Source organism: Piliocolobus tephrosceles, chromosome 9 (assembly GCF_002776525.5).
Source record: "Piliocolobus tephrosceles isolate RC106 chromosome 9, ASM277652v3, whole genome shotgun sequence".
NCBI classification, from domain to species: Eukaryota; Metazoa; Chordata; class Mammalia; order Primates; family Cercopithecidae; genus Piliocolobus; species Piliocolobus tephrosceles.
The window spans coordinates 44,899,213-44,951,649 of NC_045442.1; the positions used below are offsets into that span (position 1 = coordinate 44,899,213).

The 52,437-nt window shown below is 37.0% G+C and overlaps 1 protein-coding gene across 1 annotated transcript; it reads right to left on the bottom strand.

Annotated features, from left to right (window-relative positions):
• Positions 1-6,334: 6,334 nt before the first annotated feature.
• Positions 6,335-35,476, bottom strand: LIPK (lipase family member K). The gene is made up of 9 exons (XM_023225154.1): positions 35,372-35,476; positions 33,104-33,221; positions 29,180-29,378; positions 28,079-28,188; positions 26,708-26,844; positions 21,247-21,393; positions 18,993-19,064; positions 15,732-15,803; positions 6,335-6,574 (listed from the first exon to the last, which is right to left on the bottom strand). The coding sequence occupies exons 1-9, from the start codon at positions 35,474-35,476 to the stop codon at positions 6,335-6,337; spliced, it is 1,200 nt and encodes a 399-aa protein (XP_023080922.1).
• Between the last annotated feature and the right edge of the window lie 16,961 nt (positions 35,477-52,437).

The following is a 52,437-nucleotide window of genomic DNA, read 5'->3' on the forward strand; positions in this document are numbered from 1 at the left end:
GAACAGGGAAAAGTTATGTACCACTCCTTAATCATTTAGTCTTGATGAAAGACTCAAGCATGTTTTGCCCTGATTGATAGTATGATGGCATAGGTATGTGGATTTTCCTGGAATTTCTCATGGTTTTTAACTTCAAAAACAATCCTTTCTAATAAAACTTTAATGGACTCTTTAGAAAGTTCTAGGAAGCACTATGTTATTATTATTAATATTGATTTGTTACCTTGACTTAATATGGAAATAGCACAAATATAGTTCAATTTCACAGATCTTTACAGATTGTAGATTAGCTCAAATCTTAAAAGAGTTTCTACATCATTGACTCATATTCCTTCCTCAACTTTGAGTTATTTGAATAATTGGGAAAATTCTTGTAATTCTTTTGTTTGTAAAGAAACAAAGTAATGTCAAAGAAATAAAGCTGAACTTTCTCCCAATGCTCCATCATTCTTCCTATATAAGCTTGCTATTTTAATATGTATTTATTACTGAATATTACATATTTTCTATATTATGTATCATTCTACAATATTAATAATATATTCTATATTACACATTTTCTATATGATAAAAGTATATAAGAAATATATAATGTTATAATGTTTCTATTATATTTTTCAATACTCATACTGAAATTAATTTAAATGAATAAATTAAAACTTGTTCCTTGGCCCTGTGAGATACAAAATGGTAGCCCCTACTCTCTAGAAGCTCAAATTTTTCCGTTTTTTGTTTTTTTTTAAAATAAAATTAGATGATAGTGTAGCTAGAAAAGGGTAACCTCTCAGAAGGCATGTGGTATTTTTGAAATCTTGGTCCAAGTATCATATTACAGCCTAAGCTAACTGCTTAATGACGGCTACTCATTCAATTATGAAGATGGTGGAACACACATGGTTGAACATAGATCCTTGACTTTGGGATCTATCTGTAAAAGTGATTACTATTTTTCTTCCAATGTCCTATTCAAAACACATTTGCTATTACAGTGTGGTTATCTTTTTGCTTGTTGGATTGCTTCTTTCTCCTCAAAGGCTGCTTTTTCAAATTTTCTCTTGAAAATAACTCAAAATTAAAAAGGTTAGGCCATAACCAGCAAAATAGAAACTAGTGAGAATTTTGAAAAAATAAATAATTTGAACCTCACACTTTTGAGACAAATTTCACCCTACAGTAAAAATTGTGCATGAACAAGAACCTGGATTTTGTCTGTTGCTCACTAGGTAATTTATCTAATTTATTTTGCATCCTAAAATTCAAACATTGCTCAATAGAACCATAAGTGTCCATAAGTATATGTTTGTGTGTAAAATTATTAATTAGCACACTTTTGCTTAAGAGAAAATACATTATATTTTAAAATTTCATCTCTTTACTCATAAAGCAAAGTTGGCAATGTTCATAATTTCTACAAGAAACAGTGTAGTTTTTGAGATTACGTATTAGAGTAGAACGTGCTTTCTTTTAGTGTCAGTGAAAATGAATCTCTGTTTCAGTGCTGTCTATAGTACATCCATCTTTAAAAACACTAATGGCTATGATAGAGAGAAGAGAGAAGTGACAAAAAGGCCTATCAATCATAGTTAACTAAAATATTAAAGATTTTTGAAGAAGCCATAATAAGTGTATTGAGCACACATCCATCCCAACTCAAAGTGTTCAAAGGAAAGATGACTTACATTTAAAGAGAAATTATTGCCAAGAGTGCCGGCAGCTGTCCTTGATAACATCCATGTTCTGGAGTGGTAGGATCAGGACCATCCACCTTTGTGACAAAGGTCAAATCCTTGTGAGAATGAAGAGGATGGGCCATACCATTGAATATGAGGAAAATTATATCATTTTCCTGCCCCAGGCAGATTTACCCTCCTCACTTCCTGCTTAATATACAGCATGTATGTATGGTATTCTCTAGAGCTCATTTTGTATTTGAATTTCTGTAGGAGGTATATTCAAATGTAGATTCTTAAAAAAAAAAAAAAAAAAAAGACAGGACACTTAGCTAGACATTCAAGTTGGATCTAGTTTTAATTTGTCTTATCCAACTTGCAAGAGTAAATAAATGATGATTGGAATGTGCAAAGAGGTAACACTGTTGTTTTGATATATGCTCCTGTTTTCTTCCTGAGTTAATATTCTATTTTGAGTTACTATTAAATCACCTTCAAATCTCGCCAGCACCCCTGAAAGTAGATAAATGGTTTTTAATGTTGGAGTTTCTTGATTTCACTCCTCCTCTAATCACCATCACCATCAAAAATTTTTGCTGAGTGAGTGAATGAGTGATTGAATAGATGATTCTGGAAGTCCAGAGAATGCAGCTTAGTTACTGAGGAATACTAATAATGTTATTATAAATAATAATAGTGAATTATTTATTATTTATTAAGTACTTAGTATGTGTCAGGTATTTTACTTTGATATGCTACCAACTTGGCTATAAATTCCACTGGCTTTCTTTGCTGTTACAAAGGAAATTTTTCTTAACATTACCTGCTAAATTTAATAGAAAATAGGAAATTCACAGGAAAAATGAAATCTTGTCCTGTTTTTTAACTAAATTGGAAGAGATACATTGCTATTTACAGATTGCAAAGCACACGAATGCAATTTAAAAATGCTACCTGATAGTTTTTCTCTTCTTCAGCCTCCAAATTATTCTTAAACCTAGTAACCACTGTAGCACAATCTGATATCTTTTACACATGTATTCTTGCATTTTTCCATCCATTTAAAAAAATCTTATAAATGCAGAGTTATTGCATTTTCCTAGAAATAACCAGAATTTTTAGGGGATAGTTAACTTACTCTTTTCACTATCTTAGCATGGTCCAATAGAAATATAATGCGAATTAGGTATTTAATTTAAATTTTCTAATGCCCACATTTTTAAAAAGTATAAAAGGTGAAATAAAATTTAAAAATACATTTTATTTAAACCAATATGTTCAAAATATTATTTCCACATATAGTCAATATCATTATTAGTGAAATATTTTCTGATACGATTTGGCTGTGTCTCCACCCAAATCTCATCTCAAGGGAGAGACCTGGTATGAGGTTATTGGATCATGGGGGTGGTGTCCGTCATACTGATCTCGTGATATTGAGTGAATTCTTATGAGATCTGATGGTTTCATAAGTGTCTGGCGTTTCCCCTGCTTGCACTTCTCTCTTGTCTGTCACCATGTAAGACGTGTTTGTTTCCCCTTCCACCATGAGTGTAAGTTTCCTTAGGCCTCCCCAGCCTTGTAGAACTGTGAGTCAACTAACACCTTTCCTTTATAAATTACCCAGTCTCAGGAAGTTCTTTTTTCTTCACATCATAGCTATTATCATCATTTAAAATCACATATGTGATCTTATCTTTTAAGTATTCTTGAGAATAAGACTTCAATGATTTTGTTTTCAAAATCCTCTGAGTGGCTAGGAGGGCCTAAAACCAGACTCTGCTTATCCCTTTGAGCTCATCTCACCCCATTCTGTCTTTGACTCCTTGGGCTTCTTTAATTTTCTTAATTTAGCCTAGCTCCTCGCCACCTGAGGTAGTCCCCTACCTGTATTATCTGGCAGATGTCATGGATATCAGCCAAAATTTCATGTCTTCAGAGACTTCCCTGTCCACCCTGGTGAGGTGTAATTTTTGATGGATTCATCACACTTATTAAATTAAAATTAAAGGTTTAAGTATGTAAATTAGTATAGGTTGAACATTCCTAATCCAAAAATCTCAAATCTGAAATGCTCCAAAATCTAAGACTTTTTGAGCACTGTAATGCCACAAGTGAAAAATTCTACATCTGACCTCATATGATAGGTAACACTCAAAACACAGTCAAAACTTTTGTTTCATCCATAAAATTATTTAAAATGCCATACAAACTTACTTTCAGCCTATTTGTATAAAGCTTATATGGAACATAAGTGAATTTTATGTTTAGACTTGGATTCCATCCCTAACATATCTTATTATGATATGCAAATACTCCAAAATCCAAAATATGTCTGGTCCCAAGCAAATTGGATATAGGATACTCAAACTATAGCTGTATAGTATCTGATATTTTTATTACTCTGAGCACCACTTGGGCAGGAACAGTGTTTTCCTTATCATTCTTCTTGTTCTGAATGACTAGTTTATAATATATACTTACAACATTAAAGCATAAAGGTTAAAAGTTTGGTTACCTAAAGTCAAGGTTTCAGAGTTCAGAGAACTAATATTTTAGAGCAAGTTGCCCAGTATCTCTAAATTTCAGTTTCCTAATCTGTAAAGAAGAGATAAGAATGATACCATATTATAAGGCTATCATGAAGATTAAATGATACAATTCATGTAAAATGCTTACACTATTATTTCCCTATGAAAAAGGCTCAGCGAACTTGAATGATTGTGGAGGGGATGATTTTTGTCAAGCCATATACTTCTTTTTTTCCATGTACACCAAGCAACAGTTTCATACTAGAATTTCCCATGTGTTTTATTACAGGAAAAGAAAACACTAGTCTGGCCAAATTACAGTTTTTGATAAAAATTATAAACATGTGTTTTGTTTTATGTTCTGCATCTCCTTGTACATTTCAGTTGCATGAATCAGCATGTGTAAGTGCAGTCATTTCTGGGGCAGTGACAAGATCAGTGTCAGGATATGCCAGTCTAATATGCCATAGTCACCAAAGAGGTGTCTCCCTGTGAAGCCTTTGGTGCCCTGCCAGCCTGCCTTCCCCTGCCAAGACTCAGATATCCTTTAATACCCTCCCCATCATGTCTACAGCCCCCTTATTTATGCCAGGAAATTCCTCATAAATGAGTCTTAGCCAAGTTTATATTAATTACATGTTGTAAAATACCCCAATTTCTGCAGGGCCCAATCAAGTGCTTCATAACACTTGACACTCCCAGTCACCAAACATATATTCATTGATCATTGACTCTGTGCCTGAGTGATTGTTTTCCAACCCTATATAAAGAAATAAAAACCAATTCAGCAATCAGCAATGCAAAATTCAATGTCTGGCATTCAATATAAAATTATTAAGCATGCAATAAAGCAGGACCCATAAACAGGAGAAAAATCAATCTATAGAACAAATTCTCCAATGACAGAGGTGACTGAATTAGCAGAAAATATGTGAAAATATTTTTAAAAATATATTTACTCAAGAATTTAGATCTATCAAACTTTTAACCACAGAGACAGAATAATAATTACCATCTTATATTAATATTATATATAATTTTATTATAACATATCATATGCAGTATATTACATATTTATTATACATTGTTATCTAATCTTTAATACATCATAATTATATTTTAATATATTATATATAATATAATTATAAATTATATATCATGTTATATAATATAATCAAATATATAATTAATGTAATTATTATACAATAATAACAAATAGTAGTAGTAGTTTACTATTGCTGATAACAAATTACCACAAACTTAGCAGTTTAAAACAATATACATTTATTATCTCACATTTCTGTGGGTCAGTAGTCCAGACATGGTATAACTGGGTCCTCTGCTCAGGATCTCCCCAGGTTACCACCAAGGTGTTGACCAGGATGCTTGCGCAATGGAGGGTTACTAGGGAAGAATGGGCTTCCAAGTTTATTCAGGTTTGGGCAGAGTTGATTTTCTTGTGGTTATGTGACTGAAGGCCTTGGTGTTTTGCTGTTTTATCAGCTGGAGGCCACCCTCAGGTTCTAAAAGCTATGCTCAGTTCCTTGTAAGGCAGTTTTCTCAACATATCTGTTTATTCCAGCAAGCTAACAAGGAGAATCATTTGCTCCAATCTACTAAGATGATGTGCAGTGGCATGATCTTTGCTCACTGCAACCTCTGCCTCCCGGGTTTAAGTGATTTCCCTGCCTCAGCTTTACAAGAAGCTGGGATTACAGGTGTGTGCCACCATATCCAGCTAATTTTTGTATTATTAGTAGAGACAGGGTTTCACCATGTTGGCCAGGCTGGCCTGGAATTCCTGACCTCAAGTGCTCCTCTAGCCTCAGCCTCCCAAAGTCCTGGGATTACAGGCGTGAGCCACCAAGCCTGGCCGACTTCTTGTATAATGTAATCAGGATTGACATCTTATCACCTTTGCCATATGACATAACCTAATCAAGGGTGTGACATCTTACACCTTTGCCAGCTCTGTTGACTTGAACAAAGTCTCATATCCCACCCATGTTGAAGGGGAGGAGATTATACAAAGGCATAGATACTAGAAGATGGAAATCACTGGGGATCATTCTAGTGTCTGTTCATCTCATTATTATTATGAAAATCCACTCGCTTAGAGAAAGGAAAGTACATTTAATTTTGTAAATATGCCTCCATCAATCTAATTAGGTCTTGATAAATTTCCTGAGGTGCATCCTCTCCAAGGTAAAAATCCACATGATTGTAGTGTGGAATCAGCTTGTAATAAATAAGGTTGGCAATTTGAGGAAGTAAATTTTTGACATCCTTGGGATCAGCCACAATGTCCTGTCCACCATTCCATATTGCTGTTGGAACTTCCACCTTAGTAATGTTGTATAAAGGAGGTGTAAGCTAAATGCAATAAAAGAGAGAGAAAAAAGTTTTTACAGAAAATTACATTGTAGAAGTAACATTAACTATCAGCTGTTGAGCAAGTTCTTTAAATGCTACAAGTGTACAATTAGTTTACACTTAATGGTATATAAACATTAAAATGTTAAAAATACTTGAAACCACTTTTGTGCACCAATATGAATTGTGAATTGAAAAAACAATGATTGTATTTCTGACTTGCACGTTTGGGAAAGTAAGAAAAGATTCTGGAGGAAGAGGGTTCTTTTTTCCATGGGGGTCATCTTTCTAGTCAGCATTTGATCTCAGAATGTGACCTTTTCAAGCAAAATGTCGGATAGGATAAATATCCTTGCTCCTAGGCACAAATCTGGGCTCAGCGGCATTATTAATATTTGGGAATCAGCAGACTCTTCAGGGAGCTTTGAGACCAATGCATGAAAGACATTTGAAGTGTGATGTTAAAAAGGAGTCAGTCTATTACAAATAACTAGTGACGATAGTACTCTATAAACTCTCAACAAATTTTCCCTTACTGCTTCTTTCTTGTATTGATTCAACACAATATCCGGTCTCGGTAACCAGGTCTGGCCAGTTCGTCCTCCATTCTTCAGGCCACAGTGATTGTATGAGAGATAGGCATGTGACTAAAACTGGGCCAGAGGCGTCTCTAGAATGCTTTGCCATAGCCATTGAGAATATAGTATCTTTTGGTGGAGGTTGGGGTGAAGGGGCCGTTGGAAAAACTATATGAACTAAGTACATCTAGTCACCACTGTTTCCTCACAAGAGACAACCATATTCTGAAATAGTGTGTGTGTGGCATATCCCTACCCCACTCCTGCCGCGTACATCTAACTATAGCAGCTGTGGAGAAAAGTCAGATGTTTCACAAGAGTTAGAATTGAGTTATACATTTTCATTATTATAGTTGTTATAGTAGTTGTTATGGTTACATTAAAAATTCCTACATTAAAAAATTTTTGGCTGGGCATGGTGGCTCAAGCGTGTAATCCCAGCACTTTGAGAGGCTGAAGCAAGAGAATCACTTGAGCCCAGGAGTTCAAGATCAGCCTTCACAACATAGTGAGACCCTGACTTTATTTTTAAAGGTAAAAGAAAAAAGAAAGAAAAACAAAAGATTTTTTTCCCCAAATTTCTACATTCTAGATTTGAAAAACCCAAGTATCATTGAAGACTACTTTTTCAGTTTAAGCTCAGTCTATCGGCAAGAAGCCAAAATCATTATTGGATTTCCTCACACATTTGGCAATAAAATAACAATAACAACAATACACATTTCCCTTTAATATAAAACTTTCTCTAAAAGTTTTCATAGATTTGGTGACACACCAGATCGAAAGTAGTACTATTTGCTAGGGAATGGTGTGCCCTGGCAGATACTACTACTTCCTAAAAATGATACTTCTTACTTATATATTTAATGATCCAAATAATGGTATTTTTAAAGTGGCTAGTAAATGACATCCTAAAGAACTATTAGACAGTCTTAGTTATTAAACATAGATAAGAAGTCAGAGAATATACTTTAAAAACAAACATGTTTTTTGTTTGTTTGTTTGTTTCTTGTTTTTTTTTTTTTTTTTTTTTTTTTTTTTTGAGAAGGAATAAGTGTAGTGGAGAAGACTAGACTTTAAAATCCAGGAATCCTGGGTCATATTTTGGTTGATTTTTTTCCCCTTCCAACTTCTATTTTAGATTCAGGGGGTATATGTGCAGGCTTGTTACATAAGTAAATTGTGTATCATGGAGATTTGCTTACAAATGATTTTGTCATCCAGGTAATGAGCACAGTACCCAATAGGTAGTTTTTCAGTCCTCACTCTCCTCCCAGCCTCCATCCTAAAGCACGCCCCAGTATCTATTGTTCCCCTCTTTGTGTCCCTGTAAACTCAATGTTTAGCCCCTACTTATAAATGAGAGCATGTGATATTTGGTTTTCTGTTCCTGTGTTAATTTACTTAGGATAATGGCCTTCACCTGCATTCACATTGCTGCAAAGCACATTATTTCATTCTTTTCCATGGCTACGTAGTATTCCATGTTGTATATGTACCACATTTTCTTTATTCAGTTCACCTCTTATGGGCATCTAGATTCCATGTCTTTGCTATTGTGAATGGTGCCACGATGAAATACGGGTACATGTGTCTTTTTGATAGAACAATTTATATTCCTTTGAGTATATACCTAGTAATGGGATTCCTAAGTCAAATCACAGTTCTGTTTTAAGTTCTTTGAGAAATTGTCACATTGCTTTCCACAATGGCTGAATTAATTTACATTCCCACCAGTGGTGTATGTGCATTCTCTTTCTCTACAACCTCACTAACATCTGTTATTTTTTGACTTTTAAATAATAGCCATTCTGACTGGTGTAAGATGGTATCTCATCATGGTTTTGATTTTCATTTCTCTAATGATTATTGATATTGACCATTTTTCATATGCTTATTGGATGCATGTATGCCTTCTTTTGGGAAGTGTTTGTTCATGTACTTTGCTCACTTTTTAATGGCGTTGTTTGGTTTTTCCTTGTTTGCTTAAGTTTCTTATAGATTTTGGAGATTAGATCTTTGTCAAATGCATAATTTGAAAATATTTTCTCTTATTCTTAGGTTGTCTGCTTACTCTAATAGTTTCTTTTGCTATTCAAAAGCTCTTTAATTTAATTAGATTCCACTTGTCAACTTTTTGTTGTTGTTGTTACAATTACTTTTGGCATCTTTATCATGAAATTTTTGCCAGGTCCTATGTCTAGAATGGTATTTCCTAGGTTTTCTTTTAGGGTTTTTATAGTTGTAGGTTATACATTTAAGTCTTTAATCCATCTTGAGTTATTTTTTGTATACGGTAAAAAGAAGGAGTCCAGTTTCAATCTTCTGCATATGGCTAGCCAGGTATCTCAGCACCAATTATTGAATAGACAGTCCTTTCCCCATTGCTTGTTATTGTCAACTTTGTTGAAAATCAAATGATTGTAGGTATTCAACTTTATTTCTGGGTTCTCTAACCTGTTCCATTGGTCTACATATCTGTTTTTGTACCAATATCATGCTGTTTTGGTTACTGTAAACTTGTAGTATAGTTTGAAGTCAAGTAATGCCTCCAGCTTTGCTCTTTTTGTTTAGGATTGCCTTGGCTATTCAGGCTTCTTTTGGGTTTCATATGAATTTTAAAATAGTTTTTCTAATTCTGTGTCAGTTGTCATTTGTAGTTTGATAGGAATAGCATTGAATCTGTAAATTGATTTGGACAGTATGGCCATTTTAATGATATTGATTCTTCCCATCCATGAACATAGAATGTTTTCCCATTTGTATCATCTGTGATTTCTTTGAGCAGTGTTTTAAAGTTCTCATTGTAGAGGTCTTTCATTTCCCTGATTAGCTGTATTCACATTTTACTCTTTTTGTGGCTATTGTGATTGGGATTATGTTCTTGACTTGGCTCCCAGCTTGGACATTGTTACTGATTTTGTTATGTTGATTTTGTATCCTAAAACATTACTGAAGTTATTTATCAGTGTAAGGAGCTTCTAGAATGAGACTATGGGGTTTTTTAGATATAGAATCACATCATCCATGAAAAGAAATAGTTTGACTTCCTCCCTTCCTTTTTGGATGCCATTTATTTCTTTCTCTTGTGTAATTGCTCTGGCTAGGACTTCCAGTACTATGTTCAATAGAAGTGGTGACAGTGGACATTCTTGTCTTGTTTCAGTTCTCAAGGGGAATGCTTCAAGCTTTTGCCTGTTCAGTATTATGTTGGCTGTGGGTTTGTTATAAATGGCACTTATTATTATTTTCTTTTCTTTTTTTTTTTTTTTGAGACAGAGTCTTGCTCTGTTGCTTAGGCTGGAGTGCAATGGCGCTATTTCGGCTCACTGCAACCTCTGCCTCCTGGGTTTAAGCTATTCTGGTGCCTCAGCCTCCCAAGTAGCTGGAATTACAGGTGCCTGCCACTACACCCAGCTAATTTTTGTATTTTTAATAGAGATGGGGTTTCATCATGTTGGCCAGGCTAGTCTCAAACTTCTGACCTCAAGTGGTCCGCCTGCCTCAGATGGGATACAGGTACAGAATGTGCAGGTTTGTTACATAGGTGTACATGTGCCATGGTGGTTTGATGCTCCTATTGACTCATTCTCTAAGTTCCCTTCCCTCACCATCCAACCCTCAATAGGCCCTGGTGTGTGTTGTTCCCCTCTCTGTGTCCATGTGTTCTCATTGTTCAATTCCCACTTATGAGTAAGAACATGTGGTATTTGATATTCTGTTCCTGTGTTAGTTTGCTGAGGATGATGGCTTCCAGCTGCATCCGTGTCCTGGCAAAGGACATTATCTCATTGGCTGCATAGTACTATGACTGCAGAGTATTCCATGGTGTATAGGTACCACATTTTCTTTATCCAGTCTATTATTGATTGGCGTTTGGGTTGGTTCCATGTCTTTGTTATTGTAAACAGCACTGCAGTAAACATACATGTGCATGTATCTTTATAGTAGAATGATTTAGATTCCTTTGGGTATATACCCAGTAATGAGATTGTGGGGTCAAATGGTATTTTTGATTCTAGATCCTTGAGGAATAGCCACACTATCTTTCACAATGGTTGAATTAATTCACATTCCCACCAACAGTGTAAAAGTGTTTCTATTTCTTCACAGCCTTGCCAGCATCTATTGTTTCCTGACTTTTTAATAATCGCCATTCTGACTGGCATGAGATGGTATCTCATTGTGGTTTTGATTTGCATTTCTCTGATGATCAGTGATGTTGAGCTTTTTTTCATATGTTTGTTGGGATGGCTCTTATTATTTTGAGGTAAGTTTCTTTGGTGCTTAGTTTGTTGAGGGTTTTTAACGTGAAGGGATGTTGAATTTTCTTAAGAGTCTTTGCTGTGTCTATTGAGATAATCTTGTGGTTTTTGTTTTTATTTCTGTTTATGTGATGCCTCAAACGTATTGATTTGCATATTTTGGACCAACTTTGCAACCCAGGAATAAAGCCTACTTGATTGTTGTGGACTATCTTTTTGATGTGTTGCTGTATTAGGTTCACTAGTATTTCATTGAGAATTTTTGCATATATGTTTATCAGGGATATTGGCCTGAAGTTTTCTTTATTTGTTGTGTTTCTGCCAGATTTTGGCATCAGAATGATGGATGCTGGCTTCAGAAAATGAGTTATAGAAGAGCCCCTCCTCCTCGATTTTTTGGAATTATTTCAGTAAGATTGGCACCAGCTAGCTCTTCTTACATGTATAGTAAAATTCGACTGTAATTCATTCTGGTCCAGGACTTTTTCTGGTTGGTAGTGTTTTAGTACCGATTCAATTTTGGAACTTGCTATTGATCTGTTTATGGTTTCAATTGCTTCCTGATTTAATCTTTGGAGGTGTTATGCTTCCCAAAATTTATGCATTTCTTCTAGATTTTCCAGTTTGTGTGTGTAGAGGTGATAATGATAGTCTGTGAGGAATTATTGTATATCTGTGGGGTGGTGGTAATGTCCCCATTGTCATTTCTGACTATGTTTATTTGAATCTTCTCTCTTTATTAGTCTAGCTAGCAGTCTATCAATTTTATTTATTCTGTCAAGGAACCAACTTGTGATTTTGTTGATCTTTTGTATGTTTCTTTGCATCTCAATTTCATTCAGTTAAGCCGTGATTTTGGTTATTTTTTCTTCTGCTAGCTCTGGAGTTGGTTTGCTCTTGTTTTTCTAGTTTCTCTAGGTGTGATGTTAGGTTGCTAATTTGAGATATTTCTAACTTTTTGACGTGGGTGTTTAGCACTATAAGCTTTCCTCTTAACACTCCTTTAGCTGTGTCCCAGAGATTCTGGTATATTGTATCTTTGTTTTCATTAGTTTCAAAGAATTTCTTGATTTCTGCCTGTATTTCATTATTTACCCAAAAGTCATTCAGGAGAAGGTTGTCTATTTTCCTTATAATTGCATGGTTTTGATGGATCGTCTTGGTATTGGTTTCTACTTTTATTGTACTGTGATTCATGAGTGTACATGCTATAATTTCAGTTTTTGTTTAATTTATTGAGAATTGCTTTATGGTTGAGTGTGTGGTCGATTTTAGAGTATGTGCCATGTGCACATGAGAAGAGTATGTCTTCTGTTGTTGTTGGGTAAAGTGTTCGTTCTCTAGATGTCTGCTCAGTCTATTTGGTTAGGTATCAAGTTTAGGTCCCAAATATCTTTGTTAGTTTTCTGCATCAAAGATCTGTCTAGTACTGTTAGTGGGGTGTTGAAGGCTCTCACTATTGTCGTGTGGTTATCTAAGTCTCTTTGTAGGTCTCTAAGGGCTTGTTTTATGAATCTAGGTGCTCCTGTGTTGGGTGCGTATATATTTAGGATAGTTGTCTTCTTGTTAAATTCAACCCTTTATCATTATTCAATGCCCTTCTCTGTTCTTTTTGATAATTGTTTATTTAAATTCTGTTTTGTCTAAAGCAATATTAGCAACCCCTGGTCTTTTTTCTTTTCCATTTGTTTGATAGATATTTCTCCCTCCCTTTTCTTTGAGCCTACAAGTGTCATTGCATGCAAGATGGGTCTCATGTAGGTAGCATACAGTTAGGTCTTGCTTCTTTATGCAATTTGCAATTCTTTGCATTTTAAGTGAGGCATTTAGCCTGTTTGCATTCAAGGTTAATACCGATATATGTAGATTTGATCCTGTCATTGTGTTGTTAGCTGGTTGTTATGTAGGCTTGATTGTGTAGCTGCTTTCTAGTGTCAATGGTCTATGTATTTAAGTGTGCTTTTGTAGTATCTGGTAACAGTCTCATTTCCATGTTTAGCATTTCATTAAGGGCCTCTTGGAAGGCAGGTCTGGTGGTAATAAATTCTCTTAGCAATTTTGTCTGAAAAATATTTTATATCTTCTTCACTTATAAAGCTTAGTTTTTCTGTATGTGAAATTCTTGGTTGGAATTGCTTTTCTTTAAGGATATTGAATACAAGCCCCTAATCTCTTCTGGCTTGTAGGGTTTCTGCTGAAAGGTCCACAGTTAGCCTGATGAGGTTCCCTTTGTAACTGCTCTTTTTCTCTAGCTGCCTTTAATATTTTTTCTTTCACATAGACCTTGGAGAATCTGATGACTGTGTGTCTTGGGGGATGTTTGTCTTATATACTATCTTGCAGGGATTCTCTGAATTTCCCAAATTTAAATGTTGACCTCTCTAGTGAGGTTAGGGAGATTTTCATGGACAATATCATCAAATATGTTTTCCAAGTTACTTGCTCTCTCTCCCTCTCTTTCAGGAATGCCAGAGAGCTGTAGGTGTAGTGTCTTTACATAATCCCATATTTTCTGCAGATTTTTTTCATTTTTTAAATTCTTTTTCTTTATTTTTGTCTGACTGGGTTCACTGGAATAACCAGTCTTCAATCTCTGAGATTTTTTCCTGAAATTCTGCCATACTATTCTGCCATTAATACTTCTGATTATATTATGAAATTCCGATAGTGAGTTTCCCAGCTCTATCATATCAATTTGGTTATTTCTTAAAATGGCTATTTCATCTTTCAGCTGCTAAATTATTTTACGGGATTCCTTAGATTCCTTGGACTGAGTTTCAACTTTCTCCTGAATTTCAATGATCTCTGTTGCTATCCAGATTCTGAACTGTGTATCTGTCATTTCAGTCATTTCCATTTGGTTAAGAACCATTGCTGGAAAAGTAGTGTGGTCATTTAGAGGTCATTCGCCTTTTCAAATTTCCAGAGTTCTTGCACTGATTCCTTCTCAACTGTCTTGGCTGATATTCCTTTAATCTTTGAAGTTGCTGTCCTTTGGATGAGGCTTTTTGCTCTTATATTCTTTGAAGCCCTTGATATAAGTTGTGTTTAGTTGACTGGCTTCATTTCTGAATGACTTCAGGGTGTCAGGGCTCAGCTCAGCACTCCTGGGCTGTGTGCTATAACCTTGGTAGGTGGGACCATGTGCAAAGCTTTGTTCTCTGGCCACTACTGTACTGGAGAGGCTGAGATGTTCCTCATATGCTGGCAACAACACTCTGATGGGAGGTGGGGCAAAAGTACTTCATCGTAGCAGTGGTGGTGGTAAGGTTTGCACACATGCATGCTTGCAAAGCAGTCATGGGAGACTGCAAGTATGTTCACACTGGTAGGGGCCCATCTGCAAAAGCTTTCTGCAAAAGCTCTCCTATGGCTAGGCAGAATCTGCCAGTGAAGGAGGTATGGCAGTGACCACTGGGGAAGCACCCTCGTTGGGCATGTGAGGCTGTGCTGCAAGCAGGTGCAGCCAGGCAGGAAACCTGAGAGAGGCCAGCAGACAGGGATGTGCTGAGATCACACTGGCCCCATCCTATGGGTAAGATAGCCCTGTTCTGTTTAGGTTCAACAGTCAACAAAGGCCAATGCCACCTAGAGGAGCTTGGCGAGCCTTGGGAAATGGATATCCCTGGCCGTATTTCACTGCAACTCTTCCTGCACCAAACCCTCTTGGCTTTGCACAGGCGAGAGTCCTGTCCCTGCCAACTCTCCAAGCAGCTCTGCCTACTAGCTCAAATGTCTGTGGGGGCTGTGGGGTGTCCTGCAGCTATGTCCATAGTAAGAGTGGGCCATTGCACTCCTATTTAACTCACCTCTTCCCCAGGAGCTACTCAGGGCCTGGAATGAGTCCTGGTGCTCAGCAACCCCGGGCAGCCTTCCCAGAATCCTCCCTCTAGCCCAGGCTCAGCATCCTACCTCCATTTACTCTCAATGCCTTTCTTCTGAAGATCTGCTCAGAGTGTTCCAATCTTCTTGATGGTCTTGTCTCTTAATGGGAGAAGCTCTTCCTGGCTGTATCTAGTTGCCCATCTTGAGCCCCTCTCTCTGGTTGTTTACTAGCTGAATAACTCTGGTAATTTACCTACCCTCTCTGAACCTCTGAAAAAAATAGGGATAATAATATTTACTTTGCAATGGCCTTGTAAGAATTAGAAATAATGATGTGGCACATGGCAAGAACCCAATAAGCAGCTTGTGAGAACAGCAATAAACAATATCCAGTGTGGTAAATGGAAGTGGCAGGTGCTTAATGAGTGGATACTATTTTTTTTTAGTTCATTTGCAGCATGGAACTGATTATGAGGATTATTTTTGTACCTGGTGAAAGTGCATCATGTTCTGATCAGAGTTTCCCCAATCAAAAGCTTGGAGGCGACCAGAATTAGCAGCCTAAAATAAAATAAACACATTAAAATAATATAAGAAAATAGTGTACATTTAAAGACAGTACAGAAGAAATTTACAAAGAAGATTAACATTATGCCCCACTCTTTAGAAACGTAAGCTAAATTTCAATAAAGATTAAGAAAATAAGTAATAAAAAATGATAACTCTTACCATAATTCACAGAATTGGTACAATCTTTTACTCATTCCTGTATCTTTCCAATGAAAATCATCAGATTTTTTTCATTTTAATCCAATGCCTTTAAATGTTATCATGCTACACACAGAAATATTTTTTAAAGATGCAAAATTGAATGATTCTTGAATATCTTGCTTCAGGAATTTTAATAATTTTTTAAAGGCATTAACTTGAATTTCTTACATTTAAAAATTACTGCTATTGTGATTATACAACTTTGTACCTTATCCTCATGATGTGGTCTAAGCTGTTATGATTATATTCCCTATCCTTAAACATTGTTTTCACTATTAAAAGAAATATTCACCCACTGAGCTTTCCCAGTTCTGTGTGAGGTACATGGCTGCTGTCTGCCTCCCATATGCCAGGGCAAGCCACCTGCTGTGATGTGCATAACATAGCCATGGGCTGACTGAGACACTGTGCATGACTACTTTTGCATTTTGGTATTGAAACTTCAAATATTAGAATATAAGGACATTCATATATACAGCATTTCATTTTTCTGTTATTTGCCACCCACAAAGGATTGATAAGGCAGATAACTTTGACATTTATGTCAAGCACTTCATTAAATTATTCTCAGACTCTTCGGTGTTTTTCTTTCTTAGCTTGAATCTCAGATATTTTTCTCACTTACTAATTTAGTCCTGATTTTTAGTTTAAAATTATTCCCATCATGATTTATATTCAGAGAGGCAGCAGTCTGCTGCTATTGAAATTCTGCAAGCTTTTAGAAATGGGAGGCAATAGGATGTAGTACTTAGGAACTTGGGCTCTAGGATCAAATCTGGTGATTTGGTTTGCCTCTGTGTCCCCACCCAAATCTCATCTCTAATTGTAACCCCCACGTGTCAGGGGAGGGGCCTAGTGGGGGTGTCCCCACCCAAATCTCCTCTCTAATCGTAACCTCCACATGTCAGGGGAGGGGCCTAGTGGGATGTGACTGAATCATGGGGGCGGGATTCCCCTATGTTGTTCTCGTGATAGTGAGTGAGTTCTCACAAGATCTGGTTGTTTGAAAGTGTGTGGCACCCCCCGCACCGCCATGGTAAGATGTGCTTGCTTCCCCTTCGCTTTCCGCGGTGATAGTAAGTTTCCTGAGGCCTCCTAGTCATGCTTCCTGTACAACCTGTGGAGCTGTGAGTCTATCAAACCTCTTGTCTTCATAAATTACCCAGTCTCAGGTAATTCTTTATAGTAGTGTGAAAGACACTAATATACCTTGTTTGTATCCAGGCTTAATAGACTACTGAATCTGTGATTCAAAGCAAGATATTTGTGAGATGAGAATGATAGTAACACTATTTCTTAGGATTGTGAAGATTGTGGTAACATCTGTAAAGCATGTAGCACCTGGTAATACCCAACAAACAGCTTTTTTTCACAGGATTACTACCATCATCATGATCATAACTTTTGCCTTAGCTGCTTATGTAACTTATAACCAAATGTTTACCATGCCCCCACCATCCCCACTTATTTCTATCCTGAAGAGGACTTTCTGTCAAGGGGAAAAGTTTTTCTTAATTGAAGTTAATTGTAAAATGTATAAGGAATAGGCAGCCATACGCAGTGCTCATGCCTATAATCCCAGCACTCTGGGAGGCTGAGGTGGGAGGACTGCTTGAGTCCAGCAGTCCAAGACCAGCCTAAGTTACAAAACAAGACCTCATCTTTGTACAAAGAATCAAAAATTATCCGGGCATGGTGGTGCATGCCTATGGTGCCAGCTACTCAGGAAGCTGAGCTGGGAGGATTGCTTAAACCCACTTGTCAACTCAGTGAGCCATGATTGTACCACTGTACTCCAGCCTGGGTAAAATGATAGTACCACTGCATGCTTTTTTTGAGACCCTGTCTCAAAAAATAAATAAATAACATGCTATGGCATTTGTAGAGTGGGGGGATATCAATGCCTTTACTAAAAAATTGTCATAATAATTCAGTGAGACTGAATAAAATCACATGTATGAGCAGCAAGAAGAGCATATATTAAGTGCTCAATAACTGTGAAATTAAACGTGTACTACCTGGAAGGCCATGCTCATAAGAGGACTTATCTGTCTCCTCATCAGTAGGAAGCCCTATATCCTGAACATCTTTCTTCTTAGAGGAACTTGAAGCCTTATATCCTGGGGGTCAAACTCTTCCAAGTATTTCAGAAATCTTCACCTAGTATTTCAGACTATCTATAGTAGTGATTGTCTAAAACAGGGAGCAAATTTGTTAGGGTATATATTAAAATGCAAATTCCTGGGGGGGGGGCGCTCTCAGATATATTAAACCTTTAAGAAGACACCAGCCCTCTCCCCGTCATAGAATTATTTATATTTTGTTCAGTTTTCAAAAGGCGTTGTGACTGAGCCATCAGCCAAGAATATAGGCAAATATTACATAATAAAGGAATGTGCGTGCACATGTGTGTCCATGCACACACAAAGACACACACACACAAGGCTCAGAAAGTCAAACCAATTGAATTAGACTTATCTCTGAGCTTTCTGTATATTGAGTAATAAAATAAAACAAATAAAACTTTGACTGAGGGTAAAAACATAAGCCATAAATTAAAATGGCTTTCAATTTGCTCTGAATAAAGCATCGTTTCCACATTCTGAAATGCCCCATATATTGATTGGAGGATGAACAGCTCTTTCTGGAAAAAGATGCATCATTTTATATAAAGTTCTATTAGAGCTGATGACTTTCTGAAAGAGGAAATAAAAGCCTTCCCTTGAAATGCAGTTTGGAATAATCTAAGGATCAGAACTCAGTCAGAATATCTGAGAACCATGCTCAAAACCCAGACACTGAGGACAAGGAGAAGAAATGGGAATGAAGTAAATAAAAATGAAGAGTTGATGCTGATTCCAAAAACATCAATGTGACAGTGGCGGGTGCATGCAGAACCCTGCAGTGAGTTCTCTGAGAGCACTCCTTGAGGGTCTTGCAGAGGTATGTGTGCATCAAGCAGGAATAAGAAGCACGTACCTGGGCCCAGTGCAGCATATTCTGAACAGATGTTCCGGCAGGATTGTGTGACAAGTAAACATCCAAGCGACTCTGCAAAGAGATTACTTCTCATTTAGAGGCTAATCATATCATCATACCAAAGTAAACATTTGAGAGAAATTTAAAAAGTTTCTTCTTTTCCTCTTTTCCTTTTCTTTATTTCTTTTTTAATTTTAATTTTTATTTTTGAGATGGAGTCTCGCTCTGTTGCCCAGGCTGGAGTGCAGTGGTGTGATCTTGGCTTGCTGCAGGCTCCACCTCCTGGGTTCCATTCTCCTGCCTCAACCTCCTGAGTAGCTGGGACTACAGGCGTGCACCACCACGCCCAGCTAATTTTGTTTTTGTATTTTTAGTAGAGACGGGGTTTCACCATGTCAGCCAGGATAGTCTTGATCTCCTGACCTTGTGATCCACCTGCCTTGGCCTTCCCAAAGTGCTGGGATTACAGGCGTGAGCCACCATGCCCAGCCTCTTTTCCCTTTCTTTAAGGAAAAAACATGTACCATATAATCTGAAGACATATTAACCAAAGAAGCCCATCTTAGAATAACTTTTTCCTCCACCGACTCTGTTCTGTCCTCAAACCTACAGGGGGCATCCCACTGGGCAAAGACCAAAGGACATCTTTTTCCAGACTCAACTCCCATAGGTTCAAGGGTATAAGAAATTAAAGGATAAAAACCCCAGTGATCTTCTCCTTCACCCCATGTTAAGTCCCAAAGGACATTCAAAGAGAGCTGTTGACCCTAAGGCGCTAATAATAGATCTGAATGTTACCTTTCATTTTCTGAATTTTAAAATGTGGTGAATACTCTACAGGACTCTGAAAGTTTCTATGGCAGAATTAATTCAGTCGGTTTATTTAGATATCTTATGGATATCTACACATACACAAGAACAAAAACAAAACATGCACACAAACTCTTGATTCTCTCATATTTTCAGCTGCACTGTTTTTAAAATAAAAAGAGTTATTTTCAACCAAAGTAAGCATCAGAAACATCTTAGGGCTTTAAAAATATTTTAACCTACTTATTAAGCTATCCAAATGTACTGAATACAAATCAAAATCTCAAAGGTTGAGTTCTGGACATGTGTATTTTTCCAAAGTTCCACCAATATTACTTATGCATCCCTGCTTATGGTTCTTTGAAACAAATGTCCGTGAAGGTGCTGTAATATTCTGTAAGCCTTGCTTTTTGGCAGAAAGACAAAAGGTGATCTGAAAAAAAGTGTCCATATGGACAGCAAGAGCCAATGAGTAGTCAAGGGTGTTATTTTGTGATGTCTTTCTTTAGCAAACTCTTAGGATATGCTAAGAGGGTGCTTTTAAAATACACTCTTTTGTGTTTGTTTCAAGGTCTTTTTACTCAGCTCTATCTACATGATATGCTTTCACCTATATATATCCTTGCATCTAAGTGATAGGCAAGCATAGTTTCCACTGTACATTGAGAAAGTGAGAGAGGAATGTAGAAAGGCAGTGGCTAAGACATGTTTTGCATAAAAAGTCTTTTATAAATCTTTCTTGAAAGTAAGAAAAATTTTAAGCAGTGCTTTCCACTGACTGGAAGAGTAGGCTCTGGGCAGAAGTCTGTGAGAGAGGTGGAGACCAACTTCAGCCTGATCCTAAGTCTGGTTTCAAACACATCTCCTCTCTTTCCCTCCTCCCTCCCCCAACTTCTTGGGTCATCATGGAAAATATCTCAGTTGAGTTAGACATTACCTGACAAGAACCCTGACACTGATCCCTCTCAGTACCCCTTGAACAATAAATCTGTAGCTGTTGTTGAAGAACCATCCCTCCTTTTATCCCTTTGGGTTAAGGAAGTAACTGGTTCATAAAATGACTTTCCAAATCAACTGTGAAAGTGGAAAATTGGTAAAAACAAAAATATAAATGTCTGGACTCATCCCCTGATATTCTACTTCAGTGAGTATGACATAAGGCTCAAGCACAGTAAGATAAATATCAAAACCATAGCCTTTATCTAAGTGAAGGACGTTTCAGGTAAGAAGAGATGAGAATTGTTGGCAGAAAAACTTTCTTCTCAAATCCTCCTGTGAAAGCAAGTGGACTCTCAACCCTCACTGGAAGCCATGCATGTACTGATTACATTCCAAAAGCAAAAAGGAAACCTCGAATTGCAGTTGCCATATACTCCAGAATGAACTTTCATCACCTCTGTGCAACAAAACAAATGTTTTCCCAGACCCAATTACTTACACTTACCATATTTAAGTTTTGTGGATCAAATCCACTCAGAGTAAATAGGAAGTTGCTGCAAATACGACAGAATAGCTTCCGACTGCACACTTTGGTGGCAATGAATTTGTCAAACAATGTATGAGGGTGGAACATTTTGTCACCAAACAACACCTACAAGATAATTTAAAACCATCAAATCTTATAGACGTGGATATCAAAAGTGGAGAAAGAGGTAGTTCAAAGAAGGACTGCACAGTATTAGGTGACATCTGCTCAGTGTTGGTCCTTAGTGAAATCGTGAGGCTTGTTATTAGGTTTGTAATCCTTCCAATGCACCTCTTAATGGCTTTTCCCAAAAACCTTTAATTGGGGTGTTTTTTAGAATGCCCCTTGAGAAACTAGTTCCCACAGGAAATTTGTAAGGCTTTGGAGTGAGGCATACATGTGTTTCATTCTGGATTCAAACACATTCTATACCTTGGGAGAGTTTTAAATTTCTATTATTATAAATTTTCTCATCTATAAAATGGAAAAATGTTCTAATAGGCAGGGCTGTTGTAAAGTTAGTAGGTCATGTTTAAAAGACAATTAGTGCAGTTCCTAGCATCTAGTACACATGAAAATATTATTTGATTAAAGTAGAAATTAATGTAATTTAATTACTATCATAATTAGTGACTCATACAGACTTGAGTCATTCCTTCCGGAATCCTTTAATGAATTCTTTCTATAGACCAAAGCTTAACCCACATAAATGAATCTTTACTAGTGGAATTTCAGGCAGTGTTGCCAGCGAGTTCCTTTGCTTCACAGCTACTAGTTTTATAATCTTAGCATAATAAACTAGATATAAAGTTAAAAAGATATTTTTTAGTTCTTAAAACTTTGGAAACACCCATTTACAGTAAAAATAAACACACATTTCTTCTGGAATTCTTTATTAACCAGATATTACAACTAAAGAACAGTAATAACTAGCATTTATTCACTTAAAATCTAATTAACTTTAAGATCTTATACTATATCTAGAAAACTAGATCAAGTAAATTCCTACTGATCATAGCTTATTAAATTCTGAGTTTAAAAATGATTATCTTATATAGGCAGATACATTCTTTATTTAATGGAATATTTGATGTTCCATGGAATATTAATGGAATATATGAAGTACCAAGATTTCATACTCTGCTTCATGCCCAAGAGAGGAAGAGAGGGATAGAGGCAGGGAAAGAGGAAGGGAAGGAAGGAGAGGGAGAGAAGATGGAGGAGGAAGAAGAGGAGGAAGAAGAAAAAGGGAAGGGAAAGGAAGGACAACAATATGTTAAACTAGTTCAAACCACACTTCTCAACTCTTTAGGTCTGGAAAGTAATTATAAGCCTTATACATATTATCTAATTGATTCCAGACTCTTCTTCATTTTATCACAATCACTAGGACACTTAGATAATACCCTAGATAATTAATTCAACTTGCCAAATTGTAATTCTTCCTGTGTAAATGTCCCCATAATAATTTAATGATAGTAGCAGCATACACTCATAAAATGAGCATATCTTTTAAAATAATGTTGACATTTACTTCATGTTTTCAAGTGTGACAATTTAAATAGATTGTCAAATGAATAAATAAAGTAAAAGGCAGGATCTGACTTTAACCAGTAAACAAATTTATTTTTATTTATCAATAACTTAGTCATCCATGCTTGGCAAAACAAATCCATGTGAAAGAAAATAGCCAGTTCATAAAAGTAATCAACAATGAAAATGCAGTGTTAAGAAACAGGTGACATCCACCGTAATGGAGTCTTGGTTCTCTGTTCTGAAACCTGGAGTTGGCTTTCCCAAATACGGAGTAAATTAGCAGGACATTCTCTGACTCCACTCTACCTCAATATCCCGTGACTCAGCAAAATTACCATGCATTTACCCAAAGGTGAATAATTTCTCCTTTACCCTAACCTAAAAGAGAGGATACTCCAACCAGTAGGAGAGCACCCATGTACAGAGTAGCAAACATGCCAACTTGTAGATGTAATTCCAAGTTGGCTCTGGAGGAGGCATGTTTGTCACATAATAGCAGGGAGCCAATCTCCTTCTAGTAGCTCTTTTGGTATGTGTGAGAATTAGAAAAGGCACCTCTCTTTATGGCAACATGGCCCCATGCCAGGGCACATGGCTCGCTAAGCAGAACATGGGCTGGATTCAGCCCTCAACAGCCCACTGAGCTGGTCACCCTTGTTCACTAGCTTCTTCAGGTTGGCATTGAAAAAGTGGAAAAACCACCACATATAAAAAAGACCATTGGTTGGGTTGCCTGGTGACATCTGGGTTCAAATTCTGGCTCTGCCACCCATTAGCTAGGTGACTTGGGACAGGCTGCTTAGCCTCTCTGAGCCTCAAGTTCTTCTTTTAAGAAATGGAGACAGTACTAACAATCTTTAATGCTGTAGAGACATGTCAAAAGCAAAGGATCAAAGCAATCTATAAGTCAGAAAGAAAGTAGAATGACAAGAACACAAAGGCATAAATGTCCAGGGGCAAAACGGGATGTGAGGAAGGGGAAATGGATTAATGAATTTCTCAACTTGACAAACTCTACTCATTCTATCAATGTGAAAATTGAGGCTTAGCATGGTTAAATAACTTGTCCAAGGTTACAATTGGCAGAAGGCGGAGGCAGAATGTGAACCCAGTTTTGTCTGACTTAAATCTTTATCCTCTATACTCAATTCAATTCAACTCTCATGAATTGAGTTGAGTGTAATAGAAACAGAGCAATTGAGGCAGCATCAATGAAAAAGGAAGTGCTAATTAGAGAGAGAAAAAATGTTGTCTCAGTCTAGAAGCTCCCATTAAAAAGGAACCCTTTCACCAAGCATGCCTGCGAGCATCTGGCTGATGGGAGAGGAGAGGAGAAAGAAAGTCTCTTCCTCAAAAAGTTAAAAACATACCTAAACGTTGTCTATCATTTCATTGTCATATCTTATAGATTATTTTTTGTTGCACAACTCTTGTTCCAATCCCCAGTATCTATCAACTGATATGTTAACAATAACTCCATCATTACTCTCCTAATCTTTCACCCTTCTTGATGTCCTTTACCCCCATCTGCTTACATTTGGTTCCCAGGGGAAGCTTTCTAAAAAAGGGCATTATGCATGTCATTCCTCTGTGCAAATATTTCCATGCTCCCCAATTACCTATAGAATATATTCCAAACTCATTAATTTGGCACTCAAATCCCTTTATAATCTGCCTCTACATTTCCAACATGATTTCGCATACTCTCCTTTACTAATACTAATATAAAACTCCAGTAAAGTGAGTTATGTGTGGTTTTCCATGGCCTAAGCTTCACCATTTCAATGTTGCTCATGTTTCCCTCTTGTTTTGGAAAGCCTTTCGATACCACACTCTATATTGAAATGTTATCTTTAAGTGCAAACTAAAATGCCATCTTATCCAAAAAGTCTGTTGTGATTCCAACAGCTAGAAGTATTCTTGCTTTTCTCTGAGTTTACCTAGCAAAGGTTTTGCTCTATCTTTATAATACTGGAATTTCTACTAGGAATTAGTAGGTCATATGTGGCAGTTCTTCTGTTGGTACTATAGTTACTCTATTGGAGTTATAATTTAGAAATGGCTGAGAATGACGTTTTCCAGCTGCATCCATGTCCCTACAGAAAACCAAACACCGCATGTTCTCACTCATAGGTGGGAATTGAACAATGAGAACACTTGGACAGAGGAAGGGGAACATCACACACCGGGGCCTGTTGTGGGGTTTGGGGAGCGGGGAGGGATAGCATTAGGAGACATACCTAATGTAAATGATGAGTTATTGGGTGCAGCACACCAACATGGCACATGTATACATATGTAACAAACCTGCATGTTGTGCACATGTACCCTAGAACTTAAAGTATAATAAAAAATAAATAAATAAAATAATAATTTAGAAAGGGCAATCTTTCTACAATTACAAATTTGATCAAGCCACTTTTCTATTTAATGTTCTTCAATGGCCTCCCATCATTAACAGAACAAAGTCTAAACTCCTAGACATGACACTGCTTCCTTCCATTGTCTCCTAATACCTCCTTAGTTGAATCCCATTCTACTCTCACATACACCCTAGTTTTTACTCATACCAATGAGCTGAAAAGTTTCCTTGTAGACATAGCCGTTTCCTAATGCCAGGGCCTTGAAATAGGAGCTCCTAGATATCTTTTGGCTGAATTAACTTGTATACCACATCCTACACATGTCAGGGAATGCAGAAGTTTGAAGACAGCTGTGCAAATGAAGAGGAATGGAAAGATCCCACTGTCCTAAAATATCTCTTAATTGTGTGGGAATACTGAAATAATTTAGCAAACAGTCTGACATTGTTTACTTAATAGCAGGAGCAGGCCAGAGTGAAGTCTCAATGGTATAAGAGGCCCAGGTACCAATAGGCAATGTAAGCATGTTTTGTTATTTTCAGGTAGTTTTTCTGTTACCCGTCTTTCTGGGATGTATAGATAAGCACTTCAATCACCATAGACTAATTTGCTTAGCTCTCAACAGGAATCTTCTGTAAATCTTTGGGCTTCTATCAGAATTGTTTCACTTTCATCTGCTTTCACTGAAATCACTGAACTGTACAATCACCACCATGGGAGTTATTACCATGGGAGAAGCCCATGTTAAAATACAAGAAGAAAACACACCAACCCATGCAATGCAATTCACCTGGACTAGATAAATGATCAGATTAGTTAGCTGTCAACTAGAGGAGATCAGGGGGCCCAGAGTTTTGCCTGGGTTTTCGGAATTGTCAAAATGACAGCCTGTAAAGTGTCAGGAAATGCAACAAGGTTGGGCATTTAGTGATGGAGGAGGGTACGTTCTATAAAACTAATGATAGCCAAAACAATTGTTAACATTTATTAAAGGTTTACAGTATGCAAGACATTGTTTTAAAGGATATGCTGTATTAATTCACATTGTCCTCATGGTAGCTCTATGAGTGAGAAGTTTTATTATCCCCACATTACAGATGAAGAGCACTTAAGGTCTTGACCAGATTTACTCAGCTCGCAAATCATACAAATGAGATTCAAACCCACACCATCTGATTCCATGCTGTGAACTCAACCACTACTGTCCCTAAAAAATTAGGGATCACCAGAAAAATTTAATCTGCTAAATTCAACAAACCAATCAATCAAATAAGCTCTCTCTATCTGTGGTTGAGGAATGATACAGAAGACAGGTTTCTAGACATAGTTGAAGAAAGTAGGGTAGATTAGCAACAGGAGGAGTTCCCTGAACTCTGCTAATAAGATTGCGTACATCATCAGTGAACTTACATGGATTATCTTGAATACCTATTATTTTCTCAGAAGTTTGTAAAATGTCATTGTCATTGGTGTTCTGTTGAAATCAGTGGAAATAAAGCTACTTTTAGTTATTTCAGATTAAAACTTGGGAAGTCACATACCTTGACTACTTGCCTGGAAAGAAATGTTAGTTTTTTCATAGGACTTCGGGTGTATTTCAGTGTGACAACTGGAGCCAATGCAAAAAATATCTTAATCCTTTTAGCCAGTTCTGGGTTTGTAGAAAATGCTATAAAAGCTGAAATGGAAGAAGACACTAGTTCATAGTTTTCACATAATTATTTGTTCATTGTAAGTTGTAGTAAATGTAGCCATATTAAAAACAAAACAACAAACAACATAGAATTATTACCATTTGCAGAGAAGAATTTCTCAATTTCTCAAGGGTGGAATTGGCTAATTCAGAATAAAGTGTTTCCTGTCCCTGGGGAGTGCAAGGAGAGCGGGTTCAAATATCTACTGTGGGGCATGTCTAGGTAAACTCCAAAGCCCGTTCCAGCTTGAAGATAGTGCTGGTATCAGACAAAACTGGGCTATAAATTTGGCTTCCTATTTACTTCCTATTTCCTACTTCCTATTTACTCCCCTGTGTGAGTCTCGGTTTTCTCAGTCTGTAAGTGTGAATGGTTAAATTCTTATAGGATGATTTTTATAAAAGTCAAATGTATGTAAGTTATATGCATTTGACCCTTTATAACCTTTGTGTCTGTAATCTTTATTAAATATATGAAATGTAAGATGTTACTTGGGAATATCACCATTAGAACAGATTCCTCAATTCAACCATTTATGGAGCATGGATGATAGTGGGTTTCAGATATTTGCAGTTTCCGATGAGAGAATGTATGTAAGATGTGTGATACAGTACAAGTATGTACAGACCTGCTTTACACCAGAATCCTGATTATAATTAAGATATAGAAAACAGACTGATGGAAATCCTGTTGTTAGTGTTAAGGCCTCTAGCCAAAGTGAGAACAGTAAGGGGACAAATGGGCCTCATAACACTGCCAACATAGCCCTACCCACATCTGGCCTACTCCAATGCCTCCCTGGCAACTACAAGTCATACTGATTGTAGCATATAATCGCTGAGTTTTGTAATCTCCGCTTTCTTTCTAGTGTCCCTCACTAGACTGTGAGATCTTCAAGGAAAGAATGAATACCATATTTATCTCTGCTTCCTCAGCATATAACAGTGTCTGACAAATGTTTGTCGGTGGCGCAAACGAATATATGAATAATTCTCCCTCTTTCAGGCTTATCTCTCAACCTCCAAATTTAGTATTGAGAGAAAATTCCCTATTGTCATTCTTATTTTATTTACTCTTCAGAAATTAGCCAGAGGAATTGGTTTCCCAAGTCAAGTCCCCAAGCTAGAGATTGCACAGACAGAAGAAATACTGACCCCCTTCCATGAATATGCAAGAAGAGCCCCTGACATTCTCTGATCACATCTGCCCCAAACACACCTATGGTGGTGCCTTGTGAGTGACCCACGTAGTAGAGTCGCTTCTGTCCTGTTTTCTCTATGATAAAACTGATTGTGGCTGGAAGGTCATATTTAGCCATCTCATCCAAACTATCAAAAACAAAAAATAATGAATTAGAAAAGTCATCTCATTGTTAGACCTAGAACATTTAAACACATTCAGTGAAAACATAAATACTTTGATTTTGTTAAATATAAGACTAGTGTCAATATATGATATTAGGCATCTATGCAACTTTAAAGTGTGCAACACCTTGATTGCAAGTCAACATTTTTAAGAAACTGAAATCAGAAAAATTTGATTTGTCAGGGCCTACTCATGCTTTTCTTGCAAGGCTAGTCATATTCACTTAATTCTAAAACAGATTTACCAAGCTCCTCTGAAAAGACCAATTACCTGGAATGCTTATCTAAAAGAATAATAAAGCAAACAGATTTGCAGACCTCAGCCAACTGACTGAATCAGAATTTCCTGGGAAGAGACCCAGTAATCTGCATATTTAACAATGACCTCAGTTACTTCTGATCCTGTATATAGTTTAATAAATACTTACCTAGGAAATTTTCTAGTCATTTGCAAGGGTGCAATGGATTATGGTATAGAATTAGGAAACGCCAGTGCTTTCCAGAAAGAAGGCTGGCAATGAAGCCAAGGAACACAGGGTTTTCATGACCTCCAAGGCATGGTTCTTAGCTCCTATGCCAGTGCATGGGTTTGCTCCTGTAACCAGGTAGGCATAGCTTCTGAAGCAGACAGCAACCCCTGGCACTGCTGCTGGCAACACTGTTGCTTAGCCATTCTGTAATCAGGCTTTCTTCTTACTTCCCCCAGAACAAACATATACACACTCACCCACACACAGATACCAGGAAGGAGGCAGGAATTCTAAAACAGTCATGCAATAATAATGACAGTTCTTTAGAGCCTGTGAAGAAAGTCTGGGTAGAGAAAGAAAGGTTTGTTTCCTTCTTGTGGATTCCACTGGGTGCATTTGGACACAAAAAGGGCAAAAATCACTAGGTGTTCATACATATACATGAGCAAAGTACACACTGTATTCGTTAATAGGTTTTTCCTTACCTGAAGGCCCAGTATTCTGGTGATTCGGGCGACAATTTAAGGTGTTTTCTGGACCAAGTGTTTCCTCGGCTGTTCCCCAACCACACATCATAGCCACTATCTGCCAGAAGGAAAGCCAGGCTGTTGTTGGGCAGGTTGCAAATCCAGTTACTGGCAGATGCAATTAAGCCATGCTGCAAATACACAGCAGGCTTTGGAGCTGCAAAACACAGGCAACAAGAATTTCATGTCTGAACTTCCTCAGTGTCTACAAGAAAAATCTCATTCCTGAATTTCTGTAGTATAGAAGAAAGGGTAAGAGGTAAAATTTGATGCCAGGCAAATCTGGGATCTAGTCCCTTCTGAGCTACTTACTTGGGTAAGTTATTTAAGTGCTCTCTGTCTTATTTTCTTATTTGTAAAGGGTTATATATAATGTATTGTATTATTTACGTGTGGAAGTTAGATTGCCCTAGTTCAAAATCCCTTCTGATATGCATGAACTCCTTTGTGCCTCAGTTAACCTATCTGTATAATGGGAAATAATAACAAATGCTATCTCCTAGTGTATTTAAAAGAATTCAGTGAGAACTTAAACATACGAAAGGCCATCTGGCACAGTAAATATTAGCTCTATTACTGTTATTTATATTAATAGCATTATACTTTTCAAGACTCATCTGATTAAAAATTTAATTTTTTTTCAAAATAATAAAAAGTAATTAAAATGCCATTTGTTGACTGAATGTCAAGCACTATGGTAAGTTTTATAGGCACTGCTTCATTTCATCTGAATTGTTAGAAAGCAAAAAACAAGGATATAAGTAGAACTTTATAGTTTAAAATTGTTAATATGATACAAAAATCCTATTCCCAATGTCAAATAGGGACATTTTAACTAAGAAAGAGAAAGGAAAAAGAAGGAAGTGAGAAAGTGTTGAAAAAGAGAGAAGAAAGGAAAGAAGTGACTAGGTTTTTCCCCTGCTTTATAAATGGTTTGTGATGCTGTGTTGGTATCTCAGGACCCTACCTCAGGTCACTTTTGGAGCTAGAGTGGCTTCCTGAGAGTAAGTTGTACTCTCAGAGAGCCTTCAGCCACCGGGACCAAGGAACTAAGAGTCTATGTCCATTTTTCCACCCTTTGGAATAGAGGGAAAGAAGAGGTGTTACTGACTTTGCCAAAGTTAAGTACCATTAAATAGTTAAGTATCATCAGGCCTCTGTGATCTGGGTCTGAGACAGATCCAGGGATCTCAGATTAGAGAGACAGTTTCTCATTGTACAGCTTTTTGTCTCATGCATTTTGGCAACTATGTGATAGAAATGACAAGAGAAAAGCTTGGAGAGACTTAAAAGTTCTCTCGAGTATTTACGAAGTTATTTGTAATTATGGAGTTATTTTGGGAAATGATTGGCTCTGTAAAGCCAGCAACACCATTATATCTTCCACTCTTTTTAAAAATCTAGTTTTTCTTTAAATAAGTAGTCTTTCTGATATTGAGAAGTTTTGTTATTCGACCTGCCAAAGTATAAAATGAACTAAGAAGAGAGAGAAGAAAACAAAAGCAAATAGTTTCTGGAGAATGAAATGCTCACTTTTTTCACCTGTGGATAGCCACCTGCATTGTAGGGAGCTAGAATTGACCCTTTAATGAAGTTTAAGCACAGAACTGATAGGAATGAATAGGGTCTTTTTGCAGAGATTCCTGAGGATACCTGAGGCTCTATTTTAGAAAAATCAACAAAAAAATAGGATTGATTTTTTAATTGGAGGCAAGGGCAAGTGGTGTACTCTAGGCAGTAAACTATCCCTCTAGGCTGAGAGCTAGAGCTGAGCGTCAGGTGGGTCACCAGTTGCCCATGCTCCCCTGCACAGCTGCCTCCCCAGCAGGATGTGGGGCAGCCACAGGAAGGGTAAGCTGAGAAGTGCTGCCGTGGACATTCACTTGGGCAGGACGTCAGAGGAATCAGATACCAGCTTCCCATTACAGGTCTCAGTCTTCTTCACAACTATGGCCCTGCAGGAGCTGGTGCGGCTGAAAGAACCGGAGCCCCTGCCAGAGCCAAAGCTGGACTGAAAGGAGTTCAGGCCATAGCTGAGGCCAGAGCTTGTGAGGCCGAGCCCAGTCCACCTGGGTAGCCGCTGCTGGTACTCCTATGGATACACCTGCTCTGCGTCCCAGACGCCAGCGGGCTCTCCTTGCCCTCCAGCAGCTTCCTGTAGGTGGCGCTCTAGATGACCAAGGCCAGCTTGATATTCATTAACTCCAGCTTCCGGTGAAGCTACGGCGCCCGGTCCTGTTTGATCCGCTGCAGAGCAGCCTCCAGCTCTGCAGGCTCAGCGTTGAGTCCTTAAGGGCAAACTCCCCACGCTGCTCCGCATTCTCTGGCCTTTGAGGACTTCAGTCTCATCCTGGAATTGGCTGATGTTTAGGTTCATCTGAAAGATCCTCTTCCTGCGATACAGCTCATTCTCAGCCTTCCCAGCCAGGGCCTGTAGTTCCTCATACTCGATCTGGTGGTGCATGCTGTCAGACTTGGCCCAGCTGCGGCTGGCGATCTCCTGGTACTGGGCGGAGACCTCGAGATGATGCCGTCTATGTCGAGGACTCGGCTATTGTCCATGGACAGGCCCACAGATGTGACCGAGATCTGGGACTGCAGCTCACGGATCTTCTGTTCTCCTGGGGCAGCCCTTCTAGGCGAGACTACTTGTTCTGCGTTGTTCATGTAAGCTTTATCTACATCCTTCTTGATAAGGAAAATTCATTCTCCATCTCTGTAGGCTTGTTGATCTCATCCTGGTACTTTTGAAGCCCTCCACCAGTCCCTGCATGTTGCCAAGCTCCACGTCCAGCTTCAGCTTCTGGTCCCATGTGTCCAGCTGCCACAGAAAGTGGTTGATGCAGCTCTCCATGTTGTCCACGTTGCTCCCAGCTGTCTTCTGCTGCTGCAGGCTCCACATGGTCTCCAGCATCTTGATCTGCTGCTCCAGGAACCACACTTTGTCAATGAAGGAGGCAAAGTTGTTCAGGGTCTTGATCTGCTTCTTCTCCTGGGTGTTCACAGCATGGATGTTGGGATCCACCACCAGCTTTAGGGAACTCAGCAGACTCCGGGTCACAGTGATAACTGTGATGCCTACCATACCACCAGCCCCAGCATAGACCTCACCCAGACCCATACTGGTGCCCAGGCCACCCAGAAAGCTGCTGCCCACCTGAAAGAAGCTTGAGGAACTGATGCAAGCACTGGGTATGCTCCTGTACCAACAGCTGCTGAAGGCGGACTTCTAGGTCACCCTGATGGACATGGTGGAGGCTGGAATGAAGGCAGGTAGGCTCAACTAGATGGTGATTTGACAAGCTGAGAAGCTGTTGCTAGGTGGGAGCTAATAGGGTAATATTTACTTTAAACCATGAAATCACACAGACTTGGGTCCAGAACTGACTACAAATAGTTTAATACCAGTGAGAAGGCATTGTAGTAGTTGAAGACATTATATCCAAACCTGGGTTTGAATGATTATTGAAGCTGAAAGTTTTCAGACTAGTGAGAAATTTAGAAGGCAAAATTGATAGATGGTAATGTTAGGTTGCAAGTAGAAGGTGAGGGAGAAGGTGGTATCAAGAATAACCCCTAGGTTTCTGATTTTCAGAACGGGACAGTGGTATCACTAGGGTAAGAACATGATGTATTTTGGTGTTTGCTTGGTAGGAAGACAAAGTCATGAAGAAAAGGAGTGACCAAATAAACAGTGTATATAAAAGTGACTTAAAACTTCAAAGTTACACTAATTAAACAGAGAGGTGGAGGGTGATGATTTTTCTCCTCTAATGGAAAGGACAGCTAAGGATTTCAGAACAGAAACTGCTGGGCTTCTCCCAGGACATTTAAGTACCTCTACTTTAAGTATTTTTCCTTTCATAACAAAATAAATAATACCTGTCCTCCCTGGGCATCCTCTTCCATCTGGAATCCTATAAATTCCAAGGATATAACCATCTTTTGTTGTAACATCATACTCTTCATAAGGATAACCCCAGTAAGAAATAATCTGGCTCTAAAAAGAGGAAAGGAAATATATACCTTCATTTTATAATTTCTTAATTTTTACACATGCATTACAATATAGTACTTTGTTTGTTTGTTTGTTTGTTTGTTTGAGACGGGTCTCACTCTGTTCCCCAGGCTGGAGTGCAGTGGTGTGATCTTGGCTTACTGCAGCCTTCGCCTCCTGGGCTCAAGTGATACTCCCACCTCAGTCTTCCAAGTACCTGGAAGTACAGGCACCTGCCCCAATGCCCAGCTAAATTTTTTGTATGTTTTTGTAGAGATGGGGTTTCACCATGTTGCCCAGGCTGGTCTTGAACTCCTAAGTTCAAGGCATTCATTCCCCTGCCTTGGCCTCCCAAAGTGCTAGGATTATAGGTGTGAGCCTCCATGCCTGGCCACAATGTAGTACTTTAAATTGCACCTACTGCTTATCACTCTATGTGCTCTGACGTCATGTAATATTCCTATGAGTATAATTTAAAAGGGATTTCTAGGAGTTACATAAAGAGGCATAGGTAAGTCTGGGTGGGGTGACCTTACATTCTTGTTTGCTCGGGACACTTTCTGGTTTTGCCTGTTGGCCTGGTATTATTAAAGCACCCTAGTTTGTTTTGATGAAAAATTATATGGTCATCTAATGAGGGAAACCACAGGGAATTGTGGAGTACCCTGTGGCTAATAACAAGTGAACTATTACCAAACAGACTTAAAAGAAGAGGGGAGGAAGCAGTTACCGGAAGCCAAAAGGAGAAAGTCAAGCTGAGATAACCAAATTAAGGAAGACAGCTTGTCTAAGTTGATTTCACAGGGAGGAAGCCAGGGCAATAAAAAATCAAACCTTACTGGCCTATTTCTTTCCATCTTCTGCTCACAATGTGCATTGGCTGAATTGAACTGAAAACCAAAAGACAAGGTTGCTTGTTGACCTGTCCTTACAGTTCAGCCTCTTGGCAGAGAGAAAGGTGTTAAAGAACAAAGAGTGAGCCTAGAGGGGTCAGAGAAGATACCCCACCCACAGATACACAAAGAAGAGGAGAAGTAGTGATTATTAGTTATCTTCTGCATAGAGGTTTACATTCCTTGTCTCATTAACTTTATAAGAGGCCTTTGAGATAGAATTGTACCATTTACAGTTGAGAAAACTGACATTCAGGTAGATTAACAATTTGTCCAAGATTATGTACTAAGAAGAGATAAAAATAAGATTAATGCTAAAGTAAGTTTAACTCCAAAGCTTATGCCTTTGTCAAAGGATTATGCATTTTCCCAAGTCAGAAACAGAGATGCATGTATAAATTATGGGCTACATAGTGCAGCGGGGAAGAGCCCAGGCTCTGGAGACAGACTGTGACATTGTGAGGATTATATGTAATATGTGTAGAACAATGCCTAACATAAGTGCTTTATAGATGATTGTTCTTATTATCATTATAGAAGGATTAAAAGCTAAAAATCACTTATACTAGAGAGAGAAAAATTATGTGAGTTCAACAGTGTGGTAGGAGATCAATAGTACTTGCTGGATACTTTGGAGAGAGAAACAAGAAGAGATACTAATGAAAAAAACTTTGGCAGTTTCATTATTTTTATGGTTCTAATACAACTTGGGTATGGTACAGGAAAGCAATTGTGCACTGTTTATATAGGAAAATGGAGTATATTATCAGAATGAATTCTGTAGTAGATATTTGTCATTTGGCCTTTTTTTCTTTGCTTAACACTATTCCATTCCACTTCTGATATGAATTCCTGAATGTTAAAACACTTTGGTAATAAACAAAAGAAACTAACACTGGCTTATTAAACCAAAATAGTGCATTGGGATAGTTCACAAAATCAAAGAAACTTCTCTATGAAAAACCTCAAGGAAAACTCAAAGATACTCTATAGAGATCATCCGTATTAAGTCATGAACCTTCTCTTTAGGAAGCCACCACTGGATGGTAGTTAAAACTAGGAGATGGAATATTACTGCCCCAACTTGGGTCAGATCTTTTAATTCTTAGATTAGTTAGCCATATAAAGAAACAGGAGAGAAAACACAGATTTAGTCACTGGAGGAATTGTTGAAAACTGAGAAGGCACCCCAGTTGTATTTCAAATGCTGAAATATGAATAATTCCTCATTTTAGCATTTTTTCTTAATAAATGACTTACAATATTCATATTAGCTTCAGGGTTTGTGTTGTTTCCTTTCTTATCACAACCATACATAGATCCAAGAGGAAGCATCCAGCATGCTGCTACTAAAAGCTGCCACATTTGGGATCTGCCTGGGAAAGGAAATTTAATATATTTGTCATCAAAGATAAATTCTATGAAGTGAAATTTGGTGTAATCTTTTTATAACACCGCTGTGAGAGAGAGCAGAAACATACTTCTAGGCTGTGCTTTAACCAGTAGAATACTGAATTATACAACATTCATTCTGTGAAAAATCTAAAATGACTTTTTAGTAAGAAAAGAAAAGATGGAAGGAAAGAAGAAAGGAGGGAATGAATGGAAAGGAACAGAGAAAACAATCAATCAAGTTTCCAGTAGATAACTGGACAAAAGGGGGAATAGATAATTTGTAGAAAAGAAATATAATGGCCAATAAATTAATCAAAGCACATTTAGTATCTCTAGTTATTAGATAGATTGGTACTTTTTTCTGATGGTGGAGTTAGTCATTGACAAAACCTTGATGAAAAAAATTTGTTAACATGTCTTATAAATTTAAAAGTATTTATAACCTTCACTCAGTAATTTTGTTTTCAGGAATCTATCTAAAAGAAAAATGATGTATATATAAACACTCGGTATAAAATTATTTCTTATTGTATATATTAAGCCAGTAAAATTTCCCAAAGTAAGAGACTGGTGACCTAAATTATGGGTGAGAAAAATGGAATTATTCAGTCATTAATATTATGCTTATGTGTGATATGTGAAAATTCCTGCTACATAATACATATGGAAAAACAGAATTCAAATTGTGCATATATTTTGAGTTCAATGATGACACGAACCATAATAGAAAAAAAAAGCCTAAACATCAAATTTTAATTATAGTTAGATAATTATTTTCTCATTTTTAAAGTGTTTTTCACACTTTCTAAATTTTCTATATCCAGTACTACTTTATCATAAGACAGACATTATTATTTAAACTTTTTAAAAAATTGTGAACATTGTAGAGAGAAAAAGATTATGAGTATTTCTTATTTGTCTTTGAAACTACTTATATTTAAAGCAAAAAACAACTTTGCAAAAACAACCAAGGGGAACATTATTCAGGAGGGCTTCCTTTTACAGTTACTTATAAAATACAGATCTTCAAATTATTTTAGAAAATACACCCTCCCTGCTAATCTGTTTTGTTACTGTATAGTAATATAATATATTGACATCTAAATTAATACAGATTAATATAGCTTAATTCTGGTGCAACTCTATGGCAGCAATAATAATATCACCTTCAGAAGCAATAATTATTGCTATTACAACTATGTATTGAGTACCTATTCTGTACCAAATAATGTGCCAGACATACATTATTTCATTTTATTCTCAAAATAATTCTAAACGATAGGAAATATTGGACTGGGCATGGTGGCTCATGCCTGTAATCCCAGCACTTTGGAAGGCTGAGGCAGGCTGATCATTTCAGTCCAGGAGTATGAGACCAGCCTGGGCAATATGGAAAACCCTGTTTCTAAAAAAAATACAAAAAATTAGCCAGGTATGGTGACATGCACCTGTAGTCCCAGCTACTCATGGGGCTGAGGTAAGAGGATCACCTGGGCCCAGGAGGTTGAGGCTCCAGTGAGCTGTGATAGCACCACCACTGCATGCCAGCCTGGGCGACAGAGTGAAACCCTGTCAGAAAGAAAGGAAGAGAGAAAGAGAAAAAGAGAAAGAAAAGAAAAGAAAAGAAAGAAGAAAAGAGAGAGAGATTGAGAGAGATTGAGAAAGAGAGAAAGAAAGAAAAGAAAGAAAGAAAGAAAGAAAGAAAGAAAGAAAGAAAGAAAGAAAGAAAGAAAGAAAGAAAGAAAGAGAGAAAGAAGAAAGAAAAGGATGGGAAATATTGTCCCCATTTTATTTAAAATAAAACTGGGTCTTACAGAAGTCAAGTAATTTGCCCAACATCAAATAGATGGTCATGGAGGCAGAATCTGAACTCAGGGTGCCTGACTCGGAAATGCACACGAAGACTATGCTCTTAACCACTCAGTCCATTCAGGCTGGTTTTATGGGGGCCCTCTGGCTTCTGTGTGTCTAATTAGTGTTTTTCTAAGTATGGCCCATAGACCACAGGCATCATAATCACCATGAAAAACACTAAAGACTCTTAGACCTCACACTGAAAACTCAGACCTCACCACTGCCCAGCTGAAGAAGAATCTATTGTGGGGTGCGTGGCCCAGGAATCTGCATTTTAAACCATCATTATGAGTGGTTCATACACATTCTAAAGTTTAAAAAACAGCCAGACTGGTTGGATTCTTTCAAAAGAGAAACTTTGTCATTTTCATTTCTGTTTCTCTGAGACCTAGCATGGAGGTTTTTATAAATGCCAGCAAAATGGATGGATGAAGGAGTAAATGAATACGTTATTTAATTTTTTTTTTTTTTCCCTGAGACTGTTCACTCTTGTTGCCCAGACTGGAGTATAATGGCGCGACCTTGACTCGCTGCAACATCCGCCTCCTGGGTTCAAGGGATTCTCCTGCCCCAGTCTCCGGAATAGCTGGGGTTAAGGCGCGAGCCACCACACCTAATTTTTTGTATTTTTGGTAGAGACCGGGTTTCACCATTTTAGTCAGGCTGGTCTCGCACTCCTTATTCCTGGTGATCCACCCGCCTCGGCTTCCCAAAGCGCTGGGATTACAGGAGTGAGCCACCGCGCCTGGCCATGTTATTTAATATTAATGACTACGCCAAATTGACTCACTATTTTATATTACATATTGCTTTACTGGTTTGATTTTATTCCACTTCATCATTCCTCACTAAGAGTAAGCTGTGAATGTTGATCAGGTCCTTACCTCGGGATTGTATTTTATGGCAAAGTAGTAGCGAAATGTGTAAAATTTGGTCTTCTCTCTCAAGGCTTTGACAGTTTACATGCTCTCATTTCTGCTGAGTGGTTGGCATTTTGAGACCTCTGAATCACAATCACCGGTAAATAAACCTGGGGCCCTTGTGCTGGAGCAGATCCAGCTCTCTTCGGAAATGGTTAAACCTGTGGGTGTCCTAATGTTGCAGAGGAAGAGGGCTGTGAGCTAGCACAATGTGCTCCTTATAGAAAGAGCTGGGATCCAACCCCAAGGGATGGCACAAGGATATACTAGCCATGACAGATTGCCTTTTGTAACCATGACATACAGCCCATCCGCTGCCTTTGTTTCACTCCCCTGCGTTATATGGATCTGGATATAGAAGGATGACACACCCCAGCAAGAGGTGTCTCTACGTGTTCCATTTAGGAAGGAGTGTCAAGTCCAATCTAAACAGCCTGTCTTCCAGCACCTCTTACAAGGGGTGTTCTTACCTGCTTTGCCTATCCAATCCTTATAGTAGTAACTATAATTGTTGGGTAAGGGTGCTTGATTCAGGAACCTCTCTTAATAATACTCTGAGTTTTTTAATTTATTTGACCTGTTTCTGTGACAGCTCCCTGGTGAATATTGCCTTCTCATGTGTCCCACATCGACATCGACATTCTGCTGGTTCATATATCCTTACATTCTATATAATATCATATATCCTTATATCCTGGTTCACATATCCTTATACGCATTAGCATACTAGACTAAGAAATATAAAAGAAATATAAGGATATTAGACTAAGGATATGCTAATGCATATAATGATTTTAGACTAAGAAAAAAGCAGACATGATAAATTCCAGGGGCTTCTCAGTTTGTAAAGATGAGACCCTTGGATGCAAGTACTCAGATTAAATCACAATAGATTATATTTATTGTATATTTTATTATAAATATAATCTATAATAGATTATATTGATTTATCACTCTAAATCCACTTTTCACATTGCTGTCTTACAAAACATGACTCCCATAAAATGCTATCTGTATAAAGAGGCCATGGGTAAATATATGTTAAACTATATATGTGTGTGTACATATTATATATATGACTTCCTTGGAGACTCATAGACTCTGTGTGTGTGTGTGTGTGTGTGTGCATAAAACTTGCTTGGATATTCAGACTACACACACACATACATGCACATGTATGTGGATAGACTTATATAAATGCTATAAACAATAAACATCACTTATTTGGAGAGCCTTAGTTTATAATTAAGGTTCGCTGTAGTTCTGCAATCAAGACTCTATTTAACTTTATTTAACCTACTTTTCTGCAGTCTTTTTTTAAACTTTTATTTTGGATTCAGGGATAGACGTGCAGGTTCGTTGTATACATAAACTTGTGTCATGGAGGTTTTTGCACAGATTATTTCATCACCCAGGTCCAAAGCCTAGTACCAAATAGTTATTTTTTCTGATCCTCTTCCTCCTCCCACCCTCCACCCTCAAGTAGGCCCCAAGGTTTGTTGATCCTCTCTTTGTGTCCATGAGTTATTAAATGCTGATTTAATATTTCTTTCTTTATTTACTATACCAAAAAAACTATATAATGAAGGAAAGGCTAAAATAAGTGGGCAAAAATTGGAAATTTCTCTTTCAAAAGTTTCTTCAGGCAGATGCTCTACATGACTGTGGAGACAGCTGCTAGTTTTACTCAAATTTGGTTGGAATTTGGTTGGAAAAAGGTACATTACTTGCAAGACCCTCTTCCCATGCTCAAAAATCTTGCTTCTCCAATAGTTGCTTTTTGTCCGCTCCCCACCCCCAACCCCTCTAGCTACTGCAGTCAGTAGGAAATATGAGACTTTCAAGAGAATGTTGCCTTGACGCATGTTTGATTTTATATTGGGTTCATATATTGTACATCAAATGCATGTTGATTATATGTAGGCAGTTCTCATAAGTAATGCATTTTGCACTGACAAATACCTTGATGGTGAAATCAAGTATAGCAATTTCTCAACAAAAGAATATCAGAAGTAATAGAGACCTTAATTCCATTTTTCTTATTGCTCCGTAATAGGAACTATCAGGCTCATCAAGCAAACACTTAACAACAACTTATGGCAATGGTTGGAGAGCATTCTTAACCAGTCCCCACCCTAATTCTTCACTATATTCGTAAATGGAGGTGAGAATTGGCCAGAGTGTTCAGGTACAAAGACCCCACAGAAAACTCTAAGCTCTAAGTTTGGAAAACTCTTAAGTTTAGAAAATGCAAAGAGGTCAGTTTCTACAGATGAATTTCAGTTTGATCAATGGTAAAATAAAGCTAGTGATGAATCCCTGAAAGCTTTGTGGAGAATTCTGAGTTAAAATTCTAACTCTCTCCTTCAGAAGATATGGCAGCCATGAGAATGCAGCTATCAGAACTTCAACTGTGGGGAGCAAAACTGGCTATGAGCCACAGCTCCTGTGTCTCAAATCCATCACTAGCTTCCCAATGAAGCCACACATTGTAGACATTTCCTAACTATTGGCTATCACTGTTTTATTATTAGTTGTGTGATTGCTAGGCAATTAAACTTCTCTGAAACTTAATTTTCTTATCTGTATAGTGAGGATAACAACACCTACAAGTAGGGTTGGCTTAAGATGATAAAGATGTGATAAATAAGATGATAAATAATGTCTATAAAACATCTAATAATGCTTGACTCTTAGTAAATGGTAGCTATTGTTATAACATGTCTTCTATTTCTGTGATTATTTCAGTAGTATGTGTTGGTTCTCCAACTAGTTCATAAGCTTCTTGTGGGCAAGAACCACATATTATACTTTATGTTATAAATACAAATGCTTCATATTTATAACTTTTTAAATCTTTTGTGTCTCTAGTTTTGCTCATACTGAATATGGCACAATTATTTCAATTGACTTATGAAAAATAACAACATATTTTGTACCAACACTTCTCAAGTAGAATAAGAGCAGTCAAGAATTTCTGTTTACTTGTTAATTCTACTAATAATTTTCATTCTTGACTGTATAGAGTACTTTGCCTATTTAATCTATAATTTATATACCATGGACTGAGCATCTATACGCTTAATCATTATAATCATTATTTTCCCACCACTAGCAAATGTAAATGTCAGTTTAGAATTTGAGCAATATCTGTTTTACTCAATTTCTTTTCACTGAGCCTTACTCCCCTTATGAAAATATTTTCAAAGTATTAATAGAGGTTAGAAAGTTTGGGAACAGTGTAACTCACTGGAAGATTACAAGAGAGGAATAATTTTGTCTTAACAAATTTGAGTGACAAAGTAAAAAATAGGATAGGGCCCAGAAAAGTGAAAATAGAAAATATCGTGTATATGCAGGTTACCTGATAAACAAATAAAAGACACAAAACAAAGCTGATGTCAACATGCTCCAATACAATGTAAGCAAAATGTGTGACATCCTCACAGCCCAAGGAAGATGTGACAAATGGGATTAAAATTTACATATATATATAATTTTCTAAAGTGTATGTATATATGAAATTTTCATCCTGTATTATATTTGGCTTGCCTCTCTGTATACACATATATATATATACATCTATATATATATATAATTTTCTAAATAATATGTATGTATATGTATAGAAGGAAACCAAGAATAATATTAGTGAAAGACATGAAACCATATCTTGCCTGTCATCAGTTATGGCATACATTTTTTATTTCATCTTTTCTTGATTAATGAGCTTAGAAAGATATGGAAAATAAATGTGGGAATGGAGAATGTATGGGAGGAAGAAAATGATTATGTAATAGATCATTATTTGGACAAAAGAATAAAAGGTCCATATTTACAATGAATCAATATTATGATCTTAAGCCGGCTAAACAAAAAACTGAAAGAGCCAAATTCAGTTCTTTGAAACTGAAGGATCTTTTTCTTCAGGAGAGGGATCTTTCTGTACAAGATCCCTCTCCTGAAGATACAAATTAAAAACATGTTTTCAATTACAAGAGGATTTTAAAATAAACTATGACGTATTAATTTAATCTTGTAGACAAATCCATTAAATTATTTTTAAAGACTATATAATAACATGAAAACATACTCATAACATGATTTTAAATTGAGGAAAAAGTTGTTGGGCAAAAGAATTATATATACCAATAGTCTATAAAGTATACAATAATTTTCAAGAAATACATAGGCACATATGTAGTTTTAAAAGAATGAAATTCTAGGCCTTTGACTCTCATCTATACTCTTTTGTAATACTAATTTGGCCTAAGAATTTCTGGTTTGAAGCAGGTTCTCCTTTTCTAACTTTGCAAAGGAAAAGCCCAACCCTCTCCTTTCCTGAATCTTACAATGTGAAGTGTTCCAGACTGAGACTCCCTAACAAGGGAATAATTGACAATATTGACATTAGTATTGGGAAAGGAACTGACTTTAATAAAATAGCAATCCCTTTCCAAGGGCATTTAACCTCTGCAAGTCAGTTTCCAATACTTTGCTTTGAAAAAAAAAGTAGAAAAAGGATGCACTTGAGTGGTTAGTAGAGAGATCATAAAAAATAATTTTTGTGTCTTGGCTGGAAACCATAATTCTCAGCAGACTAACACAGGAACCAAAATCCAAACACTGCATGTTCTCAGTCATAGGTGAGAGTTGAACAATGAGAACACAGGGAGGGGAACATCACACACCGGGGCCTGTCGGGGGCTGGGAGATAAGGAGAGGGGTAGCATTAGGAGAAATATCTAATGTAGATGACGGGTTGATGGATGCAGCAAACCACCATGGCACATGTATACCTATGTAACAAACCTGCACGTTCTGCACATGTGTCCCAGAACTTAAAGTACAATAAAAATAATAATATTTTTTGTTGATGCATCACTATGTGATTTGTGACACAGAGCTTCATAAAGAGCTCAAAAAATTGTGGCATTATGTAAACATGGTTTCTCAGCACTACTCACATCTATTCAAAAAATGAAAAAGAATTAATGATGAATTTTGTTTCATTCTGTCAATAAATAATAATCATCAATGGATGCAGAAGTTAAAAGGAAAAGATATATTTGTGTCATTAAGAAAAGCATTGCCAATCCAGTTTTACTCCTAATGCTTAATCATTTTTCATTAAACTTTTAATGTGTTATGATCCTTTGGACAATTATATACAAATACAAATTAAAACAACACATCATTAAAAACTTTTTAAAAACCGCAACCTTATGGTCACAGGAAATGAAAACAATTTAAGTTTTAATGTATATGGGCCTTTTAGTTGCAGAGAATAATCTACTGATCAATAAAAGAAATAATAACACAAATATGTTATATTAAAATATATTTGTAAGAATATGTAAAACATCTGTAAAAATGACTGGAATGAGAATATGAATAGAAGGAGAAAAACAAAGGATGTAAAACTTCAAATTCATTAAATAAGGGATTTTTTAAACGGATGATATTAGGCATCAAATCATTATTCTATTGGATGTGTTTTGAAAATTGTGTAACAATTTAATTTTAAACTATTAATATTTACAATGTGCCATAAAGTGCATCCTTAGCAACAATTTAAAAATATGACACAAATTTTATATGCCAACCTAAAAATTTGCACTTACAGAATTTTGCAAACTTTGGGGCTATAGAAGCAAAAATAATATTTAAGGAACTGTTATATATTTTTAAATTTTTATTGCTTTTAAACTTCTAAAACAAATTTTAAAAAATGGTCTTCAAAAGACTAGAAAAATTACCCCAAAATGAAAATGCTTATATTTGGTCACTGGGAATAAACATTTTCCCTCTTCCACTAATTTGCTTATAGGTTATATATTTTCCTTGATGAATTTATTAGCTTGAATTATCCTTATAATAATAGCAAAAGTTATGACATTTATAAATAATTAGGTATAAATTTAAACTCAATGACCTCTGAGTAAATGTCCTAGATGTATTCTTAGGGGCAAAGTTCAGAAGTTTTAGTACTTCCATCTTGTAATAACCATTTCAGCAGTATCCCATAGTTTTTGTTTATTAAAAGATTCTTGGCAGCCATACAAATGACCGGGTTTGCCAGAAGACTGTTGTTTATCAATTAGACTGTTTTGTAATCTGCCACATTTTTCCGTTTTATCTAACATTTTAAATCTAAAAACCCAATGGGCGTTGACATTGATTTAGGATTTGTCTTGCTCCTACCTCAGCGTCCTTCATAAAGCTCTAATACTTTTAACCTCTTACTAAAACACAGTAGCTCACAACTATTAGTGGTCAGGTTTCTCAGAAACTAGATTTAAATTGCTTCCCTGTTTTCCCCCACCCACAGGGTGAAAGACAATGAATCAGGAAGAGTAAGGAGACTATTAACAAGTGAATGAAAGGAAATCTTTATACAACAGGATATCCAGTCCTAAAAATTGTAGATTTGAGAATTAACCACCTAGCACATTTGAATCAGGAAAAAGGACTAGGCAACTTTGATGGAATTTTCAAATAGGTTAGGACGCCAGTAGCTCCGTGCTCTAAGCCTAGAGGCAAGCAGAAAAGAACAAGAGTCTTAGGACGAATGGGAAATAAAATGCCAAGGCAGAAAAAAATGAATAACAAACATATTTAAAGAGCATTATATTTCACATATCTTCTATAATATGAAGGACAAAGCACTTGTCCTGCCTGGCAAAATAGGCTCTGAACGATTGTTGCTTCAAATTGAAGGTAACAATTAAATAAAATAAACCACAAAGGAAGAGCAGTGAAGGAAATAATTTTTCCCTCAATGTTCTTACAAAATAAAGGAGAGACAGGATAGGCCAGCGAAGGAATATGAAATCAAGTCATATTAGAGTAAAATGGCACTTTAATTTCACATTGTTATTCCAAAATTCAGCTCCATACTCTCATATTTACAGTCTGAAGTGCTAAGCGTGCCAAGGTGCTATACATTTGAGTTGGTTTCTGTTTTCAGACATGAAGAAACCCTGGTAAAACCTGCTTTCTTATTTCTAGAAAAAGAAAATAAAGGATAACTATTTTGTAAAAACAAACAAAAAATAATAACAGTTTGGCTTTGACACATAGAATTAAAGACTAATGATTTAATCTCTCTATATCTAGAGGGGATATTAGTCCATCCAATTGACTCCTTTTCATCTTTCTAGCTTCCAATCAGGTCTGCAATTAAGAGGGTGACAGGAGCATGTTACTCTTAAATATCGTCTTCATTAATGTGAACCACATTTTCACTCCTAACCCAGTAAAGCTATTTATTACAAAGCAGCAGAAAAACAGAATGGTGTGTCCTCCACAAATGATTAATTTCATAAGCAGTAGTGTCAGTCTTGACAGTCACTTTGCTTCATATTCCCCTGCAGATGACCGTGATCATAAAAAAGAATATTCATACTCAAGGCCATTGGAATGAGAACATTAAGAGCTTTCTAAAAAATGATAAATGGTTTTGAAAACATTATCCAAACATTATTTCCCCACCCCCTAGAGGCAAGACTCAAAAGAGAGATTCATAAAAAGTATCTATTGTTAGATTTTTCCAGGTGTAGGCTTGTGATACCTCCTCTCACTGAGATTCAAATATGGTGATGTCTGCTTTCTAAATGCCACAGCTTTCTGAAAGGGAAAACTTGTCATAACATGCCTAGAAGACTTTCCATCTGAAGTTGTCACATTACACTCTTGCTGTGTCTTGCTTAACCTGATAGAATCAAAATCCAATATTCATCATCAACATGTAAAGTTCTGTCCCTCTGAAGGGTTCCCGTGTCTCACTAATATACTATGATCCAGGCTCTGCAAATAGATGAAAAGCCATTACCTGATCCAAGTCTTTGGAGGTCTGTCTTCAAGTCCTGGGAGCTTCAGGTGCATTCCAGATTCTTCCAGAGGCAACTGTCAGTGGAACATGCTGTGTTCTAAACAGCTCAGAAGATGTCGCAACTAGAAATTTCTCAACTGGAAGCAGATTAATCATGGTTTCAAATATGACAGATGCTACTAAGTTAACCTTGTCAGGTGAGTTCTTAGCCAGTGATGAAAAAGAGTGTGATTGAGACTAAAATTCTCACTCCTGCCAAGCCAATCCTCGTGTTCCATGCCTCAAGGGTCAGATGAATTGGAAAATTCTCAGCAGAATCTGAGACTCTCTACTTAGAAAATAATAGACTCTCTACTTAGACTCTCTACTTAGAAAATAATTTCCACCAAGGGTGGATGAAGTGACCCCAGTCATATGAGCATCTCTATAAAATGCCACATCCTCCTGCCTCATCCAGCTGCAACACTTCTAATGCCAGCACATTCCCAATTATTGCTTTGGCTTTTCTAAATTTATTTTACCTTGGTATGTAAATTAGGCATTAGAATTGGCAGGAAATAGTATATCCAATTCGTTCAAGATCTCTAGCTAGCTAAAGGCAAATAAACACAAACAAAACAGGCTTTTATTTTTTTTTCTACTCTCAAACCAGTCTCTTTCTTGCCATGTAAGCAGTCTTGTGTCTGCACTCCATGAAAGTTTGAAATCAGATAATCTAGAATTTCAGAACTGCATACAGCTCTATTTTCAGTAGAGGGCCTTCATATTATGGAAAATTACAAGGGTAATTACAAGTCCAGTTTGGGTAAATTACAACAACCAAATTTCTAAAATGATCTCAAAACTAATATTTTACATGCTTCAAAGTCATGTAAAATATGACTTTGAAGAGTAAGAGTATTCCTGAATTAGTTCCTGAATGTTCATCATTGGTTCAGACATGTCTATGTACACTCAGAGCATAGGAAAGAATTGCAAACAGGCTTGTATCAGAACATGAATTTTAGTCAGGCAGGACTTAGTGGCATGAGGTTAGTTTAAATACCTTCAAGTTTCTTTGTATTGTTGTCAGTTGCTAATTAGATTCCATTAGAGTCAGTTTGATTGGAAATTGTAGTTGGAGTTGGCTTTGCTTCCGTTACTATAATAGTTTCAACCACTTAATTAAAATTATTTACAGATTTACTTGATTTATTAGAAAAGTTTGATATTCCTATATTTTTAATGTATAATTCCACTTACAATGTAGTACATTCTACTGGCATGCCATTTGTGTCTCTGAAATAAAACGTAACAACTGGAAGATAGTTCATGTGTTGGCAGTATACAGACTGCTGGAATCTAGTCTATGCGAGCAAATACAGACATTTCCATACTAGAAAACACAGATATTCTTGGGGAAAAAAAAAGAAAAAAAGATGGAATTTTCAACTAATACATAGTTGTTCTTGAACTATTTTGCCAAACGTTTTCTGCAATGCATTCCTACCCACAGGAAATCCAAATCATTATAGTTAGGGGCACTTTTACACTGAATGGATTATTCATCTATATAAGGGCCCTTTATTGCTTTGTTTACTCTTATTTTATTTAATTTATTTTGACCTTTGTCCCTGATCCCACTTTCATTCAATCTCCAGTTTATCCTAAAGAATGATTATATTATTGTAAAGTATATAGCATATATGAGATTTTCATATATTATTTTATTATAAACCTCATTGTTTCCTACTTTTCTTACTGTACACTATGCCTGTGAACTGGATTGGCTGCATAATTTGTAGGTCCCAGTGCAAAATTGTAAATATGGGACTTCTTATTAATAATAATTTAAAGATGGTGACAGCAAAGTGGCTAAGTGTGAGGGCCTTCTAACCACACCTTCTATCCCTCTGGAGTTGCATATTTCACACATCTATAAAGCAGGCTCGACTTGTGAGAATACAGCATGTTGCATTAAGCATATGTTGTTTGTTACTTCTTACTGTAAAACCTCCTCCTTTAAACTATCCTATTCCCCAATGACCGATAATTTTATTTGCTTAAATTCTACACCATTAAAAATGTCAGCATTTATATGCTCCATGATGGAATAGTGTGCATGCCATACATCTAGGAATGAAAATTTTTTGGTCATAAGTCATATAATTGCTCAGTTTTACTACATCTTTCCAGATCATTCCAGAAATAGGCTATGCACTTCCATCAACAGAGCTGAGTATTCATTTCCCACTCAGTTTGCTGGTCTATTTCTGTCAATCTGTCATTTCTCTTTTCTTTTTCCTTTTTTTTTTTTAATGTAGTTTTGCTCTGTGGCCCAGAGCTACTGGAGTGCAGTGGTGCAGTCTTGGCTCACTGTAACCTCCACCTCCCAGACTCAAGCGACTTTCCTGCCTCAGCCTCCTGAGTAGGTGGGACTACAGGTGTGCGCCACCACGCTCGGCTTATTTTTCTGTGTTTGGTAGAGATGGGGTTTCGCCATGTTGGACAGGCCAGTCTCAAACTCCTAACCTCAAGTGATCCACCAACCTAGGCCTCCCAAAGTGCTGGGATTACATGCGTGAGCCACCACACCTAGCCATTTCTCTTTTCAATTATGATTTAATTAGTTGAACAGAAATCCATCTTTGTTTACATGCATACTTGTATAGTAGTATTTATGATTTTAGGGTCTTAAAAAAATTATTTCTCCAACCCTAGAACACAAAATAAAAGGGCAAAGGGGCTTTCCCTTCTCTGGTCTTGGTAGTGGCTTTAGGGCCCTGCAGAAGGGTGGGGCCCATCTTCTCTTTCACTCCCTCTCCTGGCCTTATCATGTGGAAGGGGTAGGTGTTTTTCCATGAAACACTTCATCTCCTACTTCCATCAAGGCGTCCAACACCCCCAAAGTATTTGGGCGAAGCAAGAGAAAGAACCTTGCCCTCTAACTGACTCATGCTGCCCATACCACGTGGCCAGGATGTTTACCCAGCTGCTTGTGTTCCAGGTGTTAGGGAGTTGTTATAGAGAATGCAATCTACTCATCTGACAAAGGGCTAATATCCAGAACCTACAAAGAACTCAAACAAATTTACAAGAAAAAAACAAACAACCCCATCAAAAAGTGGGCAAAGGATATGAACAGACATTTCTCAAAAGAAGACATTCATACAGCCAACAGACACACGAAAAAATGCTCGTCATCACTGGCCATTAGAGAAATGCAAATCAAAACCACAATGAGATACCATCTCACACCAGTTAGAATGGCAATCATTAAAAAGTCAGGAAACAACAGGTGCTGGAGAGGATGTGGAGAAATAGGAACACTTTTACACTGTTGGTGGGATTGTAAACTAGTTCAACCATTATGGAAAACAGTATGGCGATTCCTCAAGGATCTAGAACTAGAAGTACCATATGACCCAGCCATCCCATTACTGGGTATATACCCAAAGGATTATAAATCATGCTGCTATAAAGACACATGCACACGTATGTTCATTGCAGGACTATTCACAATAGCAAAGACTTGGAATCTACCCAAATGTCCATCAGTGACAGACTGGATTAAGAAAATGTGGACATATACACCATGGAATACTATGCAGCCATAAAAAAGGATGAGTTTGCGTCCTTTGTAGGGACATGGATGCAGCTGGAAACCATCATTCTCAGCAAACTATCACAAGAACAGAAAACCAAACACCGCATGTTCTCACTCATAGGTGGGAACTGAACAATGAGCTCACTTGGACTCGGGAAGGGGAACATCACACACCGGGGCCTATCATGGGGAGGGGGGAGGGGGGAGGGATTGCACTGGGTGTTATACCTGATGTAAATGATGAGTTGATGGGTGCTGATGAGTTGATGGGTGCAGCACACCAACATGGCACAAGTATACATATGTAACAAACCTGCACGTTATGCACATGTACCCTAGAACTTAAAGTATAATAATAAAAAAATTAAAAAAAAAAAAGAAAGAGAATGCATCCTTTAGAGTGGAGCTGAGCTGCCCATACCACTTGAGCTCTACACACATTTTAAAATCTGTGCCTTTAGGTCTGAAACAGGAATTTATTGTTTTCTTAAGGAGATTAAATTCCTTGATATTTGCATAACAACTACTCTTGTTTTGGTTAATTACTTTGGAGTACCATACCCTGAGGTTTGCATTTTGTGAGCCTGTTGGTAGGAACCTAGGCTATCACTGTCTGAGGTTTAAAATCTCGAATTTAGGGTATGTGATTCTTCAATGGTGTACAATGAGGACCTTTTGTAAGTTCACATATGTATGCAAACCTGGTATTTTGAATGGCTGGAGTATACTAGAGCTTATGAGTCAGAGGGAAACAAGGCCCACAGACAAGACAAACATCATAACTTACTCCCTTTGCTAATGACCATAGCAATTCATTAAGGCATGTGGATTTTCCTAGGAAGGGGGTGGTAAATTGGAAAACGACTGAGGAAGGTATTACAGTATGTTATTACCCTAAGATGTCCTCATTTGTAAAATGTACCATTGTATTACATACTCCTAGACAAGAAAAATGATGCCAGTTATATTTTTAAGATGTCATCAATTTTAAGGATTACTCTGAGTAGAGATACAAAAAAAAAAAAGTAAAAAAAGAAAAATGCACTTTGAAATCAATGAAAGGTAGTTTATTCTAATCCAAGCATGGTTGACTCTTTGTAATGATTTATTTTATGATTCAAATCAGTTAAAACACTCACATGCTTTGGCTTATAAAGTGAAATCACTTAGGATTTTGCAAGGCCCAAAGATCTCTTCTTCAAATTTTGTAGGGGCTTTAAGAGGCCACAGCTACTGGGAAAAGGGTCTTGAGACAGGTTATCTGTTAACTCTAATTGTTACCCACACTTTGCACAGTAGGTACATAATCTCCATTTTCCAGATGTGGAAACTGAAATTCACAGAAGTTATAGCATGCTTAGAGAAGCCACAGATGAAGTCTAAATAATATAACATAGAGCCCTTCACTGAGACCTTGAATCCATAAAGCACCAAATGCCTGGTTGCCCTCCTATGTAGATACTTGAGATTTTGTTATAGGTCTGATAGTCCAAATGACTACCTGTACATGTTTTGGAATGTAGAAATTATATTCCCTTTCTTATATAATAAGAAATACGATTTATAACTTAGTCCAAATGAGGTTTCTAAGTCAATATTATTTATGTTCATGTTATTATCCAATAAGCTACATGTGTAAACAGGGTGTAAATCTGTTCTTCCTACAAAATGGAAGGAGGCAAAATAAAATTCCTCCTCCTCTCAAAATATTTTCTCCACAGACTGGTTATGTATAATACCTGTCTTTATAGAGAACTTAAGAATTCATATTTTTAAAGGAAAAAAATACATAGGAAAATAGAAGAATTAATACATATGTTCAAGAGGCAATTCTTTGGATAAATGTTAACAGTTATACAAAATAAACAGAAAAAGTAATGTACAAGATTCAGACTAGGAAAAGGAATTTAATTCTTTGTGCAGAGACAATTTGAAAACAAATTTAAGGGAATGCTTTAAGACAGTGTGTTAGCATTTTTCAAAGTGTATAACTTACAGAAATATTTGTACAAAAGAATGAGTTAAACAGCAACATGTTCTTGGACAAAAAAAGTTTAAAAAAACTACTTTGTGCTCTTAGAGATTCTTAATGCATATCAGCTTTACAAATGCTTCTGGATGAAATGGAAAACTTTATTGGGAAATAATAAGTGATCAACATCAACTCCAGAGGTCATAAAAAACCTGAAGAAATCATTGAGAAGTTTAAAAGACAATAAAACATCTCTTCATGAAAAATTCATCATGCTTAACGGGGTTATAGATTATAGTTCTATCAAGTCATCAAAGAACAGACAATTCTTATGCTATCTAAACTATTACAGAGGATTTAAAAATGAAATTTTCTAATGCACCTGACAGGCTAGAATAATCCCGATATTAAAAAATTTAAAAGGTCAGAAACAACTACAGACCATGCCTACTTATAAATTGTGATACATTATTGCTAAATAAAATATTAGCAAATATAATCCACCAAGTAGGGCTCATTCTAGCTGTGCAAAGGTAGAATAGTATAATGAAATCTTCCAATATAAAAATGCATTTTAATGCTAAGACTTTAGAACACAATAAAGGTTTGTTTAAGATTTGTGGGTAGGCTGGGTGTGGTGGCTCATGCCTGTAGTCCCAGCACTTTGGGAGGCCAAAATGGGAGAATTGCTTCAGTCCACAAGTTCAAAATTAGCCTGGGCAATATAGCAAGACCTCCATTTCTACCAAAAAAAAAAAAAAAAAA

Coding starts and splice junctions, on each gene's coding strand:
- LIPK (XM_023225154.1), bottom strand. CDS start 35,476: ATGTGGCAGCTTTTAGTAGCAGCATGCTGGATGCTTCCTCTTGGATCT. Junction 33,222..35,371: donor CTGAAGCTAATATGAATATT/GTAAGTCATTTA, acceptor TCCTCTTTTTAG/AGCCAGATTATTTCTTACTG. Junction 26,845..28,078: donor CTCACAAGGCACCACCATAG/GTGTGTTTGGGG, acceptor CTTCCATTTCAG/CTTTTATAGCATTTTCTACA.